The sequence below is a fragment of the Amborella trichopoda genome, chromosome 12 (genome assembly GCF_054954075.1).
Source record: "Amborella trichopoda isolate Santa Cruz 75 chromosome 12, AtrichopodaSantaCruz75HAP2 v2.0, whole genome shotgun sequence".
Classification (NCBI taxonomy): Eukaryota; Viridiplantae; Streptophyta; class Magnoliopsida; order Amborellales; family Amborellaceae; genus Amborella; species Amborella trichopoda.
This window is the reverse complement of record NC_142347.1, coordinates 6,357,683-6,417,784: the sequence shown is the minus strand read 5'-3', so window position 1 is coordinate 6,417,784 and position 60,102 is coordinate 6,357,683. Positions and strand designations below refer to the sequence as shown.

At 39.9% G+C, this 60,102-nt stretch overlaps 1 protein-coding gene and 1 long non-coding RNA gene across 13 annotated transcripts; both read right to left on the bottom strand.

Annotated features, from left to right (window-relative positions):
- Positions 1 to 2,441: 2,441 nt before the first annotated feature.
- LOC148779403 (uncharacterized) lies at positions 2,442 to 3,334 on the bottom strand. The gene is made up of 2 exons (XR_016045218.1): positions 2,912 to 3,334; positions 2,442 to 2,805 (listed from the first exon to the last, which is right to left on the bottom strand). It is a non-coding gene; the product is annotated as an uncharacterized LOC148779403 (long non-coding RNA).
- Positions 3,335 to 4,014: 680 nt separating this feature from the next.
- Positions 4,015 to 55,016, bottom strand: EMB1967 (Forkhead-associated (FHA) domain-containing protein). Of its 12 annotated transcripts, XR_016045217.1 has the most exons (11): positions 54,816 to 55,016; positions 54,556 to 54,674; positions 48,079 to 49,123; positions 46,964 to 47,904; positions 46,768 to 46,822; positions 44,675 to 44,823; positions 35,397 to 35,749; positions 32,881 to 32,967; positions 18,684 to 18,732; positions 12,778 to 12,906; positions 4,015 to 4,348 (listed from the first exon to the last, which is right to left on the bottom strand). XR_016045217.1 is itself a non-coding variant. In XM_088852757.1 (10 exons), the coding sequence occupies exons 2-10, from the start codon at positions 54,613 to 54,615 to the stop codon at positions 4,229 to 4,231; spliced, it is 2,691 nt and encodes an 896-aa protein (XP_088708883.1). In that variant the 5' UTR covers positions 54,616 to 54,674; positions 54,816 to 55,016; the 3' UTR covers positions 4,015 to 4,228. The 12 variants fall into 12 exon arrangements, 6 of the variants coding, with proteins under 6 accessions (XP_088708883.1, XP_088708881.1, XP_020522405.1 ...); XR_016045214.1 differs by having other exon boundaries at positions 46,964 to 49,123; XR_016045216.1 differs by lacking the exon at positions 18,684 to 18,732.
- Between the last annotated feature and the right edge of the window lie 5,086 nt (positions 55,017 to 60,102).

Below are 60,102 nucleotides of genomic sequence, written 5' to 3'. Positions count from 1 at the left end.
AGTCTTGTCCCCGTAGGGCTAGCCCAGGCTCGGCCCGGTCTTAACAGGACCATGGCCAGGCCAAGTAGGGCCAAAACTTAATGAAAACAAAATACAAGAAAAAAAGAAAAAGAGAGGGCCGGGCCAGGCCTAGTGGAGCTGGCACTGGCCCTAACCCAGCCCTTGGGCCACAGTTCATAGCCCGGGCCCTACTTTTATAGGGCTGGTCCAGGTGGCCGGGTTGGGCCAAGCCGCCCGGCCCATTGTTCATTGTTAGAGAATATTCAAAAATGAAAAACTTCCCTTTTTGGTAAATAACACAGCCTGCTCATAATTCAAGTCGCGTTGTTATGAGGAAATAACCAAATCTATAGGGAAAGGCTTTCATATTTCCCCATGTGTAAGATATATACTACCCCCATCCAGCCATCCAATTTAGATCAAGTGAGTCACTGATCATTTGATCTAGATCTAATGCCTCAAAGTATTTTATTTTTTATTTGTTTTCTACAAATTATATGAATATAAAATTTGGTACGTGTCATTATCTCAATCGGACGCACCTAAAAAACATATTAAATAAATATTTTTGATAAAATACAATAACCAAAATGCCCCTAAAACTTTTAGGGACATGTTGGTCATTTTAGTTTACAATATTTTTTATATTTTTCACAAGTGCGACTTTCAAAGAGAAGTGGATGCCCATAATTTGGAATCAAAATTTTTTATAGAAAAAAATTAAAAATAAAATAGTATAGAGGCGTGACATTATGATTAAGACCATCTCAACCATCCCTTCAGAATGGACAGTTGGATAGGTGGAAATATATATGTTTTATATAGTAGGAGAAGTATAGAAATCTTGCCCAAATCTATAAACCATACTCTTTTAACAGACGGTGTGAGAAATGAAATGTTTTTCACTTTTAGTTCTTTGGTAACTGAGAAAGTTGTTTTCCTAAAGATTCCATAAGAAATTGGAAGCCTCAGAAAAATGAGGAAGTAGAAACCTTTGGCTAGAAGCTAAGAACCCTCATGTCGTAACATGTCTGTGAAACCAGAGAAAGCTTGGGCTAGAGCTTAAGCAAAGCGAGATTGAGAGGGGAGAGAGAACATGAGGTTAGAGAAATGAAAGGTGGATGAGGGGAATAGCACAATTTCCCAATTTTTCTGAGAAATCGGTAGCGCACACCACTGGGTGTGTTGCATCTTTTCCTAAAATTGGGGAAAAGCGAGAAAATACAGGGCACCAAATTTACACACTGTTTCCCATTTCCAAACAAGGGAAAATGGGTACCGAAGAAAACATCTCACTTTCTCCAATTTTCTTAGTTACCAAACAGGACCTTAAGAGTGCCTTTCGTTTAAGATGGAATGGTTACCTATGCTCAACCAATACCATACTCATGCATAGTATCTAGCTCACCCGAGATCCAACTTTTGTGAGCATTACTAACACAGGCATCTTTTTGTTCTTAGGGTGATAAGCTCCACCAAATATGGTGTGACCTTTTCACAAACGGGACAGGATCCGATACCCCATCAGCAAGTGCATAAACACACCCTTTTGTCCATTGCAGGCATCATACAAATTACGAAGTTTTCAAATTGCAGGACTCGCCTTTAGGCCAAGGTGGGGAAGGTGCTAGGACGTGAGACCTAGACTTCCAATCCTACTAGGTCCCAAATTTATATTCAGGAAGAAAAAAAAAGAAAAATTTATCTAATTACTCACAAAAGAAAAAAAAAAAACAAAAACAAAAACAAAAACAAAAACGAAAACAGAAAAGACATCAATTTCCTGTAAAAAGAATGAGAAAAAAAAAAAGCCCAACAACGTGCTATTGTGTGTTGAAAAGAAAAAGAGAGAGAGAGAGAGAGAGTAACAGTAGACCACTTTTTGGAAATAACGTTTTAACATTATTTTACGTAATGTATGCCATTTGTGTCGGACCTAGGCTTTATAAAAATTGAGTAAAACCTCACCTCAAATCCTCGTCCATAAAACACTTTGGGCATCAGAAATCTTCATGACAACTCTAAAATCAATTTCCAATGCTAACTATGAGCTCTAAAAGTACAGATCTTACGGATCTATAAACACTTATATTTAGGATGAAATAGACGGTCTAGATATACACTATTTTTAGAACTTAAAATCCTAATTTTTTTCACAACTATAATGGTCAAAGTCGAGATGATCGATTTAAGGATTTTCTAACGCAAGAACTGCAATTTTCAGTGAGTTTTTTAAGGTAAGGCTTTACTTATTTTGATAGGGCTACAGCCCTATCAAGCCATTTTCCTTATAAGATGATTTGTCTGGGGACTCCCAAACCCCTAACAAAATATTTGCTTTCTCAAACCCCATCGCAAATGCTCATATTTGCAATGCTGAAACCCCATTCCAAAAAGCATATACACCTAACCAAAATACTTTTCTTCTACATGCCATGTTATGCAATTAAAGTTTTCATTTTTTTGGCAACAACGTGCTCTCATGCTTTACCCAGTATTTTCATTTTTGGGTATGCATAACTAGGATTCAGTGTGCTATATTTGATATCATTCATCCGTTGTCAACAGCCGACAGGTTATATAAACCTTTTTCTTTTTTTGACAAACAAAAGGATTACAACGAATTAAACATCAGCAAATAATCCATCAACAGAAATTAAAGAAGGGAGCTCCACACCTCTCCGAGGCAATTAGCTCGGAATTTGCATCCACACACGTGCTGAAAAGGGACATAGAGAGACAAACAGCAGTCCATAATCTTGATTCCACCAAAATTTAAGTATCCAAGGAGTCCTTTGCTCTTTCCTGCACCATTTACGACATTGAGCATGTCTCCTTCAACAGTAATATGATCATTAAGTACTCTATTTCTACAAAGTAATATGCCCTGCCATAAATATCTCAACTCTACCTGGTTAGCAATTGTAGAACAACAAGGCCTAAGTGAAGATCATCACTCACTCCGAGTCCATTAGATGTACACCAATACGAGCCGGTCCAGGATTTCCTTGAGAACTCCCATCAAAATTCCATTTAAAGCATCTGCTCAGAAGGTGGCAACCATCTACCAACAGGCCAAGACTCTGCTGGTTAATGATGTTTAAGAACTATTGGTTTTTTAGCCTTCGTACTTACATTTCAGCAATGAAATTTTTGTTCATGATAAAAAAATTATAATAAACTATTGTTCTTTTCTATAATAAACAGAAATTTCACCGCTGAAATAGAAATACAAGGGCTCAAAACCAAAAACAAAGGTCAAGAGATGTCAAGACAGCATCTGGTCCTCTTAACACCTTCATTGGCAAAGCTATCAGCCTCTTGATAAGCTCCCCTAAGAATGTGCACAAAAATAAAAAATTTTATGTATCAAACATTAAAGAATCCCCCAAAAGTCATAACCAACCTCCACAGAATAAAGATTTCTTTACAGTCCATCTTATGACATTGAGACAATCCCCTTCTACAATTAATTGACTTCTTAAATGGAAAGAACAGATCCAGACATGTATGCAATGCAAAAGCCTCCACTATCGTAGAGCCACATATTCGTAGTGGACCCGAAATAGTTTTAAAGCTTCTTACCTTCTTCATCTCTAAGAATCCACTCACACTGCTAGTGCTGGATTACCCCATGAACATCCTCTAAGGTTTAGCTTCATAGAACTCTCCTCTAGAGCAACCAAACTGCCATGGCTTGCAGCAATGGTAGCTCAAGCAAAGATTGGCAGAACTGGCAGCATGGTCCCCGTAAATAGTAAGATACTTAACAGTATGCTACGAGAACCATGACATAATTTCCTATTCCCATCAATTTTCAGCCATTCCTTCTCTTTGCAAATATCTCAAAATAACAAAAGCGCCAGACAACACTTCGATTAGATGCAAGCTCCCTATATTCATGCAATTATCACACAAGCTATAACGCAACTTAATCCATACACTGCTCCTAAGGAACAATGAATAATAAATACAACCTCAAAACTTAGCATACATGCAGACACATAAACAGGATTTGATATTCGACATCAAACCAATACATGCATTTAAAGTGAGTGCACATCAATCCGCTGTTATACAGTATTATTTGACCAAGGTTGTCTGTATTACAAATTCAGGGTTTGTAACATACAGTCAGGAACAAAAGAAGCACATGTACAGTGGAGTTTCTATGTGGATTGTGAGCATGGGTTCTTCGTTTCCCATAAATTCATCAATTAAAGTTGTGTCATGAAGGTCTTCTCTCACCCTCATCAACACAATTTTCTTGACTCTTCTTAACCATGTCTGCAACATACTGTTTCACCAGACTCTGATTCACCTCAAAAATGAACCTCATGCCCCTTATCTGCAACACCATCAAGTTAATGTATTACATTGTGCCCATATACAGGACACATACAACTCTTATCCAGTTAACATATCACATTGCTCATAATGCACAGGACATCTAGTCATGCATAAGTGCTTGAGAATAGAGAGATTCAAGCATATGATACAAGCCACTCAAATACAACTATGCAGACAATATAGACATTATGGAACACACCGCTGGAAGAAATATATATAGACTATTTATCTAATGAAGCACACTACACAATACGAACGATATTACAGAAGAAAAAGATGATGCGAAGGGATGGCAATCACGGTCAAGGAACGTGAGTTTCTATGACAAAAAGCAATGGCAATCATTCATCCTTCCCTACACTTTTAACCCTAAGAATAGAAAACAAGAACACCTCCAGTAGGTGTTGGTCAATACAATATGGATCGTGGAAGAGTTCTACTTCCCTACACTTTTAACCCTAAGAATAGAAAACAAGAACACCTCCAGTAGGTGTTGGTCAATACAATATGGATCATGGAAGAGTTCTACCGCCAGTAGTTGTTACAATATTTAGCCAATGCACTGCAAGATTTAGTTTTTATACTTGCCTAGAATTCATGACAGTACAAATAAAAGTTATGGACTCCAGTAACAATTTTATCTAAAAGTAATGGAAATTCCAAAGGGAACAAATGGTTGTAAGAGTCCCAAAGATATCAAATAGTTGTAGAAGGAACTTCTCCAATAATTTGAGCAACGTGGGATTGATTTACAATATCTTCACAAGAAAATCATCTAGCAGCAATGCTACTGTTACAAGGACATTGACGTGGTGTTGGTATCCAACACATTTTAGGGGTCTTCGATATAGTAGCCCAAAGGTTGTTGAAACAACATCCATGTAATCAATGACAACATAAGAATATTCTTGCCATACAATTAATAAAATGTATTTTTTAAAAGTAAACTTTCATAGAAGTAATGCCACATTTGTTACCTTTTTTACAATGTAATATCTCTTTTTTTTAACTGCGATAAATACAAAGGTCTAAAATACATAGTGAGAAATGAACTAATGTTTTTCAAGTAACATGTAATCAAAATAGTTTAGTTACATATAAGATAGTACAATACGTAATACATTTTTAAACCATTAAAAGAAATTATCATAATACAAATACCTAAAATTATAGAAACACGTCTAAAAATCAACGAGTTAAGTGGTATCAAAATGCCAAAAAGCTGAACGCAGATAGCACGTTGACTTGGCAACCTAAATATGTGCCAAGGTAGAATATGTAGATTATTTTATTTTATCTGGAGACAATATTACGCAACATCCTCAAAATCCAGCTACAATACTAATTTCATGTGAAGAGTAATGGTAAATTGCGGAATTCCTAGGTAAACGGTAGCATGGTCACGATGTATTGTCCAAGCACCAATACAAATAAGACATCAATCTATTGTTTCCATGTCTAAGACAGGAAGGTATGGATACTCGAGTCAAATTACGAGCATCACAAATCGAAGGAAAATAAAGCTCCTAATCCCACTCTTTACATGCAACAGGTGGGCTTTGGGCAGCCCTATCTACATAAGCTTCTCTTCAGGCGGTTCCTAAAGTTAGCCATTTTATGGCTGAACCTCAACAACTTGTAAAAAAACAATTGCCAAAATTATCATGGTATCAGTTGTATCACTCGATTTGGTCACCTACTGTGATTCAAATTTAGTTGGGTGTTACAACATGCAGATCCCATCTCTTGGAAGCACATGAAACAAGGGACTATTTATGCATCCAATAAAAAGGTATGTATGCAGTTCAATTCTAAGCTTCTAATGCGATAGTTTGGGGCCAAACCTTCTAAGAAGAGACTATTTATGCATCCAATAAAAAGGTATGTATGCAGTTCAATCCTAAGCTTCTAATGAGATAGTTTGGGGCCAAACCTTCTAACAAGATATAGGCTTATATTGTGTCAATCAAATGTTATCTATGGTGATAAGCTGACTTCCTTCCCAAAGGTTTGAACTATAGTTGTTGGAAACGCCTGTGATTCCGATTTGTTTCAAGAATTGGAATAGCAGAATCGCATCTGCCAGATGATTCTTAATTTCAGAATTGTCATCCATACAATGAAAACCGACAGAGGTATGATTCCCAATAATTGGAATCATGATTCAATAAAATAGGAACTGTGATTCTTATTTGTAGGAATCGATATCCCATCATGTTGGAATCGAGTCTCCTACCTTTCAGGAATCACATATGACTCCACATAGTTCAATGTTTATCAGAATCGTGATCCGACAAAATAGGAATTGTGATTCCTACATCAGTGGAATCATTGTCCCCATCGATTGGGAATTGAGATTCCCACAATTTAGGAATCGTGCACCCATCCCCTCTGGTATAGGAGAAGTATTTTGCGAGAAAATATTTAAAGTTTTACATAGATGATTAGGGATAGACAAAGATGATACCTTAGCTTGACCCAAATTATCTATGTAAAACCAAGTAGATACCGTAGATGATATCATAGACAAAGATGATACCCTAGCATGACCCAAATTATCTATGTAAAACCAAGTAGATACCATTGATATCATAGCTTGGCATTAGCTTGAAAGACCAAGACGTTGCATTTTTCTCAAAATCCAAATACCGCAAGTGGCCATGAATTTTATCACTGTCAACCCATTTCCTTTTTGTTTTTTTTTTCTTTTTTTAGGTTTAAGTCCATGCCCCAGCAAATATACAATGAGGGCTAAGCATTTTACTTATTACCACAAATGATCATTAATAAACATATTATTGATCACCCATCGATTATGCCCCACATAATCTGATACTTGGTACAGTAAACGATCAATAATAAGCATTTGGTTCTTGCAAGCATCCTATAGGAATATCTTACCTTGAGGTGGGACCACTAACCACTTCATGATTTGTAGATTGATAAATATGTTGGGCAACTTGGAAGAGATTATTATACATGGATTCATCTCAAAAGTTTATTAAGGGTTTTTGGCTCTCACAACATCACAGTTTCGAAGCCCAAATCATGAGTATTTAACCTTGTACAAAATTGTAACAGGTTACAAAAGGATTCCTGCAACTCCTCCGGTAACATAGGATCGGTTCCTGGAGCTTCTCTCCCAACATACAATTTGTGAATGTATTTCATGCAACATTTGCATTTGAATCTTGATTCCATGTCATTAGAACATGATTTGATGTTGATCGAAACATTGTTCGGTGTATCTAAGAACTACGCCTTTTGATGATGTGGAACTCGCTTCCAAATAACATGGATTCACAATTCCTAAAAAGTTTGAATCAACATCTCGCACACATTGAATCGTGCAACTATGAATCGCAGACTTTGTATTATGGAATCTAGATTCCAACCTTCCAAGATATGAAATTCAAATAATAATCTGGAACGCGTTCCATGAAACTAAGAAACATGATTCGTATCTTCCAGATTCGTGTTTCATCCTGGGAACCGTGGAGTCGCGATTCCAGTTCGAAATCACGACCTTGACATGCGATTCAGGTTACTATAGTTTGAACGCTATTCTCCAGACACAAGACAAGGTTTCCATTTGGTTTTTCCAAGAGTAGGTGGTCTTATGACAATTCATTGTATTTCAATAAACAAGCAGGCAGTTGATATTTAAACTCTAGTCATGACTTCCTCAAGGATTCATGTTCATAATAACAAACTCTACCATCTTTACACAAGGAAAGCTGTCAAGATATGCATATCGAATATGCATATAACATGTATTTCTGCCTTATGTGCTTGTATCTAGGCATTTAAATCTTACAGCCCGATGCCAGTTGTACATAAACCATGAGTTTTCATTCTTTTTCCTGAGAGAATATAGTAGACTTTATAGAGTTGGTAGTACAAAATCTTCACGTGGCTACTCACAAACCAAGAGCTCCGTACAAAATGGGGTTCCATAATGTGATACCTACATCAAAAAGAGCAGCCTATTAGCAATGGACACCTTTCCAAAAGCAAAATAGAAAGAGGGGCATGGAGAGGGCAAATGAGGAAAGAGAGAGTGGAGATGAAAGGAGAGAGGAAAGAGAGCTGAAATGGGAAATGAGAGGAGAGAGTGTTAGGGAGTGAGAATATCAAGATGATGAGTGCGGCATCATCGTTTCAATGCAACAAACAGCAATGATGTAGGCCTCCCTCAGTAAATAGCTGAATGGGATCCAAGTTGCCTGGCATAAAACGTGTATGTCATAAAAAACGTGAGCTAGTATCTAGGTGGGTTGGGCCTCCTTTGCTGCCCAAGATATAACATCCCTAGAATACCTCTGCACAATTAGGTGAAATTTAATGATGCCGAGATGAGTACCTTCAAACCTTCCAGAATAGCCATTGTTTCAGCCCTGTCGAAGTATGTATGCCCAATGAACCCCAAAAGAATAGCAGATGTTCACCATGGCGGTTAGCTAGGCTAATGGAGGGCAAAATTATACTTACTTTTAATTTCTATTCAATTTTAAAGGATTGTATATTTTGATTTTCGTTTTAGGATTTATTTTTAGGTTTTTTAGGAATTCTAAGGTTTTTATAATTTTTTTATTTATTTCATGAGTACTTTTCACACGAACTCTTCAAGAGTATTGTTCACGGGTACTGTTCATTGGGGCAAAACTATGTTTATGAAAATTAAGTTTAGTTAGGATATATAGGTCATTTTAATCACCGTATGGACATGCAATGTCTTTGAACATTGAATTATAATATATAAAAGGTATGTGAGGCCTAAAAAAGGTCAATTCCACATATTTCCTGCATCATTTAAGGCAGGAAAAATTAAAAGAAACAGTAAAATCAACAAGAAACAAAACCAAACAAAGGTATAATTCAAAGAAACCTAGGGTTTCTTCTCCATACCCAAGCTAGGGTTCCAAAATCCAAAGTTTTTCTCTATAGAATTGACCATCTCAAGGCCCCACACACCTTTTATATATTGTAATTCAATGTTCAAAGGTGTTACACGTCCATACAATGATTAAAATGACCTATATATCCACACTTAACTTAAATTTCGTAATGACAATTTTACCCCTATGAACAATACTCATGAATAACACTTGTGAATAATACTCATAAAATAAATAAAAAAACTATAAAAACCCTAGAGTTCCTAAAAAATTAAAAATCCTAAAGCTAAAACTATAATATAAAACATATAAAATTGAATAAAAATAAAAAATAGGGATAATTTTCCCTCCATCATTCTCCCTTGGTTGAAGAAAACTCGTCCTCGAGTTTTAAAGTGTGTTAAGATGCAATTGGCGCTAGTCCGACAACATTCTTCAACTCGAATATTGTAAACATCATCCTAGGACTTGTAGGTTACTGCACTAATCAAAACACAATGATTGTGCACTAGAATTGAGAAACCCTGGAGGAAAAGGTCTTTGTATGACGATAGAATATTTGTAATCACATAAATTTGTTGAAATTGCATCACTTCAGCCATTTAACTCTATTGAATTTGGCCAGACTCAGTTCTAAAACACACCATGGGTGCATATTTGAGATCGACGACTAAACCAACAACTCCACCTATTAATTATCCTTTGAGTCTTTCATCTTTTTCCTCATCAAATACCAATTCAATCACAAAATCTTGATCATCATCGTAGATTGGATCTCTAACAAGATCTTATTCTTCATCTAAATATGCATTGAAGATTGGTGCTAGATCCCAATCTACATCCTGTTAATTTTCGATACGATATATGTCAAAATCAAGAATCTCATCCTCCAAATCGGAAACCCTAGAGTGATGTTTCCCACATCTAGGTCTCCTGCCACTATCCTCATCATTCGACTACCCCCGCGGAGCACAAAAGTGAAAAGGCTTGTACTCGAGATCTTCTTGGGCTGAAAGATCACCGTCTTGCCCATATTTTAGGCTCGTGAACTGCTACGCCAACTGCTGCACTTGCCTTTCAAGTTCTTCAATTCTGTCATCTATGGATCACGAAGTGGATCTACGAAAATTCACCTTCTATGGCCCCTTCTCGCTGTCATGAGTTCGCTGAAATCTCAAACCCTAAGCAAGTAATCAACAAAAAACTGCAAAAATCAACAAAGATTTAGGTTGTTTTGGCAAAACGTTGGCCAAAATCAACAAACCCTAGACCACCACTATAACTACCCCGCTTTGTTGTTGACCAAGGGCACGAAAAAATTGATGCTATAGTAACTTCGTACAGTGCTACAATAGTTTCTGTATAGATCGCAGGCTCTGATACTAATTTGATGCACGGAAAACTTTGAGGGATCAGTAAAATCAGCAAGAAACAAACCAAACACAATACAATTCAAAAAAATCTAGGGTTTCTTCTCTATACCCCAAGCTAGGGTTCCAAAAGCCTAATATTTTCTCTCTTTCAATTTTTAAACATGTGGAATTGACCTTCTCAAGGCCCTACACACTTCCTATATATTATAATTCAATGTTCAAAGGTATTGCATGTCCATACATTGATTAAAATGACCTATATATTTTACCTTAAACTTAATATTCGTAATGACAGTTTTACCCCTGTAAATAGTACCCGTGAACAGTACTCATGAATACTACTTGTAAATAGTACTCATGAAATAATAAATAAACTATAAAAACCCTAGAATTCCTAAAAAACTAAAAATCCTAAAAATAAATCCTAAAACTAAAATCACAATATCCATCCTTTAAAATTGACTACAAATTAAAATAAGTATAATTTTCCCCTCTATCATAGGCTCTCCTCAAGCCCAAGGGCCTAGGGTTTTCAAGGGAGCACCCATCCATATTTAACATCAGAGAACCTTGAGGTGGAGGCGCACAGGATAGCCAACCGCTCCGAGTCCTTGGGTCAAGGGGCACATGTTTTCCCAACTGCTGAGTAAGGCTGAGGTGCCTAAGTTGCTACAAAGTGGCAGTCATCTAGCTCAAAAAATAGTCCCAACTTTGATGCGGTCGACAAGAGCCTGTGTGGACTGTCCTTGACCTTGAAATGTGGGGGCATTCTGCTCCTTTCAAACACCTAATAACAAGTTGAATACCAAGGACATCCAAACCAGGCAGGCCATTTAAGTATTCGTGGGGACAGGAAAGAAGAAACCAATTGTTCTATGGACTGAGAGTAACCCGTTGGCACCTAAATAGCTGTAGAAGGTAACATTAGAGCAGAGAGATGGTGTCACCAAGGTTTGAAAAAATGCTAGGTAGCCAGCCTGGCACCCAATGCCTAGTGCCTAGGGTAGGCAGATGATCAATGGGTGAGGGGAAGTGGCTGTGGTTGATTGCAAGTTGGGTCCGAGGTGTCGAGCAGGGGACGGAAAGAGGAGGGACAGCATATTTCAGAGTAACTTGACCATGCTGTGGACCATGATTTTCGAATTCAAGTATTGCCTCGGAAATCAAGGCTTCTTTATACTGCTCACAAAGCATGTGGGACAGGTGGTCCAGGAGACATGTGGGAATTATTTCAAATTCAGACCTTACCCTTAAATGCTCCTCGGGTTGTGTTTAACCACCAGTATCTAGTAGCTGAGAAGGTGTGGGGTGGAGCAATACATCATAGAAGACACCTTGTTGTATTATGTGCTGCTTTTTTGGCCGAAGTGGCAGCCATTGAGGAGTGACGACATTCGTTGAATGAGGTACTCTGCATCTTCACAAGATGTGGGTAAGGTAAGGTTCAATTAATCAGAATAATTTCATGAGTGCTTTCATTATTCAAACAATAGCTCTAGATAAACATGCCTTTATCATATTTAACTTGGTTCTACTCTTAACACAATGTTAACGGGATAAAAAAAAAAAACATATTCAGCTTAGCCGAGTACAGTACCTGTTAGGAGGTGCGAATTAGTTCAAGTGGAATGACTGAAAATGGCAAGGCGTAGGCCCAAAAGGATGTGGTTGGAAGTAGTCCGAAAAGATATGAGGACTTATGGCCTCACTGAGGGTGTGGCCTTTAATAGAGCAGAATGGCGAACCAGGATTCATGTAGCTGACCCTAATTAAATGAGAAAAAGCTATGATGATGATGATGACTTAGCTTGCCCATTTTTTAATTCTCAATATTTTGGACAAGAGACATATATGTCTTACAAAAGAACAAATATTCGAGTATAGAATGGTATACATACATCCAGAAATATCAAAGGAGAGATGTACAAACAAGACCAAAAGGAGATAAAATAGGAGTATCATAACCTTGATAAACAACAAATAAGCAAAGAAATTCTGAACAGAGCAAAATACTCGAAAGAGATAAAACCAGAGCATTCAAAACACATTAAGCAACAAAGAGATAATGTAACATATCATCTGCAAAAGAAGATGCCAAATCTCCAATAGAAATTCTTATAACTTTCTATATTTTCATACAATACTAGTTCACTTACCTCTATCAAACAACTCGGACTGAGATTAAAGCGCTGGCCACTAGCTACCTCCTTACTGTTAACAACAATAGAATACTTCCCAGTGTTCTTCAGGTAAAAGTTTCCATCTTCTTCCATCTTTATAACAGCCTATAAACACAACTTTTACTAGTAAATCACTTGAGAGTGTCACTGAGATGGTGGCTCATCCAAAAAAGGTTCAAGAATGATGGAACACAAAAATGAAGATTGCCTAACAAGCAGGTCTTCAAGGCAGATGGCAATAAAGAAACAAGATTACTTTTATTACCATAAATACTATCGAATTCAAGAATGAAAATTTATATTTGTTCAATGTGAAGCATTAAGATAAGAAAAGTAAAAAAAAATGGTCCATTACATATCATTGGTTTATGATTTACAGCAAGAACTACAGTAAGAATACAGTTAATGGACCATTATTTATTTAACTATATTTCATATCTCATGAATCAATCATTGGTAGTGCATAGCAAATTCTTCCAGTGAAACAAAATTTGGAAATTCATAAGAAATTGATAGAAAAAAAAAGTCAAAAACATTGATGTTGGGTTTTGTGGCCTTTATAGGCCTAGTGAGTTTGTAAATATGAAATTTTATAGTGGAATATGCACTTTAGTGGGATTATGTGTGTTGACTAACTAAGGGTTGGGCGGTTTATGGCCATGGTCATATCCAAAACCCTTACCATGGGCATGTGGCAATATTGAAAACAGTTTATAGTGGGTCAACCGTTGTTGAGATCGAAAAGATGCCTAGGGCTGATGTTTGCAGGCCAGAGCCACTGTGTGGTCTTCTGTGTGAGGTTGTAGGCCTATGAGAATAAAGGCCAAAGCCTCAACAAACTTCTGCATGTCATATACACATGACAACTGCATTACTAAGAAGCAGACCCATAGAGGGATATGTGTACATGTATATAGAGAGAGCCCCCCTTGCATTGTGGGAACAAGTGTCAGACTTGCTCTTAATGGAGGAAACTGAAATCCACATTCTCAGATCACGTTTATTGTCCAATTTTGACAAGCCAATCATAAGCCCCTGAAATGAGAATGTGAGTCATGGGTCTTTGTTAAGAAGGATAAGAAAAGAGTAGTGGACCATGGTTTCTGAGGCGAGTGGAGTACCCTTATTGTTGCTAATTTTGACCCATTGGTACCAGTCCATTCCTAGTATATTTTATTTTCGTATTAGAAATGTTTTTATGATTTTTAAATATTTTTTAAAAAATTTTAAAATATTATTTCTATTGTAATTTTCATTAAAGGGTATTTATGAAATTTTCAGAACTTGATAAGGTACATGTGGGGCCCAATAATCCAGTCCCTACATGTGTGTGCCACCCGTGTGGGGCCCACATTACCCCCAGAGAGGCACGCCAATTTTTTTTTAACAAAAAGTGGGCACGCCACTTTTTTTTTGATAATGTTAACTTTGTATTGCTATAAGAGAGAGAATACAAGTGAAAGGGGGGGAGAGAGGACCTCAAGTACCCCCGAGGCGGGTACCTTGGTCAAAAAATAGTTCAGGAGACCCTATACAAAAAATCAGCCCTGCCCTGCCTGATTACAAAAATTAGCCAAAAAGGGGCTTATAAGAGACGCCCAAGTATAGTAAAAAAGTGGGCACGCCACTTATTTAGGAGAAAGGGGGTCACGCCCCACTTTCATAATATTTGATTTTAAATTAGATAGGCAATCTTTTAATTTTAAATAAGACTTGGTTTCCCATTCTAGTGGGAGTTTTAAAATATAGATTATCCTTGATTTCCTATAGATTATGGGAGATCTAGATAAAATAAGATTCGTTATATTTTAAATTTAAATAGGAGTTGGTTTTGGGTCAAAGTCTAAGGGGATAAGGTTCCTATTTGCCACTCAAATCATGATGACTGATTTGTGGGATGGATTAAATCTATCTCACCCCATATAGTTTTTAATTATTCTAAAGGTCAAGCTGGAAATTGGATGAGGCATACTTAGAATGGGATTCTATTCAAAATAAAAAATAGATCTTGTTTCTATTTAAACAAGATTTGAGCCCCCTCTCTCATGACATCTAGATTTCTCTATCATGCTCCAAGATTCTCTCTTTCACGTGACAAAAATTCTCTCATGCCACACTCTCTCCTCTTGTTTGCTTTTACGCCACCCTCTCTCCTATTTTCTATCACACCATTCCCCCTCCTCTTATTGGAGTGAGTTCGGGGCTTTCCTTGTTGCGCTAATGACTAAACTCGTCGGGGCTTTGCTTGTTGCCTACATTGCCTTCACTAGAAGAAGAATCGCTCTAACATGATAAATCGATTTATGTTCAAGAATAGGGAGCGGAGAAAAATGTCCATTCCCAGCTTTTTATTCCCACCTCTAGAAGAACGTCATTCTATCAAAGAAAATAAAATGAGGAAAGATAAGATTTTCAAAACCCTAAGTGAAGCTTGCTGTATTTTAAAGAAAATAATGGTGACAACCAACCTAGAGAGAGATCAACTCACAAGTACAGCCCTATTTTGTTCACATAGGATTTCTATAAACCCTAGTTGTTCTTTGAGCTCTCTAAAAACCCTAAAAAAATAAGTATTGCCTACAAAGCTTCCCTATCTCAGAATTTTCAGCGACACCTAAAGGAATAAAAGAGCTCCATCGGTCAAGGAATCAGGTGTGGGATGTACCAAGACCTGTGAGGGTAACTCAAGGCATCTTCCAATAAATCTTCCCAGTAGTTTTAATTTCAGTATTGTATCTTATTTTTTATGAATTTACAGGAACTTATTTTGTACTAAAAATTATAGTGGAAGTTTATTTAAAGCTCCTGGATAGTTTCCATTTCTTTTGGCAGTGAAAATAAAGATCCTAGGTTGTATCTAAGGTATTATTTTTTATTTACAGCCATATTTAGTGGCCTTTGTAAATGGAATTCAAGTATATTGACAACAATATTTAGTGGCATTTGTAAGTGAAATTCAAGTATATTAAATACAAGTAAAAGAAAATATTTGAATTTAATACCTTGAGTTTCTGGCACTCCTTACATGTGAACATTGTATTGTATGAATCTGTAATTTATTAATTAATTATTTCAACATCAAATCTGGCAATTAAAATAATTTAGATACGCATTTGTTAGAATGACTATGGATCTCCCAAACCTCAAAAGGGTCTCTAAGTATCCATCGACTGAGGAACAATCTTCTTTGCCAATCTACAATCAAATTCACAGAGTTTGCACCACACCTCATATACATGGAATTACTCACTTCTACTTTTTGTTTTTGAGAGAAAGTTAACATTGTATTGCTGGAATTTTGTGCACAAGAATTTGTAAGTCCGAGTTCACCCGCTAGGGGTGGATCGGTAAAAAACAATCAGCGTATCATATACAAAAAGGGGCTTATAGGTTCCGCTCGATTTAGAAGATTTACAAGAAGCTTTCAAAAAATGCAAAAGATACAGGAGGCCTAAAAATGCCAACTAATACACTATGTAGAAGGGTTGTGCCAAAGGTCTTGAGCAAAAAAGGAGTCGGCCCCGGCTTGATCTTGTACTTGCAAACTAGCTCCTGCTTTCAAAAAGAGCAAAAGACACAGGAGGCCTAAAAATGCCAACTAATACACTATGTAGAATTACTCACTTCCACATTAATGTTGGCTATATGGCCTTTCAAGGCCATAAAGCCAAAAGTCTTACGCTCAGTGGGAGTTAGAGAGATATTGAATCTGGGTGCTTGGCACACTGAGGACCAAATTCATATACTTCGAGTATTTAAGGCATTGAATGTATACGTTTTGAGAGTGTGAACTCTCGAGAAGGTATGAGCGTCACCTCCCAGTCAAGACTATATTGATTAGAATGCCTCATAGTTGATGTGATAAGCCAGGGCTTGGAGAATTCACTCGAGAATAATAAAACCCGAGTATTTAAAAGAGTATTCGCCCTGTATGGAATGGTCGGCTCATGGGACATGAGCCCGTATCCTGACATGAGACCATTCTATAGCATACGCACCCACAGTCGTATGGGGAAGCCACTCTTCTATAGTATTATTCGACTTCGAAGAGCTAGTGCACATGTGCTTTAAGAGGACCCCTGTATTTGAATAGGAACATGTCCCACAAGGGTGCACCAGTAATCCATTAAACCTCCGGTGACGGGAAGCTATGGCTCAGCGACTTTGATGTGACCAATTATGTGTCCTTGCCATAAACTGTGGAGCATAGGTCCATTGGGTCGGCTTGAGATACCGGTGGAACGTCATTCGGGTTAGCCCAAAGGAAGACTCCGACTAGTGTTATAAGTCTAGAGATCTCATTTACTTTTAACCCAAATTAATCTAAAATTAATAAGAAAAGATTTTATATTTATGAGAAATTGTGTTGAATTTTTGGGATTTTTGGAGAATTTTTCAAATTTTTTTAAACAATAAAAACATGATTTTCAAATTTGTTTGACGTAAATACCAAACAAGGACATCCTATGGGGATGCCACATGGATCCCAAGTGGCCATAGGGATGCCATGTGGTACCCCCACCTCCCCACACGTGGATGACATCATGCTGACATCATATCCATGTGGGGACCTATTTGTCATTAATTCTTTTATTGGTATTATGTTATAACATGTTATCTTATTATTTAAAGTGTTATATATTGTTATGACTTAAGTTTGATTTAAGTCACATGTCTTTTTTTGCTCATATGTGTCATTTTTGGCATGTGTGAAGTCATGGGATTTTGAGAATTAATTTAATTAAGATTATTATCCACATGAATTTGTAGCATGTATATCTTATGTGGCACCACCTTATAGGCTTAACCCATGTGAAACTTTAGTATTGTTAAAATCCTATAGGTGGTGTCATAAGATATCTTATTCATATGTGTGGACGTCCCATATTACCTTTATGTCCATGTCCTTGTATTTTAATGACTCTCACAAATTACTCAAAAATCATGGACATAAGTATAAACATGAATTTGGACTTAATGGGAAATAAAACATGGAGTTATGGGCTTCAAGGTAAAATGACTATAAACCTACGTTTTAAGGAGTGAAAAGTGTCAAAAGCTCATCCATTGATCTTGGTGATAAGATATGGATGAGTGGCTTGGATAAAAGCCTCTCATGTGCCATTGATCTAAGGCATCAAGGATCAAGATCAAATTCATCTTTATGATCTAAGTATAAAAGTAATTTATGGGATCAATTATAACCCTAACTTGAGTATTCACTTCAAAGAGAGAGAGAGAGCCTTGACAAAAAAAGTAGCCACCCATGAGACTATCTTCTTCCTTGAGCTTTCATTTGAAACCCTTCCATGGAGTAGTCCCTCATTTATGTGATCAAGCTCATACTATTGCTTCATTAAGGTATTCATTTTTCTTCGTATATTTTTAATTCCGACCTGACTCAAGGCAAATTATGCGTGTTCGGGCCAAGAGTTGGTCTATTTTAAAAAATGGGTGGTGGCATCGACTAATTTGTATCTAAATAGCCCAAGTTTTTTTGATAAAAGCGACAATCTATTACTAAAATTGTTTCGGTACAAAAAACTCAATAGCCTGAGTTGCACCAGGAGTATGAATATGAATCTCACCCCCTTGCAACTCCTCTAGCAAGTTGTCTACAACTGAGTTTGCTTTCTGCCATATACATCTAAAAGAAACTTGCACTGTTTGGTAAAGGTGAGCAATTTGGTCAAACATATGATCGAGCTTTCATGGGCCGGTGGAAGTTCCCAAGGCCCAAATGCTAATATTTGGTCAAGAACAGGACTCCACAAACGTTTTGGGAATGAGATTCAGCTCCCAGATTGTGGAACCACATTTCGTGAGCCAAACTGTTTTAGATAGGAGCAATATGTAAAACATGGCTCGGACTAGGAACTCACCTCATGGGAGAGCCAAGTGACTTGGCTGAGCCCAAATCGTCTCACCCACCTGCCCAAACCATCCAAAGAGCCCAAAAAAAACAAGGAAATTACTAAAAAATTGGTTAAAATAGGAAAACAAAAGACATGGGAAACAACGTAAAAGTATATAAAAGATGCAGCATTTTCAGAGTTCAGATAGAAACTGGTTGAATACAATTTTCTCATAATTTCTTAGAAAAATAAGAAGAAAATAGAAAATAGAAAATAGAAAAAAAAAAAAAACACTAAAAATAAAGATAAACATAAAAAGTTTATACAAACTAGTATTAAATCAATTAGAATTGACTTAATAAAGATTGAATCAAATATAAATTAAAAACATATATACCTCAAGTTGAGGTTTTTCAAAACTCGGTAGCCTGCCGAATCTAAGTGACTCAAGCAAGTCTGAGTTGGCTCACCGGAGTGTTTTTTCAAGGATAGAATATCCAGGGAAAAAAAAATCTAAGTTCCTCATCGGTTATCGTTTACAGTTTGTGGCCATAATGTCCAGGGTTTGAACGCCACTACCACAATGGTTTCCTTTTGAGTACCATAGATGGCTCCTGCGGCCATCCCCTTCCCCCTCTATGTCAGAACTATGTGCACCTATACACACCTCCATCCTCTTCCCTCCTTACTCCCCCTATTTTCTCCAAGACCTCCCAAGCCCCCTCTCATCCCACCCTTACTCCCCTAAGCCCTATCTCATCCCCCTCACAAACCAACAGAAACACACACAGAAAACGTGGGAGGAACAAGATCTTCATTTTAATCGTGTAGAAAACTACCGAACGGATCCATCCTCTTCAACATTCTATTCGAAAACAACTCTTGTAACGCTTCACAGCAAAATCCCTCTTCTTTCCGAGGAGCTTCGCTGGCTCTGGAACGCTGGACACAGAACATTGGTGCTTTTAAGAAAAAGAAAATATCGCTCAAGCTGTCCATTGTCCCCCCACATGCTTGGAATCTTTGTACTTTCAGGCTCATTGATGAGGCTTGTGGGGCCTTTACCTCTGTTCATTGGAAATCATCCCAATATCTTCCATGGGCACCATTCAAATTCTTATTGAAGTTTTGGACCCACAGTACATCCCTTCCAAGCATTGGCTAAAGATTGAAGGGGACTTCTATTGCATTCTTACTTCCTGGCTCGCTGCTTCTCCCCCATCCCACCATCATGTCCAGACAGTTTCCAATGGTAGAACCCCCCAAGACGGACCATGGAGACTGATCTACAGTAACTTGTTGCTACAAGAAAGCCTCCAATCCAATCGTACCACAAGAGGCACAATCCTAGGGTCCAAACTCACCCAAATCCAACAGCTATGATCTATCCTCCTCCCTCTCATGCTCTAGTCTCCCGCCCGATGCCATCCCTATCACGTAACCCCTGTCCACCCCTTTGCCACCTGGCACCCCCCCCCCCCCTCCCATGTGTTGTTGCCCGAGGACCGCCTATCCCCTCACCTTCATCCTGTGACATCTGGCTCTACAACCTCCATTAACGCCCCTGGCCCTCATCTCGAGCTTAAAACCACAGCAGCACTTGTGGCCTTTCCCCACCTCCCTCTTTGCCTCTAGTCTCTACCCATCTGTCCAACTCCACCATCCCACCTTCTTTGCCTCTTCATCCCCATCTGCCCTTCACGGTAACCCAAGAACCTACACGGGCCGCCTCCAGTTCTCTCCTTTTCTCCTCCTCACGACACTCCTTGCGTTGAGCTCTCCCTCATCCCCATCCCACACTCCTCGCCAAACGCGGAGGTCTCCACCCCCTCCCTTGTGGGCCACTCAACTTCAGCCCTCACCATGGGCAACTCAACTGCCGCCCCACCCCAAACGGCCACTCATTTGCAGCCCTCCCTTGTAGGCCACCCACTAATGGATCCACCTCCTCTGCTGCGGCAACCCAATGTAGCCCCTCCCCTACACGTCGTATACCCTCCCCATTCCAACTCCGGAAGTTCTCCACTTACTCTGACGGGCTTACTGCCCCCACCCACCCACCTCTCCCTCCCCCTCCCCCTCCTGGCCCCCAATCATTCCCCCTCCCCCCTCATCACCTCTTAAACTACTCCCACTTTCTATTCACCCCCCCCCCCTAAACCCCCACCCACAAAAAAAAAAAAAAAAAGGAAACTCTCACCAATGGACCCCTTCTACTCCTTGGGACCCTTTTCCACTAGCTCCAATGCCTTACTTCTTGCTACCCCCGTCCTTCCCTTTCCACCCCACCACCCAACTCCTTTTTCCCACCCTACCCGCTATCCTCTATTGCCACCCACAGTGGTGGTTTTATCTACCCCTTCCCACCCTACCAGCTTGTCCACAACCCCCCTTTTCCACTAGCTCCAATGCCTTACTTCTTGCTACCCCCGTCCTTCCCTTTCCACCCCACCACCCAACTCCTTTTTCCCACCCTACCCGCTATCCTCTATTGCCACTCACAGTGGTGGTTTCCTCTACCCCTTCCCACCCTCCCAGCTTGTCCACAACCCCCCTTTTCCTTGTTTCCCCCCACCCTAGGTATTGCCATACCCCCAGGGTTCTCTCCTCTCCCTATCCCCCTCCCCCTCCACCTCAGCATTCTCCCTCCTCCAGCCCACACACTCCTTCCCCTCCAACTACCCACCTAAGCCAACCCAAACTTCTATCATCTTCCACCCCTTGCCGCTCTCCCCATCCCTCAAACCTTGCGCTCTAACTCTCATGTCTCCCTCTTTGACCCCTCAACCTTGGCCCCTTCGTTCACTCCCCTCACTATCAAACCTGGACAGGAAAGAACCACCCATTCCATCTTGACAACAAACCCCCCCTCCTCAGTTAAAACACTCAGGAACTCCCCACCACCCCTCTTTCGGCATCAAGCTCATCGTCACCCCCCCTGAATGGACCCCAGCCTTGTCGAAGGAATGGATGCTACTCAAGGTGACATCCAACAGATCCTGAAGGTAATGGGCTACCAATATGATGGCCCAGAAGGAGAATTCCATGCTTTCCTGAACGTGGATGCTCAAACTATACTCAGAGTAAGTAGCAACGGCAAAAGGGAGATCCCAAATCTCGCTTTTGATATTAACTATGACCAGACTGATTCCTCTTCATCCTCACCTGTTATTCGTCTCCACCCCCCCAACCCCTCTCCATGCTAATACTCACCTACTCACCAAGAAGGTTCGGGGTCTCAAACACCCCAACAAGTGCAAAGTGGTGCATGACTTCAGCCAGCAACATTCTCTCTCAGCTCTTTCCCTCATTGAAACCAAGCTACCTCTCCATTCCCTCCAACTTATCTGCCAGATCTGGGGTAGAAGGACCAGTCAATGGGAAGCCATGATTGCCAATGGAGCTTTAGGAGGAATTTGGGTAATTTGCAACCCATCCCTCCATGCTCTCTCCTCTCACATAGCGCGCCCTTTTCGGACACTGAGGCCATCACTAGAACACCAGCAAGCTCGTTCTGATCTTGGATGCAGTACATTGGAGTCTTGATGCACCACCACGAACGCTACCGCATGTCCGCATGCGGTGCGATAAGGCACCACCCTGTTCTAGCAGCAGCCAACTCCGACGTGTCAACTTAGTTATACTCATCGAGCCACTTACTTGATGTCTAGCTTCCAACAGGTAGACAGCTCCTTTGCCCGATCAATGAAAAAGGGAGAAGTAAGTTGATTTCTGATGGTCTGTCATGGACATTCACAGCAGTTTATGGCCCCAACTCGAACAACTCCAGATACCAGCTCTAGAAAGAACTAGATTTCATAGCTTATCTCTCCCCCACCGCCAGAATAACCTAAGAAATGCTCCACTTTTATGACTTCATCTCCAGAAACAATCTCATAGATGCCCCTCTCCAAGCAACCCAATTCACGCAGTCCAGTCACTCCTCTGCCCCTTCTCTCTCCAAAATAGACCAATACTGACCAACCAAAAATGGAATGTTTTTCCAGGATCCACGATGTAGCCCTCCCATAACCAACCTCTAATCATTGTCCCATACTCCTCGACACCCAGCCTGGTCCTAGAGGACTTAAGCCTTTCCGCTTTGAATTAGCATGGCTCAAAGAGCCTAACCTCTTCAACTTAATTCCTCATTGGCGGGAGTCCTGCTCGCCTCTGGGCATGCTTCTGGCTCCAACGAAAACTATAACTCCTTAAATTCTCCTTAAAAACTGGCATCACCAACTTCCAGGAAACTTCCAAGCACATAAAAACTTTGCACTTCATTCTGTCCGGGTATGGGACCTCATTGAGGAAAATAGGGCCCTGACCACTTAAGGGAGACTAGATAGGTCACAGCGGAAACTCGACTATCAACTCCTCTTTAGGAAAGAAGAAATGTTCTGGTACCAACAGTCCAATGTTAGATGGCTTAAATGTGAACACCGCTTTTTCACACGAATCCGAATTGTATAAAGCGCGACAAACCATCACCTAAGTCAAGGTCAAAGACAATATCTTTGACTATAGTTGTTGGGATCGGAAGTGAGAACAGTACCTGGATCGAGAGTGAGGGACCATGAAATGCTAGAAGATCCCTATGGTTAGGAACGCCGTCCATACAATACACATGTTAGGGATCGAGATTCCCAAATATTAGGGATCAAGATTCCAACCTTTTGGGGATCTTGATCCTGACCTTTTGGGATCTTGATCCCAACTTTTTGGGGATCTTGTTACCAACCTTAAAGTCAATGATAATTTAGCATTATTTATACTCTTTAAAGTAGGGATCTTATTATTGATAGCAAGCAAGCAATAGTTGTGTTGCTAGTTGGCTATAAACAAAGAAAATCATCAGTTTGGTTGTTGTATTGGTCTTTAAGATTGGGATCAAGATCCCTAACAGCAGGAATCAGGATCCCTATGAGTGGGGTTGGAGATCCCAAAATTTAATAATTGAGATTCTTGAGAGATCCGTTCTGGGAGCGACAGAATCGAGATCCGTAAAAGGATTGCCTACCAAAGTAGGAGATCCCGGTAACTATATCTCTGACCAACCTACACAGGTTGAGAAGGCCATTAACAACTTCTGTAAACAGCTGATCACGGCTCCATCTGGCTCCAATTTGAGGATGGCGGATCTATCTTTCATATCCACTCCCCCTGAGAAGGTGGCTTAGCTTGAACATCCTTTCTCAAAAGAGGAAATTCTCAAGGCCATCAAAGACCTCAGCAAAGACTGAACCCCCAGCCCCGTGGTTTCTCAGACACCCTCTTCAAAATGTTTTGGAGCTCCATCCGTCAGGATATGCTCTCCTTCTTTGTCGAATTTCATGCACGGGGTCCATAAGGAAAAGAACGTTATCTTTACTACCATGGTTCCTAAAGTAGAAGGGCCTGATAAACTCAAAGATTTCCAAGCTATTAGCTTAATCAATAGCTCCCACGATATCGTTTCCAAGGTCCTTACATCTACTCAACTGAGTTATTTCTCCCCAACATAGGGCTTTTGTCAAAGACCGCCAAATTCCCAACAGAGCTCTAGTAGCTCGGGAATGCATCCACTACAGGAAACTCTGAAAAAACCCTAGAGTGATCATCAAGCTTGAATAGGAAAAGGCCTAAGACCACGTCGATTGAGCAATTCTAGATGAAACCCTTGCTGGAATGGGATTCAAGAATCACTGGAGGTCTTGGATTCACGGCTGCATCTCTAACCTCTTCTTCTTTGTCCTCATCAATGACTTGCCCAAAGGATTGTTCCTTTCCTCTAGGGGCCTCAGACAAGGAGATTCCTTATTCCCCTTCTTCTCTCATTATAGCAGAGGTCTTCAACCAATCAATATCTCGAATGTTCCATTTCAGCCTCCTGCACGATTCAAAAGTGGGCCGCAAGGCCCAATCATAACCTACCGACAACCTTTTGCAAAGCATCCACTCGGATGACGGCTCCCTTCTTCTCTTCCTAAAATGTTCCAAGCTGGCCATGGGTTTCAGGGTGGACATGGATGATAGGCGTGTCCTAAGCCACCCAAGCCACTCAAAACTAGATAATAGACACGGCTACAAGGTGGAAAACCTGCCCTCCAACTACCTAGGCCTACCTCTCTGTATTGCCAAGCAAAAACAATGACTATGAGGCCACATCATTGACAAATTCGACCAAAAGCTCGCCGGTCGGAAGGGTAGATTCCTCTCATTGGTAGGAAGAATTATCCTCATCAAAGCGACCCCCTCAAACATCCCCATCTACTAGATATCACTCTTCCACATGCCTGCAGCTGTGGTCTCTTGTCTCGAGCAACAAATGAGGAATTTTCTTTGGTCAAGAGGGAAGAAGGCAAAAAATTTCACCTCATCTCATGAGAAGGGGTTTGTATGCCTACACACCTCAAAGGCCTGGGCATCCACAGCCTGAGAAAAAAGAAGATAGCCCTTCTTGGTAAATGGTGGCGACTAGCAACTCAAGGCAACCACCTATGGACACATGTCCTCTGCCACAAATATTGCCTTGGCCCTTCCACGTGGCTGCCAAATAGGAAGGCCAATAGTAGATCTTCTAGAGCTTAGAAGTCCTTAAGTCCTTACTTAGCAGCTTTAACCCCTTTAAGGACAACATCCTTTTTCATCCCTGAGAGGGTAATAGGGTTAGGTTCTGGTCTGACCTCTAAACATACATCTCCAAAACCTCCTCCCATCTCTCTTCCTCCTTGCACACAACTGCAACGCTTCCTTAGCAGATCACTTTGTCACTTTAGGCTCCTCTAAAGTTTGGAACGCTAATTTTAGAAGATCCCTCACTGACCAGGGGTTGGAGAAATTCCTTGACCTGTCTCCACTCTAAGTAACCTTCCTCCCCTCCCTCGGCGAAGATCATCGTATGATGCCCTGCTCCCTCCGGGGTCTTTTCGGTCTCTTCCTTTTATCACCAACTTCTCCAACCTCCCACCTTTCCCCACTCCCCCACCTCCATCGCTGCTAAGGCCGGGTCTTCCTTCGCTCTCCCCCTCCCCCCTCTAGATCCAAGTCTTCAACTGGAAAGCACTATCCAAAAGACCCTAACAATGGACCAGCTGCAAAGAAAGGGCCTGCCCATACCCAATAGATGTGTGAAGTGCACAACCAATAAAGAATCCAATGCACACCTTTTCATCTGTTGCCCTCTAGCCTGAGACCTATTGGGGGCCATTCTACAACTCTTCAACCCTTAAGTCGATCCCACATCTTTTCAGCTCCCTCCAACCCTTCCCCTGGCCTAAGTCCGGTACCCTATTGTGGAAGGCATCTGCAGCAGCCACACTTTGGGTTTTATCTGGACCAAGAGAAACCAAAGGATCTTCCAAGGCGAGAGGTTCACTACTGAAGCCTTGATATATAAAGGGTCATAACTTTGATCATCTTCTGAGCATCAAACAACAAATTCCTCAAGGGCTTCTCCTCTTTGAATTTCAACCTGGATTGGAAGCCATTGCTACATCTACAGCATCCCCCAGTTCCCCAAGCTTCCTAGGGGAGGCCACCTGAACCATGCCAAACAAAATTGAACTTCAACGGTTGCTCTCTAGGCAACCCCGATCCTGCAAGCATCAAAGGATTAATCAGAAACCACGAAGGACCAGTGTTTTATTATGAGAGATGTGGACCCAATGCAATCAGAGGACCGAAGCAGCGATGCATCTTGATGCGGTCCAAATCCAGGCGCATCACCCCAATGCAGTCAATAAATATAAAAATATTCCAAAAAATCTCAAAAAAAGGTTAATGCATGGAGAAAACTATGGAGGTGATTTATGTGATACTAGCTATTTAATTATTCATTAACTCCAATATTATCAGTTGTTGGAGACTCTGAATTCCCTGATAAAAGACATCACTAGAAACTTGAAAGTGACTATATAGAAGACATCATAGTATCACAAACATCCAAGAACCATAATTGCAGTTGCAAACTTTAAAGTTGCAAACTAAACCAGGTTTAAAGTAAAAAAGGATCCAAGGAGCTCTCTAAACTCGCTTGTGGATTCAACTACGACCAAGGGGTCTCATCCTCCTATCCGTCATTCCGAGTGGTCACCTCTAGTCACACCATTCCTAGATGCCCTCCCGCCACCCACATCCTAACCCATGAAGCTCCTAGAATGGAACATCCGAGGTCTTCACACCTCTCAAAATGCAACTCCACCGCTCGTATTTTGCCAAATACCCTTCCATTCTTGCTCTCATTGAAACTAAGTTGGCGTCCCCATCTCTTATGCAGATTCACCAGGTATGTGGCCGAAGGCCTTGAAAGTGAGCGGCATTAGAGGCAGCTTCCGAAAGCATCTAGGAGCCCTCACATCCGCCAATGTAGCCTCAGACAGTCTCCCTTGGAAGTTTTCCATTTTCTACAGCCAAATTCTGATAACACTAGAAGCCTGTTGTGGGAGGAACTCCATGACATCGCTTCTTGCCCACCGGCTAGATGGTGCCTTGTTGGTGATCTCAATGTAACCATATGGTCATTCAATAGAAGTACCAATTCCAAAGTCTCCCTTGTCATGCTGGACTACTCCAACTTCATATCCTACCACGAATTCTTTGACATCCCCCTCCAAGGGGCAGTGTATACCTGGTCCAATCATTCCTCTTCCCCATCCTTCTCAAAGCTTGACTGCTTCCTCTGTAGCCCTGAATGGAACTCTACCTTCCTTGGCAACTAATCTTTAGCCCTCTCGAAAACCACCTTTGAGCACAAGCCCCTTCTCCTTGACACGTAACCAATTTTTTGTGGCCCTAAACCTTTCCAGTTCAAAATGGCTTGGCTCCAAGAGCCTAGTCTCTCTTCCCTCTTACCTTCCCAGTGGACCCCTTGTACAAGGTTGGGTAGGGTCCAGACCCAAAAGAAACTACACCTCCTCAAAAACTCTCTTAAGATTGGAGTCATCGGCTTCCTAGACATTTCCAAGCTCAAAATTAGTCACTCCTCAATTCCATTAGAGGAGTCTCGGCTCCTAACGGCTAATGAGACCCTCCTTAGAGACCACCTCAAATTTGATTACCATAACACTCTCAAAAAAGGAAGAGATTTTCTGAGCATGGAGCTCCAAGGTCAAATGGCTAGAACGTGGGAATCTGAACATGGCATTCTTCCACAGAATTGCCAACTGCAAAAGGACAATACCATCACCCAAATTCAAGCTCCGGGGGTCACTCTCGATCAGCCTTCACAAATTGCGAGGGCTATTATCAACTACATTCAAAACCTTTTCCAAGCACCGGTTTGACCCACCTCCAAGATATCGGACCTCACCTTTTTGTCCATCCCCCTAGATCAAGCTCTATCGCTTGAGCGTCTTTTTGCCGAGGATGAAATCCTAGATGCCATCAACGACCTTGGTCAAGACTGGGCCCTAGGACTGTTGCCCTTTTAAAACGATTTTGGGAGCCTCTCCGGACTAACACCTCTCCTTCTTTGATGAATTCCATGATAAACAAGTCGTTCATAAGGGCATGAACGCCATATTCATTGCTCTCATCCCCAAGGTCGAGGGTGCCGAGGAACTCAAAGACTTCAGACCCATTAGCCTGATCAATAGTTTTTATAAGATCCTGGCCAAGATTCTCGCATCTAGACTTAAGCTAGTTCTTAATTAGGTCATCTCCCCCCATCAAAGTGCCTTTGTCAAGGACCGCCAGATCTTGGATGGGGACATGGTGGCCCATAAATGCATTCATTCCAGAACCACTTCCAACATTTTGCGACTGGTAATCAAACTGGACTGGGGAAAGGCTTACGACCATGTCAATTGGGTCGTGCTTGGGGAAACCTTACTCAAAATGGGCTTCAGCAGCCACTGGAGAAAATGGATTAGAGGATGCATTTGCCAACCTTTCTTTCCCGTCCTCATCAATGGCTCACCTTGAGGCCTCTTTTCTTCTTCTAGGGGTCTAAGGTAGGGAGATCCTCTCTCCCCCTTCCTTTTCGCCATAATTGTCGAAGTGTTCAGCAAATCCCTTATTAGAATGTATTAACATAGTTAAATAAAGGGTTTGAAAATTGGTAGGAACGATCCCATTATCTCCCACTTAAAATACGCCGATGACACATTACTTTTTTTGTGATGCATCAGTGCAACAGGTGGATACCCTACTCCTCTTCCTTAAATGTTTCCACTTAGCCATTGGCTTTAAGGTTAATATCACCAAGTCTAAGATGATAGGCATTGCACTAGACCAGGCCTTCACCAAATAGGTGGGATTGTAGAACTAACTCCCTTCCCTCCACTTACCTCGGATTGCCTTTGTGTCACAGGAAATCCAAGAAAGTCATCGGAGCCCTACATCGACAAATTGGGCTGCAAATTCGCCACTTGGAAGGGGAGATACCTCTCCTCTGCGTGCAGAGCTACATTCATCATGACTACTCTCACGAACATCCCCATTTTCAAAATGTCACTCTTTCACATGCATGTCTCTGTGGTGCGCAACTTTCTTTGGTCGAGCGACAAGGAATCCAAGACATACCACCTGATTCCATGACACACGGTTTGCAAGCCCAAAGCCCTAGGCGGTTTGATTCACATCCTACAAATGAACAACGTAGCGTTACTGAGTAAATGGTGGTAGAGGCTGGCCACTCAGGATGGCCATTTGTTGAAATCAGGTGCGCCGTTACTACCACCTCAACTCTCCCCCTAGCCTCTCCCTGACGGGGCCTACTATTATTATTCCTCTGGGGTCTGGAAATCTATTCTCCGCTGCCTCCACCAGTTCAAATCCTACATCCGCTTCCTCCCCAAGGCTAGGAATAGAGTTAGGTTCAAGACTAATCTTTGGATTGGCCACCACCCTCTGATGCTTCGTTTCCCCAACCTCTATCGCTTAGCCAAAAACTCTAGTGCCTTGGTTGCGGATTACGTAATACTTCAAGTGAATTCTCAAGCCTGGAGTCCAAATTTCCAAACATAACTCTATGATGATGAGATTCCTACTTTCTTGGAACTCTCTTCTATCCTCCATTCTTTCCTTTTTCCTCCCCTGGGTGAAGACAAAATCATTTGGTCCCCTGCCCCTTATAGCGTCTGTTTCTTCCTTCTAACATAGGCTCATTGCCCCTTCAGAGGAACCCCCTCCTCGTCAATCCATTATAGCCAAAGCTTGGATTCCTTTCATCTCCCTGAAAATTCAGGTCTTCAATTGGGTCGCCCTGTCAAAGAGAGCCTTAAAGGCCGATCAACTACAAAGACGAGGCCTACAAATCATCAATCATTGTGCTAAGTGCCTGGAGGAGGAAACAAATTCGCAGCTTTTTATTCACTACAGCATCGCAAACCAATTGAGGGAAGACTGGCTCCAATTATTCGGTTGGTCATGGGTGACTCTCGAATCTGGCCCCCAACTTTTCCACCAGATGCTATTCCTACCATGGACCAATGGTTGACAACTTTATGGACCATCTGGAGAGAAGGCAACCATAGAATTTTCCAGAGACAAATATCTCATCGGCAAGCCGTAAAGGAGACCATCAGGTCTATGGTGATCTTCTAAGCTACCAAGAACACCACCAACCACAACCACTTCAAGCTCCTCTCTTCATATGAGTTCCATCTAAATTGGCTAGCCATCCTTCACCACTAGCTCAGGACTATCCCCCGCTCATCCCTCTAGGGACCACCGAATACTAGCTAGACCAAACATAATTTCCATGGGTACTCTCTCGGCAACCTTGGCCCGACAGGCATCAGGGGCATCTTCAGGAATCACGAAGGAGTTTCCCTTTTCACCTTTGTCCTTTCCATTGGCCAAGCGGACTCCACTGCGGTGGGAGTCTATGCGCTCTTGGAAGGATTTAAAAACTTCAATCCACACTTCGAGCACAGTTTTGGTTGTTGGGGGTGACTCTAGAAACGTCATCTCCTGGGCCTCACCTGAGGTCACTCCCCCTTGGAGACCCACAACAGTTTTTTATGAGATCTTAAATATTTGCAAGCATACACAGGTTTTATGGAAACATACTTGGTCAGAGGCCAACCAAATGGCCGACGCATTAGCCAAGGAGGGTGCTTCGCAAGCATTGCTCTAGACCACTTGTCGTTGTGTTTCGCATATCATCCGTGCTTTGTTATCTCACGCTTATATAGCATTTTTTTATTCTTCCACCATCTCGGTGGTTGCATAGTGCTCCTAAGCTGCGGGCAGCGATTTTTTGCAATATGTACACCTCCTTTTACTTTTCAAAAGAAGAAAGAAAAAAACTATAAAATCGCAATCTGTAAAGACACACATAACCACTAAAAGTCTACGAAGAGTTCGAGCCGGATCCTTGTTATTCGAAGATTGTAAAGTCATTGCCCCAAAAAAAAACGTATTAGGTAATAAAAACTTGCCGACCAATCGAAATCAAATTCAATATCTTCTCGGCCTTTGAAACCCTTGATGTGTTGACAAATCCATGGACAAACTTCTTAAAATCACCACCCAAGCTAATCCCAATCTACAACCCAACCAAGATTCAAAGAAATTCTACGATTTCGGGGGAAAAATAAAAATCGCCCAATATTTTTTTTTACTGTTTTTTATGATAAAACAGCCACTATCATGGCTGTTTTTTGTCTAGTGGAGTTTTGTACCCCCCAAAGCCCTTCCTCCTCCCCCCCTCCTCTCTTTTTCTGGGGGGATAATTGCCCACACTCGTTGGGCATGATTTTCTCCAAGCCTGGGCAGTCTACGCGGGAGCTATGCGCAATGCGCTCATAGATGAGGTGGGATGCAACAACATATGAAGGTGCAACCCCAAAAAGCACATATGTGCCCTGAGGGGATGCGCCTCAGGCCGCATAAAGCACTATGCGGCCGCATTTTAAAACAATGTGAAGGACAGGCGACCCATGCTTTATTCTCAAAACACATCGGCCATGTTAACTCCCAATCGGCAAAGGCCCTTCCCTTCTCGAAGGACTCAAACTTTTCGACGCTCCTAGAGTTCAGTTTTGATCATTGAAGGAGGACTCCGAGAACTTCATTTCTTGGTCCTCTGGCTCCTCAGCCTGCCCTTGGTCACTAGCTCATATCTTTGATGAAATTTCTCGCTTTTGCAGGCTTATGGACATCTCATGGAGACATATTTGATGCGAGGGCAACTCAAAGGCCGACACTCTGGCTAAGTATGAAGCCTCACATGACAATGGTCAGGGAACCCTTTGGTCCATTCCTTGAAACCATTCCTTACCCCTTTTTGCTGTGTAGAGGGCTACACTCGCCTCGGGATGTGTTTTTGGGACTAGTATTGTATAGCCCATCGGCAGTTATTTGTATAGAAATCCCGGTTTGTGGAAAGCCAATTTTTTGTAGAGAGCTCCCGGTTTGTAGGTAGCCCTATTATTTGGTAACAGGTACACCTTTATTTTCAATACAAAAAACAAAGGTTTGATCAAAGACTGCCTCAACGCAATGATCATCTTTTGGGCACAAGGCTTCAAGGAACTTGAGACTTTCTCATCAGTGAACCTTGATACCCATTGGAAACACATAAACATAGTAAAGCTCTCATCACACTCACGATTTCCAGATCCTCCTAATGGACAGCACCGGCCATGGGTCATCAAACTAACTCGACAACAGCTCCATTGGAAACCCAGGCCTACTGGGTATGGTGACATTTTCAGGGATCCATAGGAGTGGATCTAGCTCACCAGTAAGGGCCACAGACCATACATGGGAAGTGGGACCCAAGTACCGTTAGTTGGTCTAGAAGTGTTTGATAGATCATGGAGCTCTGGTGGCCAAGGGAGACGTGCTGAACATAATTAGTTAGCCCATGGGGTCAACTATTACACTTGGAGGCTGGACTACATGTTCAACCAGATTTTTCACATTTTCCTATCCATCGAATTATCTTTCAAACATTCCTGATGAGAGACAAATTCCACAGCTGATTCCCTTTCCAAAGAAGTTGTCACAAGACTAACTATTCACATCCATAGGCAACCCTAACCACAGTCCCTCAAGGGATGATTTTTCTTTCATTAAACCCTCCAATTTTGTACAGACATACGCATTTTGTCCCCATTCATTTTTGTTCACTAATACAGGAATCTTCTACATCTTTTCACATCCAACTACAAAAATTCATCAAAATAAAATAAAAGACAATGATAGCATACTCAATGAAAAGAAGCATTTCAATATACCTAACTAGCATGCTAGGAGATGAATGAATGACAAAGAATCCAATAGAGGACTGCACCTGTCGTCGGGATATCTTATTAGCAGGACCTTCTCTTCCTAAATCAATATCAACAGAAACATCTGAAGTAGATCTTCCCAAGGACACCTATACAGTCAATAAACAGTAAATCCCAAGATATAAGAAAATGGACAACAGAAGATTAATGGCGATAGCTAATTGTTCATCAACAAGGTCATGAGCATAAATTGAAAGATTTCACCAAATCACAGAGGAAAACAAAAACACTTGCAGAGACTGGTAAACTACAAAAGATGACCACATTTGTCACTTCTACAAGCTACGGGCATTAAGCCTTTTCCTATGCTCAGGTATAGAGTAGTTTGTCACTCCCTAGAGTCGTAAGGGCATCATCATACATGTAACTTTATAATCCATAATGCTGTATAAAGAGCTGTAATTCTAGGCTCTAATGAAATAAACAAAGCATATCGCATCATTCATGATTCTTCCCAGGAATCAGATACTAATATTAACCCCTTAGGGAACATCCAAAGAGAGACTCATGTTTTTGGAGAACAATACCTGGACTTAATGCACAGCGCGTTCTCCACTAAGAGCAAAACTTTCCTTTAAAAAAGAATTAACGACTTTTTATTCACTAAAAAATGGTTTTACAAGTATAATGATTATATACAAACTGGAGGCTATACAAAATTGACTCAAAACTCAAAATAGCCCAATGCACAAGACACTCGAGATCAATGGAGCCTATGCAAAAGAGACCAAGCCTCTAATAACATAAACAAAATAGTCCTCAATTCTAACCATCACCTAGTCTACCAAAAATGGTAATTGAAATTGAGGATTTGAATATTCCTGCTTTAGCTAGGGATTCAGCCGGTTTGTTGGACTTCCTCTGAATAAGTTGATAATAGTGGGAACCCTTCAAATAATCTATGCAACTTCAACTTCTCTTTGCCAATGCAATTTAAAAAAGAGAATAGCCTATTCCTCCCCCTGCCCGCTTGTAGCGGAGAGAGTTCCGCTTTTTTGTTTAAGTAAGACAGGTGTTCGCCACTGACCGCCGGTGAACAGGTTACTAATCAGGGCAGGCTGTTCCTAATCAAGATTGATGAAGAAGGCGAAACACTCTTTATTGCCCTTTTTATGCCTAAAAATGACAGGTTGCAGTTCTAAACTGTCTGCCATAGAGATCAAAACCTCTGGCATTTTTCTTTCTTGCTAGCCAAAGTACTCGGAATGGCTGAATCACCATCAATGGTAATACTTTCCCACTCTGGGGCTAAGTTTCTGACATCAACTAAGAGAAGCCAAGCCTTAGCCACAACTGAGTTACATTGATGAAACAGCCCAGAGAGAGTAAAACTTATAGTCATTTCTCAAACTCCTTCTGCACCTGTATCCCCATTTATCTTAACAAACTCTGCAGGAGTGGAACCACCTATTAGATGTTTTGATACTCAGAATATACCTTTCACAATATCCAACATTTAATTCAAAATGATTTATTGCATAACCCCAGAATTCACTACTAATCTTTTCCCACAATGCAACTACGGTTTTAGTTTCTCTTTTTCTTATTTCTTCTCCATGACCGTGGCCGTTGAAGTACCTTTACATTCTGCTCTATCCAGAGTAGCCACAACACTGCCAACATAGTAAGCTTCAAACAAATACGACCATCCTAAGGGAGCCGGTGTGTGGATTAACCATTGCTACAATAGGGTTTCAACCATAGGCAGAGTAACCCAACAGAGTCGAACAGGTTTAACACAAATGCCCAAATAGCACTCATCAATGTGAAATGTACAAATAAGTAATCTACTAATTCAGGGCCCTGTTTGCCCATCAAAGAGATATTGGGAATGAATGTGCCTTTTTTCTCCTGAGATGGTCCATAGTTAATGCCTGGGCACAACAGCTAACCAAGCAAAGACCATTGTTTTAGACGGGGCAGGGACACAGCATACCTTGTAAGCCACTACTCCAAACTTCTAGTAAGCACTTGATAAATTGACTTCTTGGGCGCCCAAATCAGTGACTCCTTCCCAAATTTAAAGAAAAACTTTTGCAACTATGCCAAAAGATATGTCAGGCGCTCCATTTTATCAGATGTCCAAGCCCCTCAAACACCTCTCACACTTTGGCATTTGGGACGGAAGTAACAGCAGCTTTGAGTATCACAACTTGATTGGTAAGCCATGCAAGCCAAAATCTTGCCTTCCACACGTCCCCTACTTGAATCCTAACATTTTCTACAAAAGCTTGCAGGCAGTCATTATCCCTTTCCATGCTCCCAATAATGAGAGTAGGACTAAGGTGATCTAGTATGATGTACACTATTTTTTTTTTTTTTTTCTACACCGAGTAGAACACTTACAATGGTCCTTTACAATTAAGTCAACTCAAAATAAATAAATAAATTGGCCCTCACTTGCTGCCACTAAGAACAATCAGTTTCACTAAATAATAAAAGAGAATACAAAACTAAAGGAAAAGAATATAAGGGATAATGGATTGCAGAAATTAACAGAAGAATGCCGGAAGATTACCTCATCCGGTCTTTAAAACACCCCAAACCGGGCCTTCTCCTCTAATGGCGTGTGGGATCAAAAGGTCAATCGCATATCTCAATAGGGAAACCTTTGGCTATCTCTTCACAAATGAGAGCAAGTAGATCTTCATAAGGCTAATCTCGAACTATATGGGGCGTGTCCACCTTATTTTAGAGAGGAGAGAAGCTTAGAGTACGGCGTAACCCTCTAGAGCGAGAGAGTAGAAAGAGAGGAGAGAGAATTATGTGTAGAAGGGGAGGGGGCCCCTATTTATAGAGTTCCAAGAGGGGATAGGGTTCCTTTGAGATAGCCATCACATAATCAGATCTTGACCTTTTGAACTTGGAGACCTGTGGAAGCGAGATCTGAAACATCCATTCCTCAAAACAGCCATCATGATAAAAAAGAAGGAGCTATAACCTTATCTTTCAGTTCCTAGACTCTTGTCCATCAAGTAAAAGATATACTCAAATATTAGATACATTATGTCTAGTAAAAAAACTCTCTTCTTGTTTATATCTCTTTAACCACTTCAATCTTTCAAATTATTTTCAAAAACAAATCTCCCATCTTTAAAACATCACCACATCCCATAAAAAGTGGATCTTCCACAAAGTGGAGCATGGGCCCTCATGGCCCCACCAAAAGTGATGTGCCACCTAGGACCACCTAGTGGCCCCCCCATGAAAATCTCGGTGGGGTCCAATGGGCCCCCATGAGCCCATGCAATAATAAAAAATAATTAATTTTATTGTCAAATAATGATTTTATTTCTCTCTGAATATTTTAATTAATTTTAATAAATACAATAAAATTTTCAAAGTTATTTTAAAATTAATCAATATTTAGGAAAATAAATTTGATGGGAATAGGATCCTTTTAAGTCTAGGATTTAATAATTCTGAAGCACTCCATCTTCTACCCTAGACTATAATTCACACTTGCTTTCTCAGACTGACCCAGCAGTAACAATGATCCACAATCAACTGCAGAGGTTCATGATTGGGCTAGGCAAGGGGATATAATCCCAGTCTATGGATTCCAGGTTCTCCCGAGACTCTATGGTGCATAGGAGTAATCTCTCGCATATGCATATGCATCACCCTCAATGGTGAACTGCTTTCACAATACAGCCATCATATGCACATGCCGTGTGACAGATCGATGATGAGGCATTGACCATCGTCCCATCACACAAAAGTCACACAGTCACACAGTCCCTTGGCTCACTCATATGGGCAACTCCAACCTCATCAAGGGATAACCCATAACCCGCATCGGTTTTTATTCCATGCACAGATATCAAGGGTTTTCTAACTCGACTGGCCTAGCACGTGATGCCTAGCTTGAGTTATGGCAAATAACATTTGCATCTCATGGTCCGCACAGGACCACACTCCACTCATTTTAAGCTCCACTATTTACAAGCTCTCAAAAGGCCTTTAATGGCCACATAAACCCAACATTCTCCTATTTGGCCTTTGAACGCCTTACAATCTCTCTTCCTTACTCTTTCTCAGCCCCATGTCTCTCACATGTTTTACAAAAACATTTACAGCAAGCGCCATTGCAAGCGGGTCTACAATCATTACCTCTGTGGGTATATAATTGATCTTGATCTCTCCACACCGCACCTCATTGCGCAGATGATCGAAGCAAAGCTTTATATGCTTGGACTTCTTATGGAATCGTGGCTCTTTAGATCGTAAATGTGTTGTCATAGAAGATTCCCACGCACTCGCATCATACAGGCTCAAACTCTAGCCGATTACACAGCCTCCTTAGCTGCCATGCAACATGCCACATTCTCTGACTCCATGGTGTACAATGCTACCACATCTTGTTTCTTTGAATTCCAAGAAACAACTTCTCCTCTAAGCATGAACACATATCCAGATGAGGACTTTGCAACATCTGGATCTCCTTGGTAACTTGCATCAGAATATCCTTCAATTGTTATTTTCGATCCTCCTCTAAACGTAAGCGAGTAGTTCTCAGTTCCTTATAAGTATCTAAGAACTCTCTTAACCGCCTTCCAATGCTCAATCCCAAGGTTGCATTGAAACCGGCTAATCATGCTCATGGCATAGGACAGGTTAAGCCTTGTTCCTATCATGGTGTACATGAGGGACCCTACTGCACTTCTATATGGTATTCTTTCCATGGTTGTTTTTTTCTTCATCTTCAATAGGGAATATCTTATTGCTTAGCTTTGTCTTCTTATCTATCTGGGTTGTCATGGGCTTACATTTATCCATTGCAAACTTTTCTGGTATCCTTTTGAAGTAAGTCAACTGGGAAAGATGAATTGTTCTTTCCTTTCTATTTGTTATTATTTTTAAGCCCAATACATAAGAGGCTTCCTCTAGATCCTTCATATCAAGATGTGCAACGAATTTCTTTGTTTCCGACACAAGAGCAATTGAGCTACTAATAATTAGCATATCATCCACATACAAAGAGATGACAACTACATCACTCCTACTGACATTCTTATAGATCCAGTAGTCTTCCTCATTTGAGGTGAATCCAGCCAAAGATAAGGTTTCTTAAAACTTGATGCTGACGCAATGCTTAAGTTTACAGACTAGGTTTTCCTTTCCCTTTTCTTTAAATCCCTCGGGTTGTTTCATGTAGATTTCCTCTTCTGGATTGATGAGAAGTATGATGTGGCATGCAAAACTCTCCATGGATCCTGAACCGTACTCCCACCAAAGCTTCACCTCCTGTTCCTCACGAGATGTTCACTAGTTGTGCTCCGTCCCTCGATCACCTAAGACTTTGGGGATGTTATGCCCATGTTTTAATCGCACAACAAAATCGAACAAAACTAGATCCCAAAACCGTCAAGACCATATTTATTGGCTACCCTGACCATGGTATGGGTTATCAATTTTACAACCTTCAGAATGGGGCGGTTATTGAAAGCCATGATGCCCATTTCCCTAACAATGAGTTCCTTGAAGCGAGAGTTTGAGGAGGCTAGTAACGTGGTTGAGAATCAAGATCCCGAACTTGAACCCCAACTAAAAAGAAGCGACCGAGTCTCCAAACCTCCTATGTACCTTGAAAATTTTGTCTATCTGAGGCAACACTATGAAATGGTTAGGGATGAAACGGACCATGAACCTTCATCTTATCAAGAAGCCATAATATGTCTTGAAAGGGAAAATTGGTTAGAAGCCATGAAAGATGAATATTCTTCCATAAACCAAAATCATGTCTGGGACCTAATTACTCTACCTCGAAACCGTTAGGCAATAGGATGCAGATGGATTTCAAGAAAAGACTAAACTCTAAAAGGAAATTAGAAAAATACAAAGCTAAGCTATTAGTGAAGGGAATTACCCAAAAGGAAGGGGTAGATTATGAGGAAACTTTCTCTCATGTTGCAAAGTTTCCATCCATTAGAATACCAATAGTCATAGCAGCCCACCTTGACTTTGAGGTCAATCAAATGGATGTAAAGACAGTCTTTCTAAATGGGAATTTAGAAGAGGAAATCTACATGAAACAACCCGAGGGATTTGAAGAAAAGGGAAAGGGAAACCTAGTCTGTAAACTTCACAAATCCATCTATGGCCTTAAACAAGCATCGCGTCAGTGGGTACATCAAGTTTCAAGAAACCGTATCTTTGGCTGGATTCACCTCAAATGAGGACGACTACTACATCTATAAAAAGTCAGTGGGACTGATGTAGTATTCATCTCTTTGTATGTGGATGATATGTTAATTGTTAGTAGCTCAATTGCCCTTGTGTTGGAAACAAAGAAATTCGTTACACAACATTTTGATATGAAGGATCTAGGGGAAGCCTCTTATGCATTAGGTATAAAAACAATAAGAACTAAAAAGGAAACAACAATTCAACTTTCCCAGGTGACTTACGTCAGCCACAAGAGGGTGATGCCAAGGGGGTTAACGGTGTCAGCCTAAGCAACGAGTGGAGCGGTTGCTCAACGTGGAGCATCTTGGACCCTGGGATGGAGAGATCTACGTCACTGTGATGCCTTGCATCGTTTCCAGGAACGGACGATGATCCACTAGTCACTAAGGGAGAGGAATGCGAGCGGGTTGGAGGCTGGACGTGGCGTTCGGAAGGTGGAGAAGCCGATGACCAGGTGGTGTAGATGCAGAGAATTCTCCTTCAATGTGCTGAGAAAGCTTAAAGGGGATGGATAGGGGATCCAATACTTCGACTAGCAATTGAATAGTGTCCATCGAGAGGAATTCGCTTGAGCCCCAACGGGTAGAGACAAACTTCTTGTAGAGACCACCGATGAGTTTGAAGTTAATGGGGTGGAAAGAATGGAGAGGAATATTGGAAATCCTCAGCCAAATCTTCTGTTTCCTTAAAGCCCTAGAAAGGTAAGACCACGCAGAGAAGGACAAAGAAGCCCCTTTAAAATATGACGTCTCGATCTGGAGGGCTTTGCGAGTAGAAACTACCAAAGAAAATGAGAAGAGGATAAGGCCATTAGAGAGAATGCAACATCCGAGGTCCAGGTGTTTCCAATAGTGTTGGCCCAATTTCTCAATACCCCTAATGTCGTCCCTTCTGGGGACTAAAGATGCCAACAAAAGAGGACGCAAACCTTTGCTTTTAGGTGGATATGTGGGGACCCACCAGGCAAATGACGTTCTAGATGGGGTCGAGGTAGAAGGCGCAGGACCAGGTGGCTAGGGGGGCTGAGGAGACAAAGGGGGCTAGGATAGCAGGTGGGACTGAGAAGGTTGGGAAGGCTGGGTGGGGGGGGGAGGTGACGTTAATCAGATGGCCATAGTTCTGGTAGAGGGGGGGGGGGGGAAGGAAGGAGGTGGAAGGCCAGCGGACGAAGCCATTCTCTTGCACCTCTGTAGCCACCATATTTAAGTCCCATTTTTCTCTTTACCCTAAAGATAGACAAGGACTTTGCATCCTCGCTTTGTGATGGTTCACTATCATGACTACGACAACTCTCAATGTCTTTTGAATCATTTGGACATACTTCATCATCAGGCCATGGGATCGATTGTAGGGCCCCAAAATTCGGACACCACTACCCCATGATGAAACACGCTTCTTGATTTATCTGATAAGCCCATAGTATCATTGATTGGCCTAGAATTAAGATTCCCCTCCAGAAATGTGGGGCAGCCATAGCTGTCAATGGAACTATCCTTAACATGCGAAGAGCCTCCATTACACCTGATTCGTCGATGTAGTCTAGTCGTAACAAACCATTTCCAAGGCAATACTTCCAATTGTCAAGGGAATCTCAAATAACTACTTGGAATGAGAGGAATGGGTTCTTGCACAGCCAATACCATGGATGATGTCAAATCTTCTGAGACAATAACTTAGGGGCCCTCCCTGCAATCTTCCTATAATATGGCTCAAATCTACAAAAGCCCAAGCTTTTTCTCCCTCTCTTATTGTGACTCCACTATCAGCATGAGGCTGAAAGTTAGGGTACAACAACTGGTCAATACTAATGTCTGTTGTTTGCACTTAGTACTTCGTCTTCCAAACCATAACCTTAGCATTTATTTCCTTTATTCCTCCATGGGACAGCCCCCAGCAGCATTATCACAGCAGGCAGAGTCTTCAGGCTGATTAAGCCTACGTTAGAAACCGGAATGATCTAGAGGGTATTTGTGGTCTAAGAATGATGCTGAAGGGATGGAGGCCTTTTATCTTTCTAACAATACAGGATGGTTGTCGTTCTCAGATTTAGTGGTTTATTGGTCACTGCTATGTCCAGTTGTCCACCACTAATTTTATTACAGATTTGACCTGTTGCTCCTTACTGAAAATACATTTCTGATGGTTGGATTTCAAAGCCCTTCGGATTGTGGTTCTTGAGCTATGCCTTTTCAAAGCCCTTAGGATTGTGGTTCTTGAGCTATGCCTTTATCTCATTCAATCTTCAAACCCCATCCCAGCTCAATCCTCACTGTTCACTCTGGCCATGGTTTGTGTGGATCTTGTGCTTCCAAATCTTGGTTATCTTGCGGTAATTGAACTTCAACCATATCTTGTCCATTGATGGAATTCTAATTCAAATTGCAGTGCAAATTTGAGGTCAAATTCAAATTCGAAATTGAATTTAGATCGAACTGATTCTCCATATGTTTAGCCTCTCTCTCTTGAATTCAGATCCTAGGGATTTGTAGTGTCTAACATGGCACCCTGTAGATAGCTCCCACCTACTCCAATTGTCATGCGTGCCCTCGATGATTGTGCACCCACATCAGCTCATCTTCTCTGATCTGCTGAGAAGTTCCTTTGTTGCAGCTCTGTTTTTGTTGTGATTTCAATGCCAATTTTTCCTTCTTTTTCTACCAGGGCAGTGACCAACCAGATTCCATCCCAGCTTAACTGCATGGATCCTCACTGTTTCTTGCTCTTCTTGAAACATATTCACATTCTGTATTGTACTCTCCTCGGCAAAGATTGACAGCCGAAACTATAAGGCATCTGAAGCTAGATCGATCTCCTTCAAGGTGTACTTGATACTGGCAACTTCAGCCAACACCCGAACCCTGTCAATCTTCTCACCTGCAATGGTTCTCCAATACATCCTACTTCCATGACCCCACACATGTAATGCTACCCCACTATGTTCAGCTCATAGTTATCAGAATCTTCCAACCTAGGTGCCAATCCCACTCCAGGATCTCGCTCCCATATAGGGATCTCCATACTTCCACGACTCCACACACGTAATGCTACCCACTATGTTCAGCTCATAGTTATCGGAATCTTCCAACCTAGGTGCCAATCCCGCTCCAAGATCTCGCTCCAACGCTCCCATATAGGGATCTCCATGATATCTCGATCTCCACTTTTTTGGATCTCAAACCCCACTTTTAAGGAATCATTCCTAGCCACCCAAAGGGGAACAAGAGGCCAAGAAGACAACTCATTTGGATCTTGGATCCAATCCTTTGCATCCTAATCTATCTCTCTCTATGTGTGTGTAATGCATTCGGATGTCGTGAGATATAAGCTTATAAACAAGGCAACTTGCTATATATTTGAATGTTCAAAAGTGTGAAATTGTCAATAAAATTTTCATCAATAAAAATTAGCTCCCTTGAATTGTTATTGGTTATCCTCATGTACCTCGTCATAGTATGTTATTTATTATATGTTGTGGGATTATTATTACATAAACTACACCTCAAGAGAATAAGTATATATTTTTATTAATTAAATAAATCTAATTAATGAATAATTACTTCTTTCTTGCCATTTCTTGAGTGCCCATTTTTAGTGTATGTTGTGGAATTATTGGATTTCTTAATTTTTAATTTTTATGATTTCAAAATTTCTTATCTATGAATCTAGAATTTCTATGGGATGCGCTCCAGGCCAAAGGACCTACCTGCATGTGTCAATTTATTGCTTCCCCCCCCCCCAGGGCCAAAACAAACAAATTATTGGATTTCTTAATTTTTATGATTTCTAGTTTTTTCAAATTTTCTTATCTATGAATCATCTAAATTCCTATGGGACGCGCTCCCAGCCTAGGGAGCTTCCTGTGTGTGTCAATCTATTGTTTCCCACCCCCCCTGGAGCCAAAAAAAAAACAAAACAAAAAAACAAGATAAAGGGGAACTTCTGCTCTGAGCAACCATGGTTCAGCCATATTTGTTTCTTGTTGATAAAGACGGGGTGCAATTTTGATCTCGAAGGGAGAAGAGTCAGCAAAGGCTACTCCACATCTCCAGCATCAAGATCCAAATCTCCAGCATCATGAGTTTGAAGTCCTTCAAGCTTCTTCTTCTGAACTAAAGATAAAGAGGCATTCTTTTAATGTAGTTTGGTGCATAAAACTGGAGCCATCATTTTCCACTCTCTTTGCTTCCATGCCTCAACTCCTAGCAGCATTACATTACCAGGGCAAAAACAATCCAAAAAGGTGGACTCCAGCAACTCTCCATCCTCCCTTTAACGACCAGATCTTTCTCCAGATTCCTTTCTCCTTCACGAATGCTGAGTGAAACATGTAAACCACCCCACCCCCACCCCCACCCCACACCCAACCCCTAGGGGCTCTCTCTCTGATGGATTTCTCCAGCAACTCCTCAGGGCCTTCATTCACCCAGCTGTCTCACCTAGGCTTATGCAACAACAGGCTGTTGGAAATCTAATGTTGTTGGAGGCAGCCATCCCTTCTCCATCACTTCGCCCCTCATAGCATAGATTGGTAATCTCTCTAACCACAGAGTGGTTATTGCAACAGGATAAGGCACACCAAGGACTCTTGTTATGTTATTCATGCAAAAATGTCACCTGCTTCAACAGCCATTTCCACTAATGCATCGCCACCAAATTCAGCACCTGCTTCCTTACAGATTATCTCAGAAGTGAATCGGTCAAGACCCAGAATATGAATGAAAACTTCATGACTAGATCATGACCTACAGCAGAAGTTTAAGTCATAGGCTCTTGCAATTTTTTCTATATTATTTGCATCGAAGGTATTATGACATTTCCTTTTGCTGTGTCAAAACTCTTTTACCTAGATATACAACATCAACGAGTGAGTATGCAATTTTCGTTTCCTATGTCACATGGCCTGCCAATGTTTCACCCATCTAAGAACCAGCAAGGAACTGCAAGAACATTCTATATGCTTGTCTCTTTGAATATGTGAAGTTTATGATCTGAAGTTTATGAACCACAAGAAGCTTCATAATTTGCTACTTATCGGATGAAAATTTATGCATTAACGCAACATACCAACAGAGTGCCTACGTGAATATATGAAAGTAACTTTAGATGTCAGGTCATGTGTGGTAACACCACATATCAGAAAAGAAAGGATTTTATGTTGCACAAACAATGTCGAAGGATACTAAGCAATCAGTCCTACTATAGTGGTTAAAATAGAATATTGTAACGTTAACAAAGGTAGTTATTTTGATATAGTAAAAAGGGATTTTGAAGTTCAAAAATATATTTAATCAGATAAAATAGAAACTTCACCACTCTTTGTAAGGAGCCAAAAAAAATGCACAACATCAAGCAACAACTGTTTGCTTAGAAGCTATCCCTTTGGTTACATTACCAATAAAATCGTGTAGTACTTTTAAATAGAGAAAATCCTGACGAATGTGTGGTGCTCCGAGTTTCGTAACAAACACCAAAAGAATTAACAGGAAGGCAGTAGTTTCTAATAAGATCTCCTTAAAGAAAAGGCTAGGATGTTAACTGCCCATCAAATAATATTTGAAGCACTGTCGCACCAGCAAATCTCAAGCATAAACGATTGACAGAAAATACCTCAGGCTTCTTAATATACTGCTTCAAATGCCGGCCATAAAATATTGCAAATGCTCCTCTAGCAGCAGCTGCTCTTTGCATGTAAGAACTTGCAGCTTGTTCATGCCGTATTATTGTCCTCTTGCAAATTTCCAGATGGTATCTCAAACCTAACATAATAGTGGACACCAATATACAACCATCTTAACGTAGTGAGCGTATAGAACATTAATGCTTGCAGACATCAGGATTACATGTGAAGAAAAACCAAAAACAAAAAAAAGGATGCAACAACGAATGGTCCGGTAGGATCTTAATGCAAGAAACACGCACACAGCCCCAGGCACATGCATGTATCCAGAACAGCGAATCATGTACTTCCAAGCAAATAGATGAACCATTTTTTCCACAAATTACAAGCATACAAAGGCAGTGCTTCTAGTGATCATGCACATCAGATACAAAAAGCATGCACCAAAAAAAACAAAAAAAAAAAAATATATATATATATATATATATATATATATATATATATAATTATCTATACACTTGACAGTTGTATGGTCGGACTTGCTTTGGCGAAAGAAATAGTTTGAGTGGTATTCATTCCATCTAAGGTGGTGTTCATATCCTTCTCGAGGTGCCAATTCCACAAGACCTAATTCTTGTATGCCAATGATTTATATAACATCAATACCCCTTTCAATCTGTATTCTCTTCCATGCCAACAAACCATCTCTTCTCTCCAAGCATCCACACCTCATCCATCAACACTAAAACCCTATCAATCATCTTCAACACACGATAATCTATCCAAAACCACCCATGCTAGCACCATACAAACTTCCATATCATCACTGAATCCTAAGTTAACACCAAAAGATCCCAAACCCGCGACATCATCTCCATCCTCGGAAACAGTAGCCTCCTCCAAATAATCCGCCCCATATATGAACATCACCAATCCTAGCCCTAACTACACCTAAGAACCATCTTGCTAACCTAATTCATCCTAAAGCTTAATCTGTCATAAACCATGACAGTACCAACTCTTCTATCATAACCTAGAATTCCATCAAACACCCATCGCCATTAAACCCTGACCCTAGCTCTCACAAACCCTAATCTGCTAAATCCTACGTCTGCTTTCTAGTGTGGGAATCTTGGTCCAACATCAAAACCCAGCCAATGGAGCAACTCAAACCAGCCCCTACTACATCCAGCTAAACTCTGAGAAATAAGTAATAAATCATTGGCCATCTGTATCATTATGTTCCAACTACAATGGCATTTCATATCACAAACTAAGATTTGTTAAAGATGGACATCTGGTAGATGCTCAGACTGCATTAAGGCAATGACAAATCCAAGTCCATACCTCGAGCATAAATTGATTGGAAATGATTGTTCAATTGTGTAATCAAGATAAAACTTTGATGGCGCCACCAAAGGGGATCTGGGTCCCACAAGGATTGGCATGGTATTAAAAAACACATAAGGAATTACTATAAAATGCTTTTGTGTACCTATTGACTTGGTAGATGTATGTATTCTGACAACTTTTTACTTGTTAATTATGAGATGCAATGAGAGAATCTATGCCTAAGTATAGGGGCTGGGTTGTGCCGATATGCAACCAACACAAAAATTTTCCAAATTTATCATGAACCCTAAACATACCATATCTGCTTATGCTAGGGCGTTCCCCATAAGCAATACGATGTACCAGAGGCCCAAAAGGATGTGGTTGGAAGTAGTCTGAAAAGATATGGGGACTTATGGTCTCACTGAAGGTATGGCCTTAAATAGAGCAGAATGGCAGACCAGGATTCGTGTAGCCGACCCCAATTAATTAAGAAAAGGCTATAATGATGATAATGATGATGAATGAGAGAGTCCAATGGGAAGGCAGCCAGATAACTTAGCCAAGACAGATTCGAATAGGGATTGCATGAAGGTATGACCCCTAAGGCTCGTGTAATTAACTTGCACTCATTGATTTCTATTAAATCAGTTTCAATAATATATAAATAAAATACCCAAATAATTAAAAATGATTAATACAGAAATAATTGCAACTTAGGATTCCCTGGAGTTCAACAAGATAAACTCACCATTGCTTGCAAAAAATGTTTCATGATCTTCTGAAACCAGATCCATGTCCATTATCTGCAGAAAAGGAGCGCACGAATGACCATCAATACTCTTAACAGTAGTAGGTTGCATAATTACGAATTGAAGAACCCCAGTAATGTCCATAACCTGGCCCATAACGTAAGACAAATAGAGGCATAAGTGACTGCAACTCACCATGGCCTCAACATCAGAAAAGGAAGGCACGTCATTCTCACTGTCAGACAGTTTGTCCTCTTCATCAGAAATTGAAATGTTTGCAACTGGTTCTGCAAAGCCTACAGCTTGAAAGTCTCTCACAGCATGTTCATCACAACCATGGTCTGCATGTGGTGATTGCATTGTATGGTTGTGCAGTATATTTGGGGGCAAATCTGTTTCTAATTTGACATTAGTAAGAATCTTTGAGGAACAGCTTTTAGAAGAAGCAAGTCGTTGAGATGGCATATCCATACAAGACGGCCCTTCTTGTGGATTAAAATTGGGGATACTCATGGGATCTATAGAGCCAGGTATACATGGATCTGGATCTGCCGCTCTGATGCATGCACGCTTGGATGATGAAATTCGAAATTCATCATGCTCGGGCATCTCTTTCTTAATACCCTGATCATGAACATGGCCCTCCGGATAAGCACCTAGCAAACCAGACGAAACCCTATTTTGGGCAGCATCAATGGGCTGCATCGAAGTTTCAGGCTCTTCCTTGACTTTGACTTGTTTAGGTTCACTAGTTTTTGGAACGGTGTAGCTACCCTGAGCTTGAAACGGGACTAAGTTTCCCATACGTTCAGAGTAGATGTCCTTTAGAGATGACGAAGGTGTAGATTCCATTTGGCAAGATGGGAAAATATCATCATTGTCAGGGACATCAGGATCTTGTCTATTCAAAGAGCAGATCATATCATCTTGCAAAAACCCAGACTTATGGGCCATTTGGGAGGATGGTGAAGCAGTAGCATCACAAGTTTGGAGGGCCGACGGTCTAGGATCTCCTGATTTTGACACATCCCCTTGATGGAGATCATTGGTAGAACCCAACAAAATGGAGCACAAATTATCAGTGCCAGCCATGTTTGTAGAATCTTTTTTGCCAATACCCATTTGGAGATTATCCCCTTCATCCACAAAGTCCAAGAGAGAATTAGACAATTCCCCAAACTCACCCTCTGACAAAGAAACCAAACTATTGGTCCCTTCATCAGAAGATTTCTCTTCGAGTTTTGGGACCGTGACAAGAGCAACATGTTTTGGAGACCCTATCTTAATGCAATTGAGTGAATCTATCTTACCACAATTGTTGGCGAGCCTGGGTAAGGAGCTTTCAGTCTCCTCATGGCTCTCCTGGTTCATCCTATCAGGCATATCTGGTTTGGAGAGTACCCCAACTGGTTTCCAAGCAGGCATGCTGGGCTCTGGAGAGGAGTGAAAGAAACGGTCTAAAACTTGCAATTTGAAGCTAGGGCTTTCACCAATTCCAGAGCCAACTCCCTCTGACATCCCTTCCATAGAATTAAAAGTCGAAAATGGACTTGGACCAGTGGAGTGGTTACCAATTATACCACTCATTGGCATCGTTTGTGAATGACCCATGACTGGAACCTGCGAGCTATTCACAAGGGAACCAGATTTGTCCCCAAGAATATGATGATTATCTTTGCCAAAGTTGTCATGCCCAAAAGAAGGTCCGTTATCATTTCCTACAATTGCAGTAGACATGGTATCTCCCTCAAACGCATACAAGCAATCTCTAGACATTATACCATGAGGCAGGTCACCTCCAAGTGAACCAATAACCACTGGATCAAAACCATGCACCATGCCATCGACAATATCAGCAGTGAGCACCCTCTCATATTGGGGAAAATCTCGATTCACGAAATCAAGTCCAGCATCAGGAAGCTGAAAATGATTTGCAATAGGAGAACTCATGCAGCCATCTACTGGGAAACCTTCAGGATCTTTTACAAGACCTGGACAATAAGCCACTTCATTTTCTGTGCATCCAATGTTAGGAAAGGGTGCAAGAGGGACATCTTGAGCAAATGAATCAGCATTCTCATTGCGAATTCTCTTTCTCTGAGCATAATAATGGCTACGAGCATTGTCTATTTTCCTTTTCCCTAGAGCCCATTCTTTTCCTTTCGAATTGCAAAATCGGTTGGATTTTGGAAGGGTTGGAAGAGAGAGTTCAAGTTCAACCATACGTGCAGCAGCTTCTACTGCGATATTTGGATCATAGAGAAGTGCATACCACCGATCCCGCAGCTCTCCAATAGTAAAACGACGAGAGAAGTGAACTGCACCTTTTGCAAGGGACTCCAAGGACGCGCCAGCCTACCCAACAAAAAACACAATGCAACACTTTTATTAAGGAAAGCTAAACAACCTGAAGAGAAGTACAACGCTATTTTCAATAAATATTAAATAAATACATTCTGGTGCCACATAAAGGGAAAAATCAGTGATTTTTCAAATTTTATCAGACATCTCACCTAAACATGAAAAAAGAGAAAATTGCCTCAGAAGTTTTGGCCAGAGCATTAATTTATTAGCAATTGAACAAAAACCCCAATATAAGTCCCCATAATGCACATTTGGAAACAAACGAATGCAGAACTGTACATAAAATGGATGCTATAAAAGGGAGAATTCATGAAAATAATAGGGACAACTGATAAAAAGAACAGAAAAACATTCAAGAGAATAAGATTCTCATACATCTAGTGTTCATTACAGTCAGGTTACAAATCTAGTCATAAATCACAAAAGATTTTTGTTTTACTTTGAAAGATAACAAAGAATCTTGAAGTGTACAAATCACACGTGGAGGAAAATGTAGAAAAATACAACGGGAGCCAACAAAACGGGGAAAAAAAAAAGGATACTCCAAAATGAATAATTATATGTCAACTCCCAATCTAGAAAAGAATCAACCACATCATCAGTTGTACAGAATGCATGGAAGCCGTTGCTACTCCTGGAGATGAGTCTTCAAAACATAGACCAGTCTGCACGAATTGTGGCATTTAAAATGGAACAGCACCTGGACGAAAGAAACACAGCACCCATCCCTCGAACTTACTAGTTTTTCACTCTAACCATATTGCACAAGTATATCTAACTGTATTGATTAAATATATCCTTAAGGCAACCTCATCGATGGGCAATCCACATATGTGGAAAGCAGGGCTTCTATCCCCCATCCCTCATGCTCCCACCCTCCATTCGAGGTTCCTAGCATTAATAACTTTTATTTTGTGATATTAACTACCTCCTGTTCTATAAGTTTTCAATACATTTCAAGACCTTGGACATGGGCATTGCTCGCTCAACGTGTATCACCTCCAAAGTCAAGAAGAGGCAAGTTAGGCATAACTGCTCAATGAAAACACTTAGCATTTGCTATAATAAGGTTCAACTTTATTAATGATATTTCTGTAATTGAGTTAAACTCAAATAATTTTCTCTCTACTATAATTCAAGGACAAGACCTAATCGCTTTCTGATTTTGGAATGATCTCAGTGCTTACCAGACCCCAGCCTCATGGTAAACATGGGAGTAAGGTGACATTTTCTATAGAACAGAAAACACAAGAAAAGTGTAAACCATCAATATATATTACATTCTTCAAAACTTAGTTGTCGGTATCGGAAGTGGAAGCCAGATTAGGATTAGGATCAAGAGTGAAGGATTGTAAAATGCTGAGAGATCCCTATGGTTTGGAGCACCGTCCCATACTTACCTGAATCTCTTATAGGCTCATTGAAGATCGTGATTCCGATTCGAATTCCGGCTAGGAATCTTTACAGAACGCATTTCCATGAATTTTAGAATCTCGATTCCAACATTTATAGAATTACGTTCCCGATATTTACCGATTCTCGATTATGCAATTGATGAATCTTGATTCTACAACTTGTACAAACTGGTTTCCACATTTACTGGAATTCTACCACTTCCCCCTTTTCTTTCTTTTTGTCTTTTTCTTAGGAGTGATGTTTAGAAATTTTCAAGGCATCAAATACTCGAGCTAAAAACCAAAGTAGTGGTCCATGTTCTCTAGTTAATTCTTTAAGTATGTATTGTATTGATCCAATGGAGAGATTGTAACTCCAAGATTTTAGAAATAATGTAAACGTGCATGTATGGCATGTCAGTCAATGAATAGCATTGAGACATGTATTGTTTCCCTCTCAATTCAACCTCGATTCCAAAGATGTTAAAATCTCGATTCCATATTGGTTGATTCCAACTAAGTAGGAAACTCGATTCCAAAGAGCTAAGAATCTTGATTCCATCTATGTAGGGATCTCTATTCTATTTTTGCCGAGTCTCGATTCCTAAAAATTAGAATCTCGTCCCCCACGATTTCCCTTGTACGGACGTCAATTCCAAAAACAATCGAAATTCTGACCTTTTGGAGATTGTAATCCTGAAATTTTGAGATTTTGATCCCCCAAAAGGTTGGGGATCTTTCTACAACTTTAAATAGTATGTATAGTCTAGGGCTATATAAACTCTTTAAGTAAGCATGTCTTTATTTATAACCAGCAAGCAAAGCAATAATATTAGAAGTATAATTATGTTGTTAGATAGCTATGAACTAATTCCATGAAGAAGAAATTCAACAACTCCAAACCACTTCCTTAAAATTGAGAAAAACCCTAAGGAATTATGAACTTTATATCTAGAGAAAGCTTATGATAGAGTACCTCGAGATCTGATTTAGCGGGTGTTGGAAAAGAAAAGAGTTTCCAAACACTACACCGACTTGGTTAGAGATATGTACGATGGAGTATTAACTAGTGTACGTACAACTAGTGGAGAGGCGAGTGAGTTTTCAGTGACAATAGGTCTACATCAAGGGTCAACATTGAGCTCGTACTTCTTTGTCTTAGTTATGGACGACTTAACTAGGCTCCTACAGGATGAGGTACCATGGTGCATGTTGTTCGCAAATGACATAGTTTTGATCGATGAGACCCGAAACGGTGTCAACACAAAGTTATAACTTTGGAAGGATGATCTAGAATCCAAAGGTTTTAAAATTAGCCGGACTAAGATAGAGTATATGGAATGGACGTTTAGTAATAATTGAAGTAGAGACGAGGAAGCAGTTAAAATTGACAGCCAGGAAGTACAAAAAAGGCCACACTTTCAAATATCTTGGGTTGATAATTCAGGAAAATGGAGAGATTGAGGAAGATGTCGCACACAAAATTAGAGCTGAATGGGCAAAGTGGAGATGGGCAACTGGAATTTTATGTGATCACCGCATACGAATGAAGGTGAAGAGCAAGTTCTATAGAACAGTTGTGAGGGCGAAATATAGGCAGACAAAAAACAATATACCCATAGAATGAGTGTAGCGGAGAGGAGGATGTTGAGATGGATGAGTGGCAAGACAAGAAGGGCTAGAATTTGAAATTAATCCATATGAGAAAATTTAGGTGTGGCACCAATAGGCAATAAGATGAGAGAGAGTAGACTTAGGTGGGCTGGCCATATGTAGGGCCGACCTAGTACAGCACCTGTTAGGAAGTAAGAGTTAGTTCAAGTGGAAGGATTGAAAATGGCAAAGGGTGGTCGGAAGTAGTCCGAAAAGCAATAGGGACTTTTGGTCTCACTAAGGTTATGGCCTTTAATAGAACAAATGGCGAATCAGGATTTGTGTAGCCGACCCCAATTTATTGGGAAAAGGTTATGTCATTCATGGAGGATATTATTCAAAAGGTTCATTTATGGGGGGGCAAATCACCATCAGAGAAGGTATTCATGAGATTCTTCAATAATTTTCCAAAGCATTTGAGAATTACTCATTTCCTTGTTGCTATTGGGAAAAGGCTAAAATATGATAATACAGGTGAAGCACGAGGGTATTATCGCCTAAGGATTGGGGCAGTGCTATCTCTTTATGCACAAGTACTAGTAATCTATAAATGAAGGATGCATACATGATTGCATGCAGCACAAAATAGAAGGAAAATAAACACATGCATAGAATGAAATACGATATGTGTAGTAAGCGTTAAGGAATTGGATATGCATTCCTGATAGTAAACACTCCCTCTCTAGCTATAGACTTAGGGGTCACAAAAGCATCCCTAAGGACAAGTATATAAACAACAAGTCCCTAATCTCAAAAATCTCCTCCACTGCGCACCATGCTCCAAGGAATCGCCCCTCTCATCTCACCCACTAGATCAAGTACACAAGAATCTGACTTCCATAATTAAAGGTCTAAACACGTGTTCAGAAAATACTCACAACCCATCTAAACGGGCTATCACTACAAAATGAAAGTTAAAATGAACACCATTAAAAGAGAACTTGTATCCTCCGCAGACAGGCACCCCACCAGAGTGGGCCATTGACAAAGTTTAGCATTAGCGGTCCTCATGGGAAGGTAACTCCACCATGCCTTATGTTTTCAATACCATAGCATCACCAAATAAAATAGGCCCTGCCCCAACTCCTAATCCAGGTCTTCCACCCTAAACTCCCAAAATGGAGAGACCATGAAAGGGAGGAGACATTCATATCTTTCTGACTATCTTAGTGATTGAACTCACAAATCCATGAAATGTGTTATTCATCACCCACCATATACCCAAAATATTGCTGGCATTTTCAACACTGACAAGATACCTCCTTTTACAAGAAAAGGTTCGGACCACAGATTATGCAATAGAATTGTCCCCATCATTGGTATTTTCCAAGGAATATCAGATAGATCTAGAAAGAAGGCCCAATTTCTCTTGAACTAAGAGTATATGGAAGCTAAGAAATGGTCATCTAAGCATCCATAACACAATAGTTAAAAAATGAAGAATGCGATGCTGAAGATAACCAGACAGGATTGTGTCAATCACATCAATAATCAAAAGTTGGAACCACTGAAGAGGTCACGAGACTCAGACCAATTGTCCAATATGAGATGAAGAGCCCCCACATTGTAGAAATTAAAAGAACTCCATGACCAAGGACAACCCTGAGCAATGCGATTCCCAAAAACAATTTGTATATTGCCTCTCAGAATGAAAACCTGCTAAGAAACCAAACAAACCATTCGACATGACACTCTCTTGGTGCCTAAGGATCCTCCAAAATCATAGAGGACACATAACCCAAACCCTGCTCCAGAGAAAACAATCCTAAAGCCTAGCCTTAAGATCCGTCATGGGGCCAAGATATATGGGACACCAAACATCACTCCAACTTCAAAAGAACCAGTACTGATTGCCTCTAGTACGTATCCACTACTTTTTACATGGCGCTAGTAATACCACAGAGTCCCCCATCCAATTGCCCACCATTAAAATAAACATCCTACTGGTTTCCTATTAGTATCTGTATCGCCACATAAATCCATTTTATCACCCAAAGACATTCCACCTCAAACTAAATATCTTGACAAAATTTGCTTTGTAAGACATTTGTTTCTCTGTTTAACATTCAAAAATAAAAAACATTTTTTTCTCACTAGCCTAATGTTCACATTTCTTGAATAGTTAGAGATTATTCAATTTCATAGAGCCCAAACTTGGACACGCATAAAACAGAACCAAAATGTTAAAACAACAGAATAGCAAAATTATAGTCCATATGAAGCTAGTAAAGGTGATGAAGAAGCTTATAATCCGAAAAAAAGAAGCTTATAATTCATACCAAACCAAATTCTAGAGTGAAGACTTTTTTCCGGGTTATAAGCGAAAGATTCCTCAAAAATTCGATAAGAAGTGATGAATTGAAGCTATGGGGTTACCTCAACGGCATTCTTTAAGAGAAGATCGTCCTCCGGAATCCAAGTGACGCAGGTCCCCATACCCCTCTTCTTCAAAATACCCCAAAATTCGAAAGCCGGGAGAAGGAAAACCCAGAAAGCTGAAGGAAGATTCAGAAGAGCATAAAGAAGGGAAAGGAGTTGTAGAGCGAGAAAGCAGAAAACATAAGCTATTGCCGCTCCTTAGAGAGATAAATTGCCTTGTGGGTTTGAAGGAAGAGCAGAGATTTGGTGAAACAAACCTGTGGCGCCTATATTGAAAACATGGCGAGCCTTTTCAAATTTTGCTGAAAAAGAACCTTCCTCTCATTCCCAGGAGCGAGAAGAAGGAGAGAGGAAGAAACGAAGACTCTCTCTCTACTCAGTCCCACTCTATTCGCTCTCTGAGTCTAAAAGGTGTTCCTTTCTCTCTCTACTGCGAACACTCTCTCTCTAATAACGGTGAGCTTTCACTCTTCGTTCATAGCCTGCGGCATCTTTTCTTGAGCAATCCCTCTTTTGGCGCCGCCTGCGCATGCTAAGAAAAATTGGTTCTTTTTTAATTGGTTTTTATTTTAATGGAAAAATTTTATACAAGATTGCAGACTTGCCACTCTAACTTGAAAATAAAAAATAAAAATAAAAAAACCCATCAAAAGTCCATCGAAAAATGTTGTTTCAATAGTAAGCACCATTTTAGTTCATCTTCTCAACCTCAAAATGCGCTGCTAAAAAGATTATTCAAAATAATATATTTTATTATACATTGTTTTATTCTTAATGTTTTATATGTTTATAAATCTACTCAATTTATATCTTAATGTTTTCATATGTTTATAGATCTACTCAATTTATATTGTTTTTTCTAATTTTAAATTTTCCAAGATGTGAATTAATTTTTTAGGTAATTGCTAAAATTTTTAAGAATGGAATTACATCGATTGATGAGCTTCAGAGATGTGTCTTAATTTGATTGTTTTTGTTAAAATAAATAGGTAAGTCAGTGGGTATTTAGCTGTCAAAGAGTTCATCATAAAACCTATTAGAACTAAAAAAAAGGTAAATCATTAATTGGATTGCTTAAGGTTGACGCATTATACAAATCACACCTTCGTTTATTGCATGGGAAAGTATCATCATGAGCCACGGCCAAATAGCATTATACCAAAATGGGAGGAAATTACGTATATATTCTTATAATTTAGAATGGGCTCAAGGCTCGGTGGTGAGAGTGGAGGGTCGCTATAATATAACATTCTAAGCTCCATTCCTACCACATGTAGGGAACCCCATCTCCATTGAGCTACCAAAAAAACAAAAGGATAGGGTTTCCATGAGTAAGCCAACTCATATGTATATATGTGGCTCCCATCCAAAATCCGTTTTAAAGATGAATGTTTTTTACTACTTTTTTTGTAGATTCATCATCTAGACGAAGTAACTATGAATATGAAAAAAAAAAATTAATTAATTTTAATTTTAATTTTTTGGTGTTTTCCAGTGTATCATCCAGATAGCATTTATAGAGTGCAAACTTTTCATAACATCCATCATTATGATGGATGTTTGTGAGTCAGCAGGCGCTTGCATCCACTGACTCACACAACATTTTTCTAAATATCTTTATGATTCATGTTATTTAAATATTTTTCCTTTTTTACATTCTTAACAATTTTTCACAAATTTTAAAAAAACCAAATCACCCATATTTTGGATCTGAATGACACATTTTTAAATTTTGGTTAATTTTCATAATTTTTTAAATTTAAATATCCCAAATCCTTTTAGCATGAAATTCCCCCTTTTAAAATTTTGGGATTTTAAATATCCAAAGACTTCAGTCTAAAATTTATTCTTCAAATTTTTTGGATTCTCCAAAATTTATGTAGCATTAATTGTTTTTTTTTTAAATAAGATTTTGAATATCTAATAATTTTTTAGCCCAAAATTTTCCTTTTTTAACAAATTTCAAAATATAAAATTTGTAAGAAATAAGAATTTTCAGGTTGAAAAACATTTTGAATATTCAAAGTCTAAAAATTATATATAAAAAAAAATTTAAATTCCAAAGCTATATAGTTTTGATCTTGAATATCCAAAATATGGGCTATTAAGTCTTTTTAAAAAATGAGAAAAATGGGTATGAATGTAAAAATAGAAAATTTTGGTTCAATTTTAAATTACGTCAATTGTATGGGATATGCGTGTAGTTTTTCCAAATCAAGGACACAAGAGATCCCATTTTCTATAGAAAAAAAATTCACTTTATAAGATCCATATCAAGGAAATTAACATAAGTATTCCCTTTCATGAGGGATATTTAAAAAATATCTTAAAATTTTAATTTTACATAGATTTCTCTTGTTTCTCTTTTTTTTTTTTTTGGAAAATTATCATAAATTTACTTTAATTTAAGCTTAATTGGAAAAAATCCCCAAACTTTTGTTTATCTGGTCTACACCCTTTTTCTCATTTTCGATTTTGTTTTACCAAAATGACCTTCACGGTAATCGTATTACCGTAATCATTAGTGCATGTTATACGGTACTTTAAGTACCGTAATACTTAGATAATTTCATACGGTACTTTTAATACGGTCTTTTATACGGTACTTTAAGTACCGTAAACTTACACTAATCCTTATCTGGTATTTTAATTACCGTAAACACTAACCCATGTTATACGGCACTTAAAATGCCGTAGACCCTTTTATCATTCTGTTTATCTCTTTCGTCTCTAATTATTTTTATGTTTATCTATTCTTTCTCTCTAATTATATTTATCTCTTCTTTCTCTCTCTAATTCTTTTTAATCTCTTTTTTCTCTCTCTACAATCTCATCATCGTTTCCTTAGAAAGAATAATCAAACACTGACTTCGGCTTTGCAAAACAGAGGACATGATTTATCTAAGAAAACTAAAATGAGATTGTAGAGAGAGAAAGAAGAGATAAAAAGAACTAGAGAAAGAAAGAAGAGATAAACATAAAAAGAATTAGAGATGAACAGAATGAGAAAAGGATTTACGGCATTTTAAGTGTCATATAAGATAGGTTAGTTTTTACGGTACTTAAAATGTCGTATGATAGGTTTTAGTTTTTACGGTACTTAAAATACCGTAATTGGCTCCATGGTTCTAGCTAGAGTTTTACGGTACTTCAAGTACCGTAATATTACTTGAAGTTACTACGGTGTTTAAAATACCGTATAAAATGATATGTATTACAGTAGTAAGAGTATCGTGAAGGTCATTTTGGTCCAAAAAAAGTAGAAAATAAGGAAAAATAGTGTAGATGAGGTAAACGAAAATTTGATGCTTTTTTTCCAAATAATCTTAAATTAAGGTATATTTGCAATAATTTCCCTTTTTTTGAAAATGGCCATTAGTCTGATACTCCTAATTCCAGTTGGTATTGAGAATAATATATTATTTTTGCGATGGCCATAAAGTCGGAGATCTATATTACCAAGACTACCTTCATTAACTCTTTCACTGCGTGTTGTATCTGCTGATAATGCCACATCTTTGTGGTGTCGACACCTTAGTCATATATCTGCTTCTCGATTACTGTTTTTATTCTACCGTGATGCTCTTAGTCGTGTTACACATAAATACTTTATTGATATCAATAATTGTGAAACTCGAAAGGTTGCAAAATCTCATCTTTGACCTTTCACTTGAAGTAGTTCTATTTCATCCTCTACATTTGATCTTGTTCATACTGATGTGTGGGGGCCAACACTTATTCTGTCTAAAGGGAAATCACCATATTTTGTAAACTTTAGTGATGACCACACTCGATATACATGGATTTTCTTTATACATAACTACATTAAACTTGATAAAATTTTCACTCAATTTTACTCATATTTTAGTGGGATGCTTGAAAATTTTCTCTGACAAAAATGTTCAAACAGTCCTTACATATTAGAGAAAAATGGTACTGCAAAGTATTAAAAATTGTAGCATTTTAGAAACCACAAGGTCACTTCTTCTTTACACTTTTGTTCCCAAAGTGTTTTGGGCCAAAGCTATTCATATTGTACTTTATCATATCAACATTATGTCATCCTCAGTTTAATCTATGCAATGACCTTTTGAAAATTGGCCCACTTACCCACCTAATTATTCTGTTGTTCATGTCTTTGATTGCATTTGTTTCATGTTATTACTCTCAACTGAGATTGACATGTTGTCGGCCAAAACTGTAACATGTTGTTTCACGGCGCTATCATGATTATCAAAAAGGATATAGATGTCATGATCCTTGGCTGAAAGACTCTTGGTATCTAGTTGCGTTGTGTTTTCTGAACATATTCCTTTTTTTTCAAATACACAGATGATTATTCATTCGCTTACCATTCTTTTCTTGTCCCCTTTTCAGATCCTATCTCAGTCTCTTTTGTGTGTTCTAATTATGTCCATGTAATTGAAAACCAGGAAGAAGACAATCGACTCTTGCTGAAAGACCCGAGTTGATCCTATGCTCCTCCATGCTATTAGACGTAGCGCATGTGTTTCAGTTGTTAAAATTACTAAAGTATATTTTCTAAAAACCATATTAGTTTTTATGTTATTTTATTAAGAGTAATGTTATCATTTGTAGTTATGAAAGTACTAAGTGGTTATGAAAGTACTAAGAAGTTATGAACGTACTAAGTGGTTAGTAGTTATTGTCGTAAGTTAGTAGTTATTGTTGTGAGTGGGGAGTTATTGTAGTAATTACCGTTGTAAGTGCCTCTATTTAAAGAGAGGTGTGTGGTGAGAAAATTGGGTCACATGTTTTATGGTTAATCTTGGGTGTCAAGATTGTAATACATTTGTGTACCCCTCGGTCACATGTTTTAAGGTTAATCTTAGGTATCAAGATTATAATACATTTGCGTACCCCTGGGTCACATGTGTTGAGGTTAATCTTGTGTGTTGAGATTGTAATGCCTTTATGTAACCCATTTTTTATCTTTAAATGAAAGATAAGTTTTTCTTCCACTTCATATTGGTTCTTATTATTCTTTCTATTTGGTTGTGAGTCTTGGGCTAGTGTGACATTGTCACACTAATTGAGAAGCGGATTGTTACAATGTTGTGGAATCCGTCTTTCTCTACATGGTATCAGAGCCACAAGAGTGGTAGTGACGTATCTTGACTCCCCTTGAGGAAGAAGAATAATTTTTTCTTAAGATGAATTCATGTGGAATGATGTATGGTTTTAACATTTAGTTACTCAACCAATCAAACTACAAGATATGGAGGTCATGTATGGAGTCTTACCTTGTTGGCAAAAACATATGGGAAGTGTCGGTGGAAATGATAGGGGTGCTCCTACACCGGAAAATACTAATGCATTCAAAAAATGGAGGATAACAAATGCAAAAGCTGAGTCCATCTTGAATATATCCATTTTTCATAATCTATTTGATCATATTGTGAACTGCAAATCGGCTTGTGATATTTGGACTACTCTTGATGAGTTATTCAATAAGAAAGATGTGGCTCGATTGTAATTGTTGGAGAATGAGTTGGCTACCTCAACTCAAGGTAATCTTTCCAT

What these genes read in the sequence shown, in the direction of transcription:
- EMB1967 (XM_088852755.1), bottom strand. Translation starts at nt 54,615, where the DNA reads ATGGGGACCTGCGTCACTTGGATTCCGGAGGACGATCTTCTCTTAAAG. An exon ending in TCTTAAAGAATGCCGTTGAG is followed by an intron (nt 49,124 to 54,555) that starts GTAACCCCATAG and finishes TTTGTTGGGTAG; the next exon opens with GCTGGCGCGTCCTTGGAGTC. An exon ending in AACATTTTTTGCAAGCAATG is followed by an intron (nt 44,824 to 46,767) that starts GTGAGTTTATCT and finishes CTATTATGTTAG; the next exon opens with GTTTGAGATACCATCTGGAA.